This window comes from Rhinolophus sinicus, chromosome 3 (genome assembly GCF_057876585.1).
Source record: "Rhinolophus sinicus isolate RSI-liver-muscle chromosome 3, RSI-T2T, whole genome shotgun sequence".
Taxonomy (NCBI): domain Eukaryota; kingdom Metazoa; phylum Chordata; class Mammalia; order Chiroptera; family Rhinolophidae; genus Rhinolophus; species Rhinolophus sinicus.
Genome location: NC_142503.1, coordinates 116048529 through 116120617, shown reverse-complemented (window position 1 = coordinate 116120617; position 72089 = coordinate 116048529). Strand labels below are relative to the sequence as shown.

At 35.1% G+C, this 72089-nt stretch overlaps 1 protein-coding gene across 1 annotated transcript; it reads left to right on the top strand.

The window, feature by feature from the left end:
- Positions 1-29922: 29922 nt before the first annotated feature.
- On the top strand, positions 29923-62519 carry LOC109438469 (tetratricopeptide repeat protein 6-like). The gene is made up of 13 exons (XM_019718379.3): positions 29923-30090; positions 30506-30666; positions 33427-33561; positions 34770-34919; positions 35751-35891; positions 37251-37364; positions 39778-39897; positions 45248-45321; positions 48784-48994; positions 51828-51980; positions 52859-53029; positions 61154-61379; positions 61824-62519. Exons 1-13 carry the CDS (start codon positions 30030-30032, stop codon positions 61952-61954), a joined length of 1848 nt encoding a protein of 615 aa, XP_019573938.3. The 5' UTR covers positions 29923-30029; the 3' UTR covers positions 61955-62519.
- The last annotated feature ends 9570 nt before the right edge of the window (positions 62520-72089 follow it).

The window sequence follows — 72089 nt, the reverse complement described above, 5'->3', positions numbered from 1 at the left end:
TATAGAGGAATGTTAGTCATAAAACAGAAGGAAATCCAGCCCTTTGTAAGAGCATAGATAGACCTTGGGGCATTATGATAAATGACAGAGAAAGGAAAATACTGTCTTGTCACTTATACATGGAATCTAAAAACGCTGAACTTATAGAGACACAGAGTACAATGGTGGTTGCCGGGGCAGGACTGGGGAGGAAGGAATGGGGAGATATTTGTCAAAAGATTCTGGAGATCTAATGTACAGCATGGTGACTATAATTAACAATATTATATTATATACTTGAAGGTTTTTAAGAGAGTAGATCTTAAGTGTTATCAACACACAAAAACAACAGTAATTTTGTGAGGGGATGGAGGTGTTAACCAACCTAATTGTGGTAATCATTTCACTATAATACATGTTATTACATTGTATACATTAAACTTATATATGTTATATATTGATAATACTTCAATAAAATCTGGAAAGAAAATAAACAGAACAAAAACCCAAACCCATTCTGGTAGTTCTGCTTTATGGTTATAGATTCTGCCAGTCATTCCTTGAAGTATTCTACAGATCTGTATGTGACCTCTGTGTAGTTCATATCTAGACAGAAGTAGGAAATATGAGTGTCTTAAATTCTACTTTTCTTCAAGTACATGTTTTCTTAATATATACATGTGTTCATATTTCTTGATATTTACATATATACATATGCATATATTCTATTATCTATGTACTTTTCTATTTTCTATTCTAATTACATATTGAGTTAACATAGTTTCTTTTTTTATTAAATTTATTGGGGGTGACATTATATAGGTTTCAAGTGTACATTTCTATAATACATCATCTATATTTGCACTGTTTACCACCCACAGTAAGTTCTCCTACCATCATCATATATTTGATCCCCTTTTCCCTCTTCTACTACCCCTCATCGCCTCTTACCCTCTGGTAACCACTAAACTGTTGTCTGTGTCTATGAGTTTTGGTTTATTTCTTTGTCTATTCCTTTGTTGCTTTCAGTTTTATGTATATGCTACATATAAGTGAAGTCATATTGTTTTTAACTTTTTCTGCCTGACTTATTTCACTTAGCATAATAATCTCAAGATCCATCCATATTGTCACAAATGGCAGTATTTCATCTTTTTTATGGTCAAGTAATATTCCATCGTGTTTATGTACCACATCTCCTTTACCCAATCATCTATCGAAGGACACATTGGTTGTTTCCATGTCTTAACCACCATGAATAATGCTGCCACGAACATAGGGGTAAATGTATCTTTATAGATAAGTGTTTTCAGAATTTTTGGGGTAGATACCCAGAAGAGGCATTGCTGGGTCATATGGTAATTCTATTCTTAATTTTTTGAGGAACTTCCATACTGTTTTCCACAGCGGCTGTGCCAATTACATTCCCACCAGCAGTGTATGAGGGTTCCTTTTTCTCCACAGCCTCTCCAACACTTGTTATTACTTGTCTTGTTGATAATAGCCATTCTAATAGGTGTGAGGTGATATCTCATTGTGGTTTTGATTTGCATTTCCCTAATAGTTAGTGATGTTGAGCATTTTTTCATATATCTGTTGGCTGTTTGTCTTCTTTGTTGAAGTGTCTGTTCAGGTCCTCTGCCCAATTTTTAAATGGATGGTTTGTCTTTTTGTTGTTGAGTTGTACGAGTTCTTTATATATTTTGGATATTAGCCCCTTATCAGAGGTGTTATTTGCAAATATCTTCTCCCATTTGGTTGTTGCCTCTTTGTTTTGTTGATGGTGTTTTGTTTTGTTTTCCTGTGCAGAAGCATTTCAGTTTGATAGAGTTCCATTCATTTATTTTTGCTTTTACTTCCCTTGCCTTTGAGGTCAAATTTATAGAATCCTTTCTGAACCCAAGGTCCATAAATTTAGTACCTATGTTTTCTTCTATGCAGTTTATTGTTTCAGGTCTTATGTTTAGGTCTTTAATCCATTTTGAGTTAATTTTGGTATATGTTGACAGATAGCAGTCTAGTTTCATTCTTTTGCATGTGGCTTTCCAACTTTCCCAGCACCGTTTGTTGAAGAGGCTTCCTTTTCTTCATTGTGTTTTTGACTCCTTTGTCGAAAATTACGTGCCCATATATATCTGGGTTTATTTCTGGGTTCTCAATTCTATTCCATTGGTCTGTGTGTCTGTTTTTCTGCCAATACCATCCTGTTTTGATTACTGTCACTGTGTAGTACAAATAGAAGTCAGGAAGTGTGATACCTCCACCAGTGTTCTTTTTTCTTAGGATTGCTTTGGCTGTTTGGTGTCTTTTGTGATTCCATACTAACCTGATGATCTTTTGTTCTGTTTCTTTAAAAAATGGCAGTGGGATTTTGATAGGGATTGCATTAAATCTGTATATTGCTTTGGATAATATGGCAATTTTAACTATGTTGATTCTTCCAATCCATGATCACAGAATATCTTTCCATTTCTTTGTGATTCTTCAATTTTTTAAAAGAATGTCTTATAGTTTTCAGTGTATATATAGGTCCTTCACATTTTTTGTTAAGTTTATTCCTTAGGTATTTTATTCTTTTTGTTGCAATTGCAAAAGGAATTTAGTTTTCATTTTGTTCTGAAATTTCATTGTTAGTATATAGGAACACAATGGATTTTTGTGCATTGATTTTGTACCCAGTAAGTTTACTGTGTTCACTTATTGTTTCTAATAGTTTTTTTTGGTGGCGTCTTTAGGGTTTTCTATATAAAGAATCATGTTATCTGCAAAAAGTGACAATTTAACTTCTTCATTCCCAATTTGGATGTTTTTAATAATATTTCTTTCTCTTGCCTGATTGCTCTGGCTAGGACTTCCAATACTATGTTGAATAACAGTGGTGATGGGGGAAACCCTGTCTTGTTCCTAATTTTGGAGGAAAAGCTTTCAATATTTCACCATTTAGTATGGTATTAGCTGAGGGTTTGTCATATATGCCCTTTATTATGTTGAGGTACTTTCTTTCTATACCCATTTTATTAAGTGTTTTAATCATAAATGGATATTGTATCTTGTCAAATGCTTTATCTGCATCTATTGATGTAATCATATTATTTTTATGTTTTATTTTGTTTATATGTTGTATCACATTGATCAATTTGCATATGTTGGACCATCCTTGTGCCCCTGGAATAAACCCCACTTGGTCATGATGTATAATCTTTTTAATGCATCGTTGTATTCGATTTCCTAGAAATTTGTTTAGGATTTCTGTCTCTATATTTATCACAGACATTGGTCTATAGTTTTCTTTTTTTGTGTTATCCTTTCCGGGTTTTGGTATCAGGGTAATGTGGGCCTCATAAAATTAGTTAAGAAGTATGGCCTCTTCAATTTTTTGGAAGAGTTTGAGGAGGACAGCTATTAAATCCTCTTTGACTATTTGGTAGAATTCGGTAGAACTAGTGAAGCCACCTGGTCCTGGACTTTTGTTTTGGGGAAGGTTTTGGATGTTCGTTTCAATTTCCTTACTGTTGATCAGTCTATTTAGATTTTTCAAGTTCTTTGTGATTCAATCTAGGAAGGCTATATATTTCTAAGAACTTGTCCATTTCTTCTAGGTTATTGAATTTGGTGGCATATAGTCCTTCATAACTTTCTTGTACGATCCTTTGTATTTCTGTGATATTTGTGGTAACTTCTCTTTCATTTTTGATTTTATTTGTGTTTTTTCTCTTTTTTCCTTAGTGAGTCTAGCCAGGGGTTTCTCAATTTCATTAGTCTTTTCAGAGAACCATCTCTTTGTTGTATTAGTTTTTTCTATTGTTTTTTCTCTGTTTCATTTAGTTCTGCTCTAAGTTTTATTGTTTTCCTCTTTCTTCTGACTTTTGGTTTCATTTGTTCTTCTTTTTCTAGTTCTTTAAGATGTAATGTTAGGTTGTTTATTTAGGATTTTTCTTGTTTCTTGAGATTGGCCTGTAATGATATAAATTACCCTCTTTATACCGCTTTTGCTGCATCCCAATAATTTTATAGGATGTATTTTTATTCTCATTCGTTTCTTTTGATCTCTCCTTTTATTTTTCTTTGACCCAGTCTTTTATTGATAGCATGTTGTTTAATCTCCACATATTTGTGATTTTTCCCACTTTAGTTTTGCAGTTGATCTGTTTCAAAGCCTTGTTGTCAAGAAAATGCTTGGTATGATTTCAATCTTCTTAAATTTGTTGAGGCTAGTTTGATGTCCCAACATATGGTCTAACCTTTAGAATGTTCCATGTACACTAGAAAAGACTGTGTAGTCTGGTGTTTTAGGATGAAGTGCTCTGTAAATGTCAATTATGTCCATTTGGTTTAATGTGTCATTTAAGGCTGATATTTCCTAACTGATTTTTTGTTTGGATGATCTATCCATAGCTGTCAATGACGTATTTAAGTACTCTCCTATATTTGTGTTTTGGTCAATTTCTCCCTTCAGTTCTGTTAGTAGTTGCTTTGTATATTTTGGTGCTCCCTGATTGGGGGCATATATATTGATAAGTGTTGAGTCTTCTTGTTGATATTGTCCCATTATCATTATGAAATGTACATCTTTGTCTCTTATTACCTTTTTTATCCTGAAGTCTGTTTCATCAGTTGTAAGTATGAATACATCTGTTTTTCTCTGGATTGTATTTGCTTGGAGTATCATTTTCCACCCTTTCACTTTGATTCTATATTTGTCCTTGTAGCTGAAATGTGTCTCTTGGAGGCAGCGTATTGTTGGGTTTTGTTTTTTGATCCAATCTGCTACTCTGTGCCTTTTTATTGGTGAGTTCAGTCTATTTATATTTAGGGTGATTATTGATATGTGAAGATTTTCTATAGCTATTCTATCTTTTGTTTTGTCGTAATTCGGTGTCTCCGTTGTTTCTTTGCCTTTTTGTTCTTGTGTGTTGTTTTAGTATGGTGGCATTCAATGATTTTTTCCCTCTGCTTCTTTTTTTATGTTATATGTCTCAGTTCTGGTTTTTCTTTTTCTTTCTTTTTTTTTTTTTTGAGTGGTTGCTGTTAAGTTTATGTAAAAGAAAGTTTCATATATACAGTAGTCTTTTCTCTTTAGCATGCTTCTTATCTTCATTCCCCTTTGCCGATTCAGACTTTACGCTCTCCTCTTTTATGTTTTTGTTTTCACAAGTTATCCCTATTCATGCTGTGAGTTCATTTCTGAGTTGCAGTAGCAAGTTGTCTTTTTTTTTAAATAATGTTTTTATCTTCTTTACCCTTTCTGTTATGTTTAAATGTATAGTGCCTATTCTGTATAGGAGGTGCCTTTTCCTGCTTCTGTCTGTCTGTTAATAATCTTGCTCATGGTTTTGTATTCTTTTGAATTTTTGTTTCAGGTCAAATAGCCTTCTTCAATATTTCCTGTAATGTAGGCTGTGTGGTGGAAAATTCCCTCTACTTCTGTAAATTTGGAAAGGTCTTTATTCCTTCTTCATATCTAAAGGATAACTTTGCTGGATATATTATTCTTGGCTGGTAATTTCTCTGTTTCAATAGTCTGAATATTTGTTTCTATTCCCTCCTGGCTTGTAAAGTTTCTGCTAAAAAATCTGATGAAAATCTAATGGGCTTTCCTTTATGTGTTACTGTCTTCTTTTTTCTGGCTGCCTTGAGAATTCCTTTTCTTTTGTTTGTTTTCATTAATTTTTGACACCTTCAGTATAATGTGCCTTGGAGAAGACCTGTTGGGATTGAGGTAATTAGGTGTTCTGTTTGCTTCTTGGATTCAAGGATCCGATTCTTTCCATAGGTTTTGGAAGTTCTTGTCGACTGTTTGAATAGATTCCCTGTTCCCTTCTCCCTCTCTTCTCCTTCTGGTATACCCATTATTCTTTAGTTGCTCTTTCTGATGGAGTCAGAAAGTTCTTGTGGAGTTCTTTCATTTAACTCTCAAGTCATTCTGTTCTTCCATCGGTGTCATTTCCAGATTTTTATCTTTGCTATCACTAATTCTTTCCTCCATCCGGTCAGCTCTATTTCCTAAGCTGGCTATTTTCATTCTTCATCTCTTTTATTGAGTTCTTCATCTCCAGAATTTCTATTTGGTTCTTTTAAAAAATATCAATCTCTTTGGTAAACTATTCATTTTGTTCATTGATTTTATTTCTGAGTTCATTGTACTGCCTTGTCTGGGTTTTCTTGAATCTCTGTGAGTTATTTTCAGAAGTGCAATCCTGAATTCTCTGTCATTTCAGTCACATATTTCCATGTCTTTAAGTTCAATTTCTGGAGATTTTTCATTTTCTTTCTGAGCTGTCTTGTTACCTTGGTTATTTGTAGCAATTATTATTTCTTTTCCTGGGCTTTGATAGGAGTGGATTCTGCAGCAGGTTGATATAAAGAGGTCTTTCTTTTGCTTTCCAATAGGTGTCGCTGGAGTGTTTATTTTCTCTCATGCTGCAGTGTTTTATTTTCTCTTGCGCTGTTCCTGCTTCTTGAGTGGTGGGAGGTTTCCTGGGAGATGGGCTTCTCCTTTGTGATCAGGTCTCCTGCATCTCAGGGCACAGCCTCAGTGGGAGGATGTGGTGGGCAATGGTGTTCTGAGCGTCTGAAACCCCAGTGCTGCCCCATTAGCTCAGTGCATAGCCTGCGTGCTTCAGCAGTCTTGGTTGACCCTGCACAGATATCTCTGGAAAGGTGGGGGCGGGGTGGGCTGGGACAGGTGGCAGGCGTGTTTGTGGCTCAGATCAACGGCAACTTCCAACCCACAGCTCTCTTGCCCCTACAGCTCCTTCTCTGTCACCAGAATTAACTGCTGTGCATCTGGTGTTCCGGGATTGTCTCTCCAGTTCTCAGGGTCATAGATGTTCTGTTTTTTAATCCCACATTGCTATAGTTTCTTCTGAAGCCTGCTTCTAACACTGGGAGGGTGGGGGAAGGTGACCTGATTCCATGTCTCTGTTTTCTGCCTGGCAGTGAGGATTTAATCTGCTGTTGTCACCCTTCTGTATTCAGTCTTTGCTCCGAGGTCTCTGCCCCATCACAGGGTTCAGCCACATTACATGCTCAGGCAGGATTGTGGGCCACAGAAAGTGCACCTGCAGCCTGAATCCTTCCCTCTCCTGGGAATGCAGTGAGTTCTGGGCTGCATCTCAGCACTTCAGCCATCCCTCCTCTCTTGTTTGCCCCAATTCGTCCATCTTCAGATGTTTCGATGCACAGATCTCTCAGATATGCTTGTGTCTTGTATAAGGTATCTTATGTTGAATTATAGCTGTTCAATTTGTTTTAAATTCCACGGGAGATTTCAAGGAGCACCCCTCATGCTGCCATGTTTGTGAAGTTACTCCAAGTTAACATAGTTCTTGAGATAAGGAAAGTATAGTAAGTCATGGAGGGTCAATATGTCTCATGTACTTTAGTACATCTTAGAGTATATAACTAGCTTGTATGAAATTGTTATGTTTGGCATTTGAGCCTAAATTCACTGTAAAGAAAAATATCTGAAACAAATTATTAGCAAAATTAAATACAGTTAATTTATTGACAGTGGTTCAATAGGCAGAAAATGCTATATCAAAGGACTGAAACTAATCTCTTTTACTAGTAATGAGTATTGTTAGGGTTTCAAGTACTAATGTATAATGACTGCAAATTATTTACACTTATTAATGTATTATAATATTGATTTTATTAAGTTGAATCTATTATATTGAATTAAGTTGATTCTATTAAATTAAGCTGATTCTATTATAGTAGAGAAAATAAATATTAGGCTGGAATTCTATTACTTAAGCTTGTAAATATTGAATTGAAAACTTGTAAAGAATATTTGAATAATGTACAGAAATTCAATATTTTTAAAGTGCTTTTGAAAACAGACTCACAAAGTTATTTTATAGGTTAAAGCATTTTAATTATTTTTGCCCATTCTACCCAGTTATTGCATTAAAAGTAAAAGTAAAGCATGTGCTTTCTTTGGATATGTAAAGAGCATTTTCTTTTAATTAAGAATATATAAAATCACAATTAATGTATTTCCACTTTATAGTGTTACTTTTATGTAGCTAATAGAATATTGTATGATCAAATTATTGTACTTTGCTTTAACTCCATTATTAACTTTATAAGCTGACTTTTGAAAAGCATCAAGAATGCATGATTTTAAATTTTTTGATAATGTCCAAACTCCATTAATAATAATTGTAATTGAATTAGTTTTAAATGTATAGCAACTAAATTGATTTTATATTTTTTCTGCGTTTTTGTTTCCTTATTAATAAGAAAGTAAAATCTGCAGAAGAGTTGAGGAAGGAGAGGACCATAGCTCCATTAGAGATTAAGGATGACATGCAAAACCATATAAAAGAGGTGAAGTTTCAGAAAGCAAAGGAATTAGAGCGTCGTCAGATGACTGAACTAAATGAAACTGAGGAATCCCACTCTGTGAAAAGAAGTATAGATACCATCTTAGATACCATGCAGCACAAACGCAGTATGAGAAATCTGTCTCTTTCTCTCATTGAAGCATCTAGAAAAGCTGGCATTAGTTATATTGTTTATCCCAAGAAAAAGAAGATGAAATGGAAGAAAGGATTGAAATTCAGTCAACTTTCAAGTATATTGAACGATTTATCCAAGCCTCCAAAGATTCTTAAAAGGTCTTGTTTAATCAATAATTGTTATAGTTTAAGAATTGTGTTATGGTTTTGGACTTAATATTATAATTGCATCCATTGATATTGTTATTATTTTACTCAGCACTGAAAATATTCTGAACTCTTAGTTAAAGGACAATCCTTTATTTTTTTAATATACAGCTATTCAGTAGTATAAATATGTGAATGGTTCAAACTATAAAGGTGGGGCTGATTTAAGGACATGAAGTAAGACTAAGTGTATCTGCTGGCTAAATGAAATCTTTTAGTGGAAAGAAATAAAATCTACTAAGTTATATTTCTGAAGCGATTTAGGAACAAAACCAATGTCTGCTTTGAACAAATACCACCCATTCAAAAGTTGAAGTAGATTGTTGGAATTTCACTGTTTTTAAATTTTAAAGTATTAAATTAAGTATGAAATCTAGAGAGACAGCTGTTTTTTTATGTGTTATGAGCCCTAATTCAGAGATCAACACAAAGAAATATTTTTTCTCCTTGCTTGGAGGTAATAGTATCTGGCATGTTTTAAAAAATGGAGGGACCTAAGATAACAACTCAAAGTCCAGGTATGTTCATATTTAAGTTCAGGACATAATTTTCTTATAACCCAAGTGTTGTGCAAAATAGTTTCCAAAACGCTCTGGGCTTTTTTTCTCTTTAGATATCTCCAGATGACAAAGAAGTCATTAAACTTATGCCATTTTGAAAAGTAAAGACTTTCCTAGTGATAAGAGAGTAATAAATGTTTTGTTCACTTTATTGTTATAAAGACTTGCTGGTTCTGAAAAAGGGTCAATTATGTTTTGGTGTGGTAACTTATTGTCCCTTAGCAGATGGGGAATAACCTTTTATAAATGTGAGTGACAGAATGGAAAATAGACCAACCCTAGTGGAGAATGCCATTCAAGTTCTGAGTTCTTTGCACACTACTTCTGCTTAAATTTCCCCTGAAACAAATATAATATCTAGAAGCTTTTTTGTTAGCTCATATTTAGAAGAATTTAGGTAGGTATTTCTAACTTGACAAATGTTTTAGATCAGACCCAGAAGATTGCTTATACATTTTTGATACATTTTCTCTTTTCCTTTTTTATAATTGTTTTCTTAGTGTTTTTATTTTATTTTAACATCATTATTATTTTTTTTACTTGTCTTTTTTTTATTATTAGTTTCAGGTGTACAAAACAACATGATTAGACATTTACACCCCTCACAAAGTGATAACCCCACCAAGTCTACTTCCCATCTGACACCGTACATAGCTAATACAATACCATTGACTATATTCCCTATGCTGTACTTTACATCCTGTGGATGAAATATATATTTATAGTTGACATTCAATATTATTTTATATTAGTTTCAGGTGTATAGCGCCGTGGTTAAGCATTTATATAATTTATGAGGTGATCCCCCGATAAGTCTAAATAGTCACTATTTTATTGATTATATTCCCCATACTGTATTTTACATTCCTGTGACTGTTTTGTGACTACAAATTTGTACTTCCTAATCCCTTCACCTTTCTCACCCATCACCCAACCCCCCTCCCATCTAGCAACCATGAGTTTGTTTTCTATATCTACAAGTCCATTCTTTTTTTGTTTATTTATTATAGTCTTTAGATTCCACACATAAGTGAGATCATATGGTATTTGTCTTAGTCTGACTTATTTCACTTAGCATAATATCCTCTAGGTCATCCATGTTGTTGCAAATGGTAAGATTTCATTCTTTTTTTATTTCAGAGTAATACTCCATTGTATATATGTACCACCATTTCTTTATCCAATCATCTATTCACGGGCATTTCGGTTGTTTCCATATCTTGGCTGTTGTGAATAGTGCTGCAGTTAACATAGAGGTGCATATATTTTTATGAATTAGTGTTTTGGATTTCTTTGGCTAGATACCCAGGAGTGGAATTGCTGAATCATAAGGTAGCTGTATTTTAATTTTTTGAGAAACCTCCATACTGTTTTCCACAGTTGTTGCACTAATTTGCAATTTCATCGGCAACACATGAGGGATCCCTTTTCTCCACATCTTTGCTAGCACTTGTTTGTTGATTTATTGATGACAGCCATGCTTACAGGAGTGAGGTGGTATTTCATTGTGGTTTTTATTTGCATTTCTCTGATAATTAATGACATTGACATCTTTTCATATGTCTATTGACCATCTGTATGTAATCGTTGGAGAAATGTCTATTCAGGCCCTCTGCCCATTTTTTAACTGGATTGGATTTTTTTGGTGTTGAGTTGTATGAGGTTTTTTTTTTAATACATTTTGGATATTAATCCTTTATCAGATATATCATTGGCAAATATCTTCCCGTTTGGTAAGATGTCTTTTTGTTTTGTTGATGGTTTCCTTTACTATGAAAACATTTTTAGTTTGATGTGGTCCCATTTGTGTATTTTTTCTTTTGTTTCCCTTGCCTGAGGAGATATATCAGTAAAAATATTACTAAGGATAATGTCTGAGAGTTTACTTCCTATATTTTCTTCTAGGATTTTTATGGTTTTGGGTTTTGCATTTAAATCTTTAATTTATCTTTAGTTTATTCTTGTATATGGCCTAAGAAGGTGGTCCAGTTTTATATTTTTTTCATGTATCTGTCCAGTTTTCCCAGCACCATTTATTACTCATAAATAAACTGTTTTACCCCAAAGTAAATTCTTGCTTTTTTGTCATAGATTAAATGACCATATAGGCACAGGTTTATTTCTGGGCTCTCTATTCTGTTTTATTCATCTATGTGTCTGTTTTTGTCCCAATAATGCTCTTTTGATTACTATGGCCTTGTAGTATAATCTGATATCAGGTAGTGTGATACCTCCTACTTTGTTCTTCTTTCTCATGATTGCCATGGCTATTTGGGGTCTTTTATGGTTTTATATAAATTTTAGGATTATTTGTTCTAGTTCTGTGAAAAATGCCATTAGTATTTTGATAGGGATTGTGTTGAATCTATATATTACTTTGTGTAGTATGGACATTTTAACTATATTAATTCTTACTATCCATGAGCGTGGCATATGTTTCCATTTATTTGTATCTTCTTTAATTTCTCTTTTCAGTGTTTTATAATTTTCTGAGTAAAGGTCTTTTACTTCCTTGGTTAAATATATTCCTAAGTATTTTTTTGATGCAATTATAAATGGGATTGTCTTCTTAATTTCTCTTTCTGATGGTTTGTTATTGGTGTATAAAATGCAACTGATTTCTGAATTACATTTTCTCGTCTCAAAGTATTACGAATCTTTACCATCATAGAAAGGATAATATACTGCATCATTTTGGCCATGACCAAGTGACTTCAATCTATATAAAGGATAAAAGCAGATTTAATACTGTTTCAGTGGGATGTTTTACTGCTTACTGACCTTTTATCATTTTGATTATAAAGTTTAATAATTTAAAGATATTTATTTGCTTTTTAATAACTGAATTTGAAATTTTAATAGATTGCTGACAGGTATAACAGGAGCCATAGGTTAAGCCTTTTGGTAGAGGCAGTAAAACAAACTGTGGGAGTGTTATCTAAGATAATACTTAGTACAGCTTTCCTAAGTTCTTTAAAAAAAAATCTTCTCTTAAAGTAATTTACTTATGGAGCAACTTTAAAAATAATTTTATTTCTATAGTTTGAGTTTTTTTTGTTTTCTTTTCCACTAATCTTAACTTGGTTAGCACAGAAATATCCTTCTTACCATTTTATATCAGACCTTTAAGCTTGTTTAATCACATTCCTTCTGGCTGCCTTCTTTAAATGGTTAGCCCTGATTTCCAATAGTAAAACTTCCATACTTAACCTGCTCCTGAAAGCAAATCTGTGGTCTCAGTCTTGGTTTACTTGGCCCATCTTGCTCCGCTATATCCCCAACAGAGGCAGAATTTATTATCTACAAGCAGGAGGTGACATATTTTCCTTAATGCCACTAATCTCTAATTTCCCTAAGTCAGGTATTGCTTTTAGTATACTGTCTTGGTGCATGGTAGTATGGGATGTAATGGGGCAGTTCCCGAAATTTCCACTTGACTTCTACTACCATTATATCCCGCAGTGTATAGCTTATGCAGTTATTAAGTTTGTTCATTCCCACTACAGATTCTGGGAGTATGGAAATTACCACAGATGGGTCCGTGTCTCACTAGATCCACTGTTACGTGGTTTCAGGCCAAGATTCTTTCTACCGCTTGATCTTCATAGTTCCCTAATTTGATTGATGTACTTCAGTAGCATCCACAGTGGGTTTCCATCTGTGGATCAGCATAAGTTTAAACCCAGTATCTAATAACCCCCAGAAGATTTGCCCATTTAATATTTCCCAGATATTTGGAAGCTTTAGGGTAAAATTCATTAAACATACCCAGTCCACATATCAAGATCCTTAATGGGACCTGGTCTGGCCTTCCTGTCACATGAGAGGTTTTGAATTGTGAGCTGGCTTAGGTCTGAGAGCTGGATAAGAGGTTGTGAACCCCGACTATAGCTGCTTAGGCTTTCATCCAGAAGACCTAAAAGTTTTCATCTATGTAAGTCAAAGAATAGGCTGCCCATCTATCTTATTTCTAGGGACCTTTAGTCATTTAGTTATTGCCACAGATCCTTGTGATTTAAAATTATGTGATTACCGTTGCATCCCTCCCTGTGGTTTTTTTGATAACTGGGTTCAGTTAATACACCAGAAACCTGTGTTTATTTAACAAGTCTCTGGGTAACTCTGATGCACAACAGAGATGCAGTAATTTTCTCTGTGGCTGAGTTAATTTATTGATTTGAAAAATAATTGTATACCTGTAATTTAAAAATTATTATTTTAAAAACTAGATCAATGTCTCACGGGATCCTTCCTGGACAGAAGAAATATATGCTCAAAGTTCCATTATATGAACGTCAATTACACTGTCCCAGCCTACCCTCGTGTTTAAATTTTGACAAATTTGCCCAAAGTAAGGGAGGAATTCCAGAAAATAGTGACCCTCGAACATGGGTTATTGATATGTTCTCTAAGTATAAACCTCAGAAGACAACCTCAAGAGAGAAAGTTATTAAAATACTTTTTCCTAAAGACTTGTCTAAAGAAGTAAAAGAACCATCAAAACTAGAATTGAGTGATTCCTTGGAGTCTGATCTTCCTCCAGAGGTCATTAAGCATTACGAATCCGAAGTGGAGATCTTGACTGAAGAAATAAATAATAAGAAAATGTATACTGCATTTTCATATTGTAGGCGTGGAGCTATTTATAGGAAACTGGGAAAGTTGCAGAGTGCCATGAATGATCTACAAGAAGTAAGTTTTATTTAATGAAAATAACAATTTTAATAATTTATACTTGCATACAATATATAGTAATTTTTACTAAAATTTTGAATAATGAATTTGTATTGTACATTTGTGATTATAAAATTATATTTATTAGCATTTTCAAATAATAAATATTAAAAGCACTAGATTTTATTTGTCAGATTGGGAGGTACTATTTTATACCATACATGTACAAAGCCTTTGGGATCCTTAATATTTGAAATTTGATAGGGTATATTCCTTTAATACATCAACCTCAATTGAATTTATACATATATTTTCTAGGCTATACTCTTGGAACCATTGTTTCTCAATGCCTATTGGCACCGACATCTCATTTATCTTTTCCAAGACAAAATTAACGAAGCTTTGGATGACTTGAATTATATAAATAAATATAATAAAAATAATGCAGGTGGGTTGTCTGTGCAGCCAGTTATATTAATTATCTCTTTATCTAAGCTTTGATCATTTAGTGGTATTATAAAGATATGTAAATCAGTATAGGTCTCCAAATGGGTTGTGACTTCCCGAAGTTAAATTTACTATTGATATTGTAAATTTAAGACTCCTAAGATCCTAAATTGTTTTCAAAATACTTATCATAGTTTGAAATGTTAATATCCTTGGTATACATTACAATAAATTGGTTGCTTACTATTCATTCCACAAAAACAATATGAACTTCAAATTTTCAGTTTTAGAAATGATTCACAAATCTTTTCTTGACCACAAATGTCTGAATTAGACTTGTAGTGCTCCTAAGACTTCTCAGTTGTATGAAATCTGCATGTTTGTTCTTATGTAACATACTCTAACCAACTTGAATGACTAGACATGGAACTTTTTGGGAATGAGAAAATGTCATAGTCATCTTTGTATTCCCAGCATCCATAAAATACTCCTAAAATATAGCATGAGCTTAATAAATGTTTTTCAATCTGTGCTAATCTCTGCTAAAAGTCCATACAATTTGTGCCATCAAAATCTAACTTTTTACTATAAACACTATAATATTATGAAACAGTCCAGACAAACAAAAAGGTAATAGTTAATTTTTGTTGCTTCAAATTGAAATTGAAAACGCTTTTAACCATAAATGAGTATTTATCCAGACTTTGAGAACAAAGTTTGCACTGTTGAAATTAAAAAAAAATAAAACTCTTACATTAAATGGTTAGGAAAGTATAATAGAGAAACATTATTCTACGACTATAGTAATAGAGACGGATTAATCTTTAAAATTTTTCATAGTTAATAAAAGAACTGTAACACTAAATTTTATCTTTGAATTTTCTTTAGAGGCATATTTGTCAAAGGCAGAAATTTACAGGGAAAAAAAAGACATTACTCTGGCAATTCTAAACTATTCCCAGGCAATTAAGTGCAAGCCCACGGATGCTGATATGTATTTCAGGAGGGGTGAGATGTATGAAATAACAAACAAAGTACTTGCCATTGATGACTTTTCTAAAGTAAGCTGTATCACATATAGTGCTACCATTTATATATTTTAGATAATGATATTCTTTCACATATGTTGTATAATCAAAATTTTATAGATTAGGACCTAGAACATTCATTACTGCAGTTGATGTTACCAATACTCATATGTCATTTTTTCTTAAATAGATTTTTATTTCTCAATTACTGTTGACATACAACATTATTTTAGTTTCAGGTGTACAACACAGTGATTAGACATTTGTGTAACTTGTGAAGTGATCACCCCGATAAGTCTAGTACCCATCTGACACCATATATAGTTATTACTATATTATTGTCTACATTCCATATGCTGTACTGACATCCCTGTGACTATTTTTATAACTGGCAACTTGTACATCTTAATTCCTTCCCCTTTCCCCCCACGCCCCCTCCCATCTTCCAACTATCAGTTTCTTATCTGTATCTATGAGTTTGTTTTTGTTTTTTAGATTCTACATATAAGTGAGATCATATGGTATTTGTCTTTCTTTGTCTGACTTTTTTTTTTTAATTTTATTAAATTTATTGGGGTGACAATTGTTAGTAAAATTACATAGATTTCAGGTGTACAATTCTGTATTACATCATCTATAAATCCCATTGTGTGTTCATCACCCAGAGTCAGTTCTCCTTCCATCACCATATATTCGATCCCCCTTACCCTCATCTCCCACCCCCCACCCCCCACCCCCCTTACCCTCTGGCAACCACCAAACCATTGTCTGTGTCTATGAGTTTCTGTTTCTCATTTGTTTGGCTTGTTCTTTTGTTGCTTTTGGTTTATATACCACATATCAGTGAAATCACATGGTTCTCTGCTTTTTCTGTCTGAGTTATTTCGCTCAGCATTACACTCTCAAGATCCATCCACGTTGTCACAAATGTTCCTATATCATCTTTTCTTACTGCCGAATAGTATTCCATTGTGTATATATACCACAACTTCTTCATCCATTCATCTATCGAAGGACATTTTGGTTGTTTCCATGTCTTGGCCACTGTAAACAAAGCTGCAATGAACATTGGAGCACACGTGTCTTTATCTCTAAATGTTTTCAGATTTTTTGGGTTGTCTGACTTATTTTACTTAACCTAATACCCTCTACATCCACCCATGTTGTCACAAATAGCAAGATTTCACTCTTTTTTATGGCTGAGTAAATTTTTATTATTATTATTATTAGTGAATGAATGGATTTATGTCGAAGAATTGGGTGTGGGAGCATTTGAGACAAATCTGAGGGAGGCTTGACTTTTCCAGCTGTCTCCTCTTGAACCGTAAAACAGTGGTTAAAGAAATCTTTGAAAATTGCTTCTTCCCTACAGAGAAAATCATTTTCCACATAACTCTTGAGATATAGTTGATTCTCTTCTGCAGCAAACCCATCTATTCTCAAAAAAGCTGTGCTCACTGGCTTGTTCATTCGTTAATTTACTCACAAATATTTATTGACTAAGGCACTCTACAATGTAGTGAATAAATCTTAGTGAATAAAACAGACATGTTTTTTGCTTATATGGAGCCTATAGATATTAGGCTCCATATAAATATAGATATTAAAGAAATAAATCTATACATAAATATGTAATTACAAATTATGTTAATTCCTATGAAGGAAATAATTATTTGGGGGGGGTGGTAATTTATATTTAGTTGGGGGATATCAAGGAGTTCCCTTGAGTAAGTGAACATGTAGCTGAATTGTACTTTGAGTCTAGAATCAGGCAAAATAGTCTCCTGATTGCAGCAGAATTGCAGTGGCGATCTCCTGACTTTTAACTCTAAATTCTTAGTTCTTAGTACAATTGAGAATTTAGAAGTTATTTAAATAATTTACCTTTCTATTTTTCCAGTTGCTCTTAACCCATGATGGTTAGCCACATACTTGATATTATTTTTGCTTCAAGATAATATTGTAAGTTTTGGTAACTTCTGATATAGAAAAAAATATTTTCAATATTTTCTTTTAAAGATACTGAAATTGTTATATTATCTGTTGTGTTCGTTTTCTCCATCTGGCACTAATAGTTTAAAATTTGGCTAATGAAGCAACTTGAGGTCAAATAAACTTCAAAATCTTCAGTTTTTTTTTCTTCCTGTTTTAAAAATACTTGGTAATGTTTGTGCTTCCATCCCTCCCCACCCCCAATAGCAAGGAGCTTTGTAATTGAGAATACAATGATTTAGTCTGTTCATTCTATTGCTTTGTATGTCAATGTGAAATGAGTGAACCATGTCAATACCAGTTCATGTGTCTTCATTTTAGGGACTAGATTAATCCATATTTGATTTGATTGAATCAGCCTTGATGTGGTCTAATGTGTATCATCTTTAATTGAGATAAAATGCTGGGGATATAATTGGGATAAAATTGATAGATCCAGTATAACCCTACTCTAATTGGACAAGTCTCTTAGGAAATTTTATTGATAACATTTACAGTGGGCAAAAGACTTAGCTGTTTATATATGCTGTTTCAGTCTCTCTCGCTTTCGCTCTCAAAACCTCTCCTTTCTAGAATTTGAGGATAAATGGATTTCCTAACATCATGGTCTTTAAATGCAAATCTCAAAGTTTTTGCATCTTAAAGAAATTTGCTTTTATATAATCTGAAGTTAAAAACATGGTTATAATCCTTTTAATTTGTTAAGAGTTTATATACCTTTCTTGGTTTGTTTGTTTTTCATTATGTGATAATATTTTTTTGTATCTCCTCTCCACCCTCACACCCCCATGTAGTGTATTTTTTATGATCCCAAAAGAATAGATGCCTTATTGAAACGTGGAAGGTTTTACTATGAAAATGAAAACTGGAATGCAGTCATACAGGATTTTACAGCCTTGTTAAATGTAGATCCCCAAAATTCTGAAGCAAGGTGAGAATTATTTTATGTGTGACTTTTGAAATTGTAATATTTTTTGAAATACATTCTCAGGAAAGAAAATTGCTTGAAATACATCAATAGCCCTTTAAAAATAGTGAATCAATTTTCAGTGCTACCAGTGAATGAAAATCTTAACTATACCATAACAGTAGTGGCTAATTTAATTTAATAGGGATAAAATGACAATTTAGAGTTATGTTAGCATTTCCTAAATACTACTTACATTATCAATTTTTAAAGTATTGGCCTATATTTTTATTCCTTTTTATGTCGTTTGTATTCATCAAGAACAGAGAACTATTCATATAGATTTCTGTAATATCTTATTGTCACTTGGATGTTAAACTTTGTTCTTCCAGCCGTATTGTGCATAATACAGTTCTCATTTTGTTGCTTTTAAGTTGTGTTTTGAAGAGATTTTAAAAATATGTATAACCTCAGACCTACTCATTTTTTCACTCACAATTTCTGTTTAATATTAAAATTTTTATAGTAAAATAAAGCATGCATCCAGAAAAGTGTACAGAATACAAATGCACAGCTTAATAACTTAAACAATGCAAATATACCTGTGTTACCATCACCAGGTCAAGAAACAACTTCCAGCCCCCTAGAAAACTCTGTGCCTTTGCCTCCCCAAGAAGGTTACCACTGCCTGGAATTTATTTTAATCACTTCCTTGTAGTTCTTTATAATGTCATCACATAAGTATGTGCCCCTATACATTCTTAGTTTAGTTTTGCCTTTTTTTTGAACTTTATATAAATAGAATCACATGGTAGTATTCTTTCACGTCTTGTTTCTTTTGCTGAATATTATGTACTATTGCCCGTGGCTCTAGTTTACTCATTTTAATTTTTTATAGTATTTAGTTGCATGAATATATTACAACTTACTTATCCATTCCACTGCTGATGAACATTTGAGTGTTTCTAGTTTTTGATGATTATGAATATTGTTTCCTTCAACATTCTTGTACATGACTCTTAGTACACACATACAGGAGCCCCCCCTGATCCGTGGTTTTGCTTTCCTCAGTTTCAGTTACCTGAGGTCAATTGCAGTCTGAAAATATTAAGTGGAAAATCCCAGAAGTAAACAATTCATAGCTTTTAAGTTGTGCACCATTCTGAGTAGTGTGATGACATCTTGTGTCATCCCCCTCCATCCTGCCCAGGACGGGAATCATCCCTTTGTCCAGGGTGTCCATGCTGCATATACTATACACCATTAGTTACTGTGGGGGCTAAAACAAAACAAAACAAAAGAAAAAACTCCTCCAGCTTCTAAATTCTTCTAGGTGGACAAATAATCAAATTAACAGAGATTAACAAGAGCAAATCAAAATTTTAATACATGCACATGGACAGTTCGCACAGGCATGAAAATTCCAAAAGACAGTGAGGCCACATTGGGTATATAAGACATTTTGAGCAAAGGAGAGGGGTATTAGATTCCAGAAGTGACAGTGGGCAATCTACAGGTACTTAAGGAAGAGCAGAACATACAGGGCAGGAAAATTCTTGCTAAGCAACTCACAAACACCAGGACACGGGGTATCTAGCTAACAGGCTTGGAGGATTCTTGAGTAATGGCTAGGGTGATTAAGCCCAGCCTCCCTTCCTAAAAAAAGCAGGTTTCTCTATTTGAATCTCTTGGACAGGAAGGAGGGAGGGAGAGGCTCAAAGGTTCTTTCTAAGTCTTATCCCAAGAGTAAGCTTCAGGGTGGCAAAATTTGGGGTTCCTTCATTACATAGCCATCCCAGTCAGCAGACCAACTGTTGTGGTGCTTGTGTTCAAATAACCCTCATTTTACTTAATAATGGCTCCAAAGTGCAAGAGTAGTGGTGCTGGCAATTCACATATGCCAAAGAGAAGCCATAGAGTGCTTCCTTTAAGTGACAATGTGAATACAGTACAGTAAGATATTTTGAGAAAGAAACACATATACATTCACATGAGTTTTATTACAGTGTATTGTTATAATAGCTCTGATTTATAATTATAGTTGTTAATTTCTTACTGTGACTAATTTATAAGTTAAACTTTATCATAGTTATGTTGTACAGTAAAAACGTAGTGTATATTGGGTTGGGTACTATCTGTGGTTTCAGGCATCCACTGGAGGTCTTGGAATGTGTCTCATGCAGATAGGGGGGGACTACTGTACACATTTCTGTTGGATGTACAAGTTGGAGTGGAATATCTGGGTCATAGGGTACTCAAGTGTCCAGCTGTAGCACCAAACTAATTTTCCAAAGTTGTTGTACTACCAGCAATGTATGTGAGTTCCACATTTACAATGGGTAGTATTATGACTTTCAAACTCTAGCCATTGTAGTGGGCATGTAGCATTTTTTGTCTTTAGCCTTTGATATTTTAATTATAATGTGTCTTGGTGTGGTCCTCTTTGCACTCATCTTGTTTGGAACTCTTTGCACTTCCTGGGCTTGTATGTCTGTTTCCTTCACCAGGTTAGGGAAGTTTTCAGTCATTATTTTTTCTAATAGGTTCTCAATCTCTTGCTCTCTCTCTACTCCTACTGGCACCCCTATAATGCAAATGTTAGTATGCTTGATGTTGTTCCAGAGGTCTCTTAAATGCCCCTCTTTTGTTTTGGATTATTTTTTTCTTTTTGCTGTTTAGATCAGGTGCTTTCTGCTACTTTGTCTTCCAAATCCCTGATTCAATCCTCTGCTTTACCTAATTTGTTGTTGATTCCTTCTAGTGTATTCTTCATTTCAATTATTGTATTCTTCAATTCTGATTGATTCTTTTTTATGGTTTCTATGCTTTTTTTAAAAAAAAAATACTTACTGCCTCTTTGTTGAAGTTCTCCCCAAGATCATTGAACATCCTTATAATCAATGTTTTGAGCTCTGTATCTGGTAGGTTGTTTGCCTCTATTTCCTTTAGTTCTTTTTTCGAGTTTTGTCCTATTCTTTCATATGGGACATGTTTCTTTGTTTCCTCATTTTGGCTGTCTCCTTATTAGATTATACATAGTAGGTAGATCTGCTATGTCTCTGAGTCTTGGCTTGGTGGCCTTATGTAGTAGGTGCCCTGTGTTGCCCAGTAGCATAGTCTTCCTGAACACTTGTGCAGATGTTCCAGGAGTGTCCTTTGTGTGGGTTCTGTGTGCTCTTCTTATGTAGTTGAGCCTTCATTGCTCTTGGCATGTCAGTGGGTGGGATTGACTCTCAGGCTGACTGGCTGTGAGGATTGGCCATGCCCACAGCATACAAACTAATGTGCGGGGGTTGACCCCAGAGAGTAGGATTCACCCTATGAGGCTCTGGTGCCTACCAAGACCACCCTTTGGATGTTCTGCTTACCCAGCTAATCTGTTGTGGTCTGAATCAGGGCCACTGAGTGTGCTGATTTTGGGGTCTCTTGGGAGGGGTTCTTGTGCAGGCCAAGGCCAGCCACTGCCTGTGACCTGTAGTGGGGGCTACCAGGTAGGAGGTACAAAATGATCTGTGGTTGGTCGTTGCCTGTGCTGGACTTGGGGGCACTTGTGGGAGGACACATGCTAACTGAAGCCAACTGCCACCAATGCAGGGCCCGGGGCAGCTCAGCAGAAGGCCTAGTCCACACTGAGGCCTGCTTCCACCTGCCTGCTGACTGTAAGGGTCAACTGCTAAAGAGTCTTGGGTGGTATGTGAAGCATGGCTGAGGCCTGGTCTTAGGGAGCCACCAGAGTGGGGCGAGTGGTTTGCACCAGGTTAATGCTAATTCAGGTTTAGTGCCAGTGCTGAGCCTGGGTGCACTCAGCAAAATTCTCAGAGCACACCGAGGCCAGCTGCCGCCCATCTGTGACCTATCGGCCCCAGAGACTTGCCCAAGAAAGACTGCAACATGCGCTGGGGTGACCGCCTACCTTGGAAAATGCCTCCTATAATATAACCTTCTAGAGTATATTTTATCTTCCCCCTGGATTTGTTTAACTTCTTCAGAGCAGGCAACCTACTAGCTTATTCCTCCTCTTTTTCCTTCATTGTCTTCTTTATTTCGTTTCTAAAACCTGATTTGCTTTACATTAAGTGATTGAATTTGAGATTTTCAGGAATTGATATAGTTGTGAAAGTTTTGAGTGATAATTCAATAATAATGATAATTTCAAGATCGGAGTCAGAAGTTAATGGAGATAGAATCATATCATACAACTGAGGTAATAGGTTTTATCCATGTAGAGCAGCCTCCTGTTTCTCTGGGCGTATCTTCAATGCCATAAAAAAATACCATAACAGCTCTACCCACTGAGGCCCATTTTGTTCAAATTGAATTATTTGGTTTTTCTATGGAACAATATTGTATGAATTAGAGCCTAACATTTTGGATATTCAATAAAAAATAATAATTTAAAAATCTCATATGTATTTTATTGACGCACCTCTCTGATAAATATAAGAAATATAATAAAATTAATAAGCACTTAATTAACATGGAGCATGCTATTAATAAGCATGTAGTTATATGTACAATAAAGCATAATTTATTTATTAAAAAGTTCCTATCCTTTTTGTTATTAACATTATGACCAAACTATCTTGGGAAGCAAGGAGAAATAATCACAAATTATTAAATATAAAATTAGTTGTATAGGTTTGCAAAAAAGAGAAACAAGTACATTTTGCAATACATATTAAAATGAATTTTTTTCTTTTTCTAGAACATACCGAGGGACAGCATACTTTAAACGGCGCTTTGATAAGCAAGCAACTGAAGATTTTTCTGTTGCAATTCACTTAGATCCTAATAACTGGCTAGCACTGTATTATAGAGCCTGCTTATTTAGAAAGAGTAACCCTCTTAGAGCGCTGCAGGATTATAGTGTTTCAGGTACTTTGCCTTCAACTGCACATAAATAGGAGTTTGATCTTAGGTTCAGCAGCTCACCTTCACAGAGTGGAATGTGAATGTGGGATGACAAATGTAATATGAATATTATTATATAGTTTTATATATACTTATATATTAATATACATTTATATAGTGTATATATTCATATATACCTAAAAGCTGCAATAGTTTAGCTCAGAATGTTTCTAATATGCCCTTTTAATGTATGTGAGTATATGTGTATTTACATGTGTGTGCAACTGTGATAAAGGAAGAATGTCATATCAAAGAAATCTCTTTCTACATACTAAGTTCTGAGGATATTTCTGCTAATTCAGGGCTATTTTTTTAGTCAGCTTGCTAAAACGGTAGTGACTTTTTTTGGTAGGCTGTGGCCTGCTCCATAGGCCCAGCCCATGGATTAGTCAAATTCAGAGTGTTTTAACCCTTAAACCAGATGGGCTTTGAGAATCGTCAATAAGACAATGCCAACAGCTAAAAGTGGCCATTTCTACTTTACCCTATTATCAGTGCATTCTTGGTATATGAATATGACCAGCACAATTCTAGGCATAGAGTAAGTGCTCAGTAAACAGTCAATTAGCCCATCAATTAGCCCATCCTGACTGGCAAATTCCAGCTAGAACTGAACTCCCCAAACATGGCTATGTTCACCCAGATATAAAGTGCTAGAATCCTGTCATCCTAGATGAGGCAGTAGCAAGAGGTTAAGAAACAACTAAACAATGAAGAGAATACAGAGCTCCCCCGGGCAGGCAATCTAAGATGATTGTTATTTGACGTCTCTAAGTCCATTTATATAATTAAGTTACCTGCCTTAACTCCAAGTCCTGCTTGCCTTCGAGTAGCCTCTTTGAGTTGCCCATGCTGGTTTATGTGTGTAAGCATGTGCCCCAGTCTGGACTTGTACTGAAGCCTGTTCTTTGGTCACCAGCAATGCCTCCCTGTCTTCCGTCAGGGCCATCAAGGGCAATGGCACCCTTCTGATGGCAATCCACTGAAATGAATCAGAAGTTACATTCTAGATTCTAGGCCCATCTTTGCCAATGGCTTCCACCACAACCATGGTCAACGTACTTGGTCCCCTTTGGACCTTAATCTCTTCATCTATAAAGCGAGTGGACTATCCTAGATTACCAGCAGGATTTCTTCCAGCTCTAATGAGTTTGTGAACCATGGTAGCCACCTTGTTACTTATCAACAAATACAGTTTATGTGAATACTATTTTTCACTTTTCAAATAAGTATACTCATTGTAGATATGTTTCATTTTATGTAATGTTTAAAAATGGTAAGTAGTAGGAAGGTTATAGACTAAAATATAACTCAGGTTTGTTCTGAAGCTGTTTAAGAGATACACTTTTATTTTTAAGCTCTCATAAATGATGGCTATGAGAATTTTAGCTGTTTTCTACATCGGGGCATACTCTATGCAGATCTAAAACTTTGGTTGTTGGCAATCTGTGACTTTGAAACTGTTATTTCTCTAGAAAGGTACGTTTTCCTTTTCATTCTTACTAATTTCGCTTTTGTATAAAATTAAGAAAAAAAATGAAATGAAAGAAAAAGCTTTCCTCCTCATCATTAATAACCTTGTAAAAATGAGACAATTTATAAAGTCATGCTAAAATTAGACTGTTACTTCTAAAAATAAGGTTACTTCTAAAATAAGACCTGTTGTCAGCATCTGTTTGCCTCAGATACTTTTGCAAATGTTAGAGATTGAATAGGTTTGAGAGGAATTAAATCCATGGAAAACAAAATCAACAAGTTCTTAAGAGGAGTTTGGGGATGCCCAGATTAGAGCTTTCAGAAGTTAACTTCGTGGAACACTGTCATCAAGTTTGAAAACACTGACAAAATATTCTGCTTGGTATATCATTGCTGTGCACAACACACAACTCAAAAGAAGTAAACCCATGTTTAGAACTTCTGACTTAATTTTGCTGAGTAAAACAAAAGAAAAAAAAGCCATTAACATTTAGAGCTTAAGTTCAGAAGGAAACACAGGCTTAAAGTTATACACCCTAGTCAGAAAGCTAAGCTGTAAAACATAGAATTTAATGAAATAATTCCTCTTTTTCCCCCCCAATGAAGCATTTATTAAAATGGAAGGTGTCAGAAAGAGTAACAAACCATGCCAACCAGCAGCCTGTTTAATTAGTTTATCAATAAGGTGAACTTTGAACTTGACTCAGGAAGGTCATGAGCATGGCTCCATAATGGCTGCAATGGTTCTCTTGGATATTTTTGAGGTAGGAAGGGAAAGAAAAGAGTTTCAGTTGCAAAGAAGTAAAACGTGGGCAGTAGGAACTTTGACATCTTTTAGGTAAAGGGTCAGGGCTGAAGTTGTCAGTTGCATCATTTTGAAATAGAAGCATCAAACAAGGTTATTTCTATATTGAAAATTGTTTGATTCTTAGAGAGAAAACAACATTTATTTGATATAGAAAAGAAGCTGTGTTAATACCTATGTGATGCTGAGAAGTTTTAACCACAAACCTTGAAACTATTACTGTTTTTCACTGTTACTCATGTTGAATATAATATAGCCTGAGGCAAAAACTTCTGAGTTGAGGGAAACTAACCTTGTAATTCAAGACAAATCAAGTTGAAGTCAAGGAAGAGTAAAGTATCAATCGCTAAGAGTCTAGACTTCAGAAATTCTGCTCCTTGCCTAGTCTCTACAATTGCTGAGTCCCTGCTAAGGATTTTATAACGATTTTTATAATTTCAATAGAAAGTAGTTAACTAATTTACTTTGCTTTAGTAAGACATTAAAAAACAAAACAACCTTGATATATATTGATGTTTATATTTCATTAGGTTCATTCATAATTGGAGAGCATTTGGAATAACTAAAATGTTTAACAAGATTTTGCTTTCTCATTTTTTTAGAACTGTTACTTTGGCTTATATAAATATTGGCCTCATATATCTGCTACACTTGGGCGACTACATTGAAGCCACATGGTATTTTTCTGAGGCTATTAGACTTGATCCTTCATATATTCAAAGTTATATTTGTCGAGCAGAAACTTATTATAAGGTATTTAAGGTTTGAGAACCTTGATTTTTTATAAAAAGTTTTAATTGTCTGGATATTTGTTCAATATAATTGAAAATATTTTAACGTATTTTTTCTCAGCTAGTTACAGAGCCTAATGCATTCATAAGCAATAAATATTAACTATAGTTAACTGTAATTGTCTACTTATAAAGCCTCTACTGGTGAGGTATGAATTTTTGTCTTTCATTTTCTTTTTGTTTAAAATTATACTTGTGTTCTCCTTACTCCTACAAAAGCAACATTTATTTATTGCATATAATATATGTATGCAAATGAAAATAAATTTAAAACTCTCCATAATTTCATTCTCTAGAGATAACTGCTATTAACATTTTAGTCTGTCAGTTGTGTGTTTATGTGTGTGTGCTTGTGTGCATGTGTGTATTAGTGAGTGGGTGGGTTTATAGAATGGAATTCATACATAGAATGGGGTCCTATTCATTCATACTTTCCTTTAAATTTTGTTTAAATTTCCAGTTATTTAAATTTAAAAATGTAATTAAAAATGTAAATTTAAAAATCCTTAGTGTAACAAATTTGAACTATACAATAAACTGTAAAAGTCTTCTTTGACTCCAACCAAATCTGACTTTGCAGAGATAAACACTGTTAACTGTGGTCTCTGCCTTTCAAAACAGAGACCCCTTTCCACTTCTCTGCCACTAACCTCCCTGCCCAAGACACTGTCATTTCTCATCAGGTTTATTGCAGTAGTCTCCTGGTCTTCTTGCTTCTGTTCTTTACCTCTTTTTGATGGATTTTCAACACAACAATCATACTGATCCTATTAAAACATTTCAGATTATTTCACTTCTTTGCCCAAATAATTTCAATAGCTTCGCTTTGCACTCAGAATAAAAGCCAAATCCTGTAAAAGCCAAAGGCCTACGAGAGCCCACGTGAACTAGCTCCTCGTTACCTTTCTGCCCTGATCTCCTAGAAGTCCTCTAGTCACACTGGTTTCAGTCAGGAAGGCTAGGTTATGGTGTGGAAACACACACACACACACACACACACACACACACACACAAATAAAACAACCTCCCCTGCAAAATGCAAATGAACAACAACAACAACAAAAAACCATAAAAAAAACCCCACTTCAAAAATCACAATATTAAAAGCAAGTTTTTTCTCTTGCTCACACTGTGTGTCCACTGAGAGGCTGTGTTCTTCACTGTCTACATCTCAGGACCCAATGTGACTGGAGTCTTGTTTAAAGCCCCTACCTTCCTGATGATGGAGGTAGAAGACCCAGGTCAGGTTTAGTATTGTCCTCAGGGAAGGTTTGCTCTTGACTCCTGTTGGGGAAGAAATGGGCATATTGTAGTGTGTGGTCTTTTTGCTTAACTCCATGCTGTTGGATCTGAGGGCTTCTGGGGGAAGTTGGAATTTCTTTTGGGTGCACCAGCATAATACCAGGGTGCAAACACATATATTCAAAACCTCATTTTCTGAGGAGGCAAAAATTTCTACACAGTAATAGTTGAATAAATTATGTTGTATTCACACCATAGAATGTTATATAGTCAGTAAAAACAATAATTAGAACTATATCAGCTGACTGGGAGCGTATTTCCTTGAGATACTGTTAAATAAGAAAAGCACGATTCAAAAAAGAGTGTAAAGTATACATTATGATCCCAAGTAAATAAAACAATTACAAATCATATCCTGTGTTATGTATATAGAATAATGCTTATGGCTACTGTGAGGGTTCCATCTCCAGGGTGAATGTAGTCTAAGGCTGCCTGGAGAAGTCCAACCCCAGAAGAGCTTACAAAGATAAGAGAGCAAGTCTCCATCTTCCCAGAGAGGGTTCCCTCAGTGCATAAACACAGTTGGGACAGGTGGACTCATGCAGACATGTGACTAGATGATTTAATAACTACACCAACCTAAGCAGGGTCAACTCGAGAAGCAGTTGGCCAGAAGTTCCACAGAAATTCTCAATATTTTAAAAATGCACCTCAAACTCTCTCCTTTTAGGTTCCCTCTTTTGACTCCACCCACTATCTCTTCCTAATAGTTTGTACCATTTCAACAAGTACTACCAGCTTCCATGCACAGATTAGTTTTGTGCATTCTCCTCTTTGCATCACCATGTCAGCACAGTGAGAGAAGTCATTGGCTGTCTCAGGTTCATTTTGCCAGGGTATATGTTGTCCTCCTTTTGTAATATTCCCAATGGCTTTTGTCCCCAAATTTGTACAAATCCAGGTTATGCTCCTATGACCAGTATTAAGGAAAGAATCAATGTTTACTTTTCATTATATATTGATTTTAAGCAGACATCTTTTTCATCATTCTTGTATTTTGTTTTATTCGATTATTTGGTGATTAAAGTGCCTGCTTTTTTCTCTCTTATTTTTAAGTGGAATTGACTTTTTAATTTTACTCTCCTTTGCATACTAATTTATTAATATGAGTAAAGTTTGGTGAAAAGGTGTTATGGTTGAAGGAAAAAAACCTGAAAAGCTAAACAAAAAACGAAAACAAAGTAGAATGTATGATATTTATGTAAATTGTGTGGTTATGTTAAAAATTCTTTGAAATTAAAGATAAATGGTTTTTAAAAACCATAATACTTTAAATACATCATAAACTTAAAAAAAAATTTGCATCCCATTTGCTATGTGATTCTTAAGAAAAATGTCTCTTAGGAGACGTTTTTGCAAAATTTCTGTATCAAAGGACAGGAAGGATACACATCAGATAGGAAGCAATCATTGTTGTTATGAGCTAAGTTTCTGTTTATCACTCAACAGTTGCATAATTTGAAAAGGGCAGTAAGAGAGTTATCTTGTGCTATCCACCTTCAGCCAGATGGAATCCAATTATATATAATAAGGTATGGACATAGAAATAAAATTCTCCTTGGGATAGCTGAGCAACTGCACTAGCTATTGGAATCTTTAGTTCTCTCTCTATCTTTCCAGACTCCTTCTTTTACATTTAAGCTTTCAACAATGGCCATCACCCAACTAGCAAGTTGGATACAGTTATTGTTTTTGTTAAGCTTCAAGATAATTTGTAATATAAGATAACCCGATCTTTCTCTTTGCTGTCTCCTTATATCAAAACACAACTGTTTAGTGTTTAAATTCTTTGAGGCCTCTGTAGATTACTGGTTATGTGGTTGTCACATAGCTCATGAAATTAAGGTAACATATTTTGAACAGTTTGATTGTGTCCACAGAGGTACCAAAAGTAAATCTCAGTTAATTCAGTGGAAAAAAAAAAGTGACACACTGAATTGTATTTCAAATGCAGTAGAGCTGGCTATAAAGAAACCCATTACAAGTTATGAGTTATCACCAAAAATGTGTTAGAGTCTCTAACATAGGAAATGGGCTTACAGATGGGAAAATGGACTAGAACAATGCTTTCTGATAAAGGCTTGCTTTGTTTTTAAACTTTTGAACCATGTTTTAGCAATTTATGTAAATACTTCCCCACTTTTTTGTCCCTTGATAAACTGTGTTAATCTTTTGTAATTTTTCAGCATCAGAGTATCACACTTTAAATACAGGTAACTGCAAAAAGCTTTGAGTATTTTTCTTTCAGCTTCACATTTCCTAAGTTGTTTTCTTATCACATCCCCAAGTTAATTGGTCCACTTAGACTGCATAAAATGTTTATAATTTTGACATTGTTTTCATCATAGATATGTAAGTATAAATAAATGTATTGTAATTGTAAAATTTTAACTAATTGTTTATAAGAAACTTTACTGTAGAAAAATTATTCATAACTGCTTAGAATTGAAAAGGTATTATTTCTTCCAGAGGACAGTATCTTCTTATGATGAAATGTTATGCTCTTGCAAAGTTCACTATTTATCAAGTAGCAGAAATGAACAAAGGTAAATCTAATTAGTGCAAAATTATAATCATCTTAATTTAAAAAGAAACTCCTCTTTAAAACTTTTAAACTGTTTGCAATAGCTACGTACAGAAAGCTTGGAGGGTTCACTTGAAAGTCAAAGTTAGATTCTGAAATCTTAAAACTTCAGTTTCACTTGTACATAATCAGTTAGTAAAATGGTTCATAACATTATAAATTTTGTGAGATTTTCATAGGAAATACCAGGCTTCCACTTTTATTTTTGTTTATAATCGAAATGTCTTTTGTTTGTTAATAGATTTTAACATCATATTGATTTGTTAATTTATATTAAAACAGATCATTGAATTGCCTGACTTCTTTAGAATGATTACATATAATTCTAAATCCTAGACAGTTGACAAAGATATTGATAAACTTTCCTTTCCTTTTAGGTGTCATTGAATTGAGTCCTATACAGCAAGCACTCATTTATTCATTTTGTGAAAACCATGACAAGGCCATTCAGGTCTTGAATCGAATCACCTTGAATAAGCCTGATATCACCATGTATACTCTATTAGCAAAAGCTCAGATGAAGGCCAAGAGATACAAGGTGCAAAGTCTTAAGTAATGTTTACTAAATCTATTAACGCAATTTTTATATTTTGCTTAGAATGCTTAGATTTTTTTTTTTTTACAAAATTAAATTATACCATTTTTAAATTGAATCTTCTGTTAATTAATAGTTGGGTTTTTTCCTTTTCATTTTTTTTCCCTCTTAAGAGTAGGGCTGCTATACATATTCTTTTTCCTGTCTTCTGTTAACACATGGAGTAGTTTTCCAGCATTTTCCAGAAGGTCCTAGGAGTGGAATTGTTGGTATGTAGAGAATGTGAATGTTTAACTTTCAAGAAAGTGACACATTGTTCCATTGGGTTGTACCAGTTTATTCTCCCACCTGCAGTGTATGAGTGTTCCTTTTCTGCATTCTGTATAATAATTGGTGTTGTCAGACTTTATTTTTGTCAATTTGGTGGATAAGCACTGCTGTTTCATTGTGGTCTTAACTCATATTTCTTAGTTTGAGCACAGGTCGAGCATCTTTTTATATGTTTATTAGCCACTCATATTTCCTGTTCTATCAATTTCCTATACACATATTTTTGTTTGTTTCTCTTTTTCTTATCAATTTTAGGCCTTTGCACACTAAATTCTGTATATTAATGGTTGGTTATATGCATCACACATATCTTCTTGCAATTTGTGGCTATCTTTTCCTTCTCTCTAATGGTGTCTTTTGGTGAACACAGGCTCTTAATTTTCATGTGGTCAAATATAATTACTTTTTGTTTTATTGGCATGGCTTAAAAAAAATTTTGTTTAAGAAGTTCTTCCCCACTCCAAGATCATAAAGATATTTTCCCATATTTTCTTCTAAAAATTTAAAAGTTTTACTTTTTTCCATTTAAGATCTTAAATTGGAAATTCTACCTTAAATTAATATTTTTTCAGTTTGAGATAGTGATAAAATTTCAATTTTTCCCATATGGATATTCAAATGTTCCAGTATCATTTATTGAAATGTTCTCCTTAACCTAAAGATCTGAAATGCTGTATCTATCAGATTACAAGTTTTCATGTATGTGTAGATGTGATTTGGGGCCTCTTCTGTGCCTTTGGTCAATTTTTCTATCCCTGGCCCAACAGTGCAATGTCTTAATTACTATAGCTTTGTTGAAATTCTTAATATCTAGTAGAACAAGTATTCACACCATATTCTTCAAGAAATTCCTGGTTATTCTTGGGCTTTACTCCTCTCTATGTATTTTTCAATTCAGCTTGTCAGGATCCATTAAAAACCCTATTGGAATTTTGATTGAATTTTATTGAATCTCTAGTTGATTTTAGGGAGAATCAATACCTTTATGATATTTCTTTCCTTTTAGTAATGGTCTTACATATTCTTTAATCTCCACCCCATGTCCTGTTTGCTCTACTAGAAAACTGGGGTCCCCCTTGGTTGTCCTTTTCTACCCAATCCATAGTGATGTTCCTTTGGTTCTATTTTCTAAGTATCTCTCGAATCCACTTTCTTTCTCTATTTCTGTGGTCATTATCCTAGTCCAGAACATATTTTTATTTTGCTTGAATTATAGCAACAGTGTTACACTTTTCCAAGCATTTTTCTACACAGCGCCCCCAGTACTGTTTTCCGAATGTAAGGGCACATACCTGCAAGTCCCCAGAGCTACCTGCATAGTGAAAGAGAGGTGGACATCAGCTAGAGGAGGAAGCAAGAGGAAGTGAAGATGTGTTCATTTAAATTTAAATGGGATGAAAGACTTGATGAACTCAGAGTCAGCTAAGGTGCAGAGAACTAGAAGAGGAAGGAAAGGTTGTGCTCAGGTGGGACAGGAGGAGCTGGGGTCAAGTACACAGCTTGAAGGGTTAGCTCTGAAAAGGAGCAGAAAGGAATGCATTCAAAAACAGGAGGGAAAAAAGGAAATGGAGGAAGATACAGATACACAAGAAGTTAAAAGGAGGGCAATTGAAGTGATGATATTTTCTATGGCAAGGTCTCGTGCTGAGAATGGGGATGGAAGGATGGATGTTGAGGCTGTAACATGGGGAGTAAATGCTAAGGCCACAGGACACAGCATATCCAAGTAATTATAAATCTCATTGTTTCTTTAGCAATTTAATGTAATTAAGAAAATGGGCTAAAGAGTCAAAAATATTTGTGTTTCTATATAGATATATTCATCAATTAGCTAATTACAAAAAGGCAGTTCTATCTGGAAAATTGAAGTTTTGTTTTCATTATTATTCAACTATTTGACTCAATAGTTTAAGAGGGTGATTTTTGATGTGAGTTTATTTTCTGGTGTCCATGGGACCTTGTTAAGAGCACAGCAGGAAAAAACACAGGTTGATTAAAACCCAATCAAATATTTTCACTGGAGATTTTTTACTACCTAATAGCTGTCCTGTATTCCCTTCAGGAAAATTACTAGGAAATTGGTGATAAACTAGTCTATAAACTTACGTCTGATTTAAGACTATAAGAAAAAAACCTTTAACATTTAGTTCCAGAAGTCCACGGGTGTAAGCCTACCTAAGTCCTTGCATTAAGATAGACATTTGGGTGGGACCTGCTGCCATCAGAAGCCCAGCCTAGGTCCTCTTCTCGCCGAGTGCCACAACATCTGTGCCTTTGCCAGGCCTGTGTGTCCCCATGGGAAATGAGAGTAGGGCTGGTGCTCAGGATTCCTTTTAATGTTTAAGGCTTTCATGCTCAGTAAATATTAGAAAGAAACATTCTCACCCCTCTCATGCTCTCTCTCTCTCTCTCTCTTTTTTTAAATCATTATAGGAAGCTGTGATAATGTTGAAAAAGGCTTTGGAAGTCTTTTCTCATTCCCATAAAGGACCAAATGCCATAGAGGCTTCAGTAGACTGTCTGTATAACTTGGGTCTTTGTTACATGGAAGAAGGCAACTTACAAATGGTATTTTCTGTTTTTAGGAACATAAGTTATTTGTGATTTTAGAAATTGCTTGCCCTCAGTTCTATTTTGGAAGGTTACCTATATAGTGAGTGACTAGCTCAAAGGTCCTTATAAAGGTTGGCTTACTACAGTGAGTATGTGCCCTGCAATATCTACTACTTTGTTTTAGTTTTCAACACATTTTATTTGAGACTTATTTGTCAACAATATTCTAAAGAGTAATGTGTGTTTCCCACCAAAACAATAAATCTAACTGCAAGAAATTATTTTAGCAAAATAATTTCATCACATTAATATGAATTTATTAAATTGTAATACTTTAAATTGAGTACTTCAATGTAATGGAGAATAAATGGAGAATGATTAGGGCACTGATTTCTCTTATTGACAGCTGAACAATTAAAATCAGATTGAAAATGGTTATTGAGGTGGCCAGATTCTTTGAAAACCAGTTGATTCAATTTTTTATATATTTATACAGTATTTGGCTATTTGACACACAAGGCCATTTCAAAATTGTCAATGATATGATAAATATGTAAAATAGTTGATATTTTCCAATGGCTATTGTTGGATATTCCACAGCTCTATCTGTCTCCACACGCACAACACACCATTCCAGTCCTTGTAGTCATAGCAATGGACAGTGTCTGAAACTTGCATCTCTGTAACCTTGAGAAAGAGTTGCACTTGATTAGTTGTTCCATTAACAGTCCAATAAATATAAGATTAAGTACAAATCTTTGCCATGTTTTTAGGCCTTTTGACAACCCGAGCAAACCGAGCTTTGCTTTACAAAGTTGGGAAAAATTTTGGAGTTCTGTTGTTCTGAAATTTCAGAGCAGATAATTATGTATCTGCTGTGGTTCTTGGGCCCTCATGGAAAACAAATGTACTGGTTATGATTTCTTTGGACTACACAATATGAAGAATAACCATTACAATTACACCGCAAAAATACTGTCATGTAACAAGAATTATGTAGACATTAATCTGGAAGTAAGAGGACTTGTAAATTATAATATTAAGCCTGACTTGTTCATAAATATTTTATTTGTTCTACAAGGTTCACTGGGAAAAATGTGTTTAAAATGACTACAAAAGAGTGAAAACTTTCAATAATAGTTATATATAGTAATTTATTAATATTTTAAATTAATATAGTATTCTCACGAAATGATTTGTTTTTTAACAATATACTCTTCTAGGCTTTTGATTCTTTTACAAAAGCTGTGAAAGCAAATCCTAATTTTGCAGGAGGCTTTTATCAACGTGGGCTTTGTAAAGTAAAACTCCAAAAGGAGAGCTCGATCCTGGATTTTAACCATGCAATAACCCTGGATCCAAAATATTATGAGGTATTTAAATGAACAATTTCAGTGAGTTAGAGAGTATGCTAGATTTGCTAAAACTGTTAAATCATTTATATGTCATTGTTATTAGTTAGCAATAATCGGTTATTTATATATCTACTTTTCAGCTAATTATGTTTTGATAATGCTTATATCTGTATTTCCCCTTGAACTAAAAATATTATTTCCAACAGAAATATTATATATGTAAAAACGTTTTGTGAATTGTGATGCATATTAATATTGTTACTATTTTGATGTACCTATTAATAATTATAATTTCATATACTTTTATTAATTTTATTTACTTCTTGTTTTGTTATCACATTTATTCATGCCTTTTAAAAGACTATAGAGACAATACAAAATTCAATAGGTAAAGTTTGATTAGATCCCGATTTTACAAGTCTATGAATTTTGAATATGGACTAAATATTAGATGATTTTAGGGAAATACTATTAATTTTCTTAGATATATTATGATAGTGTGATTACACAAGAGAATGTCTTCTTCACAGATGATGCATTCTGGAAGACTTGGGTGAATTGTTATGATGTCTACAACTTATTTTTAAATAGCTCTAGAAAAAGTAGATACAATAAGTATTACAAAATGTTAATAATTATTGAATCCAGGTATAGGCATATGGATGTTCATTGTACTATTCTTTCAATTATTCTGTACGAATTTTTTTCTAACAAAACAGTGGGAAAAAGGCTACATATTTTACCACCTTTTGGTGGCATAGATTTGTCCAAACTACCATATATTTTGGTAGAATTGAAGCTTTTATTAAAATATCCATTCCTACTTTCCTCCTCTCTTTCTCTGAAAAGGCATATTTAAGCCGAGTAAACTTCTATGCTATGAAAGGCAGATACTCCAAAGCAATCTTGAATTGTAATGAGGCCATCAAAATTTATCCTCAGAGTGTGCGAGCTTATCTCTACAGAGGCATTCTGAAATACTCCAACAAGGTAGGGTGACTTCCTGTCTTTACTGATATTTATTTTGAAATTTGCATTTTATTTATTTTAATTATTTTCTTTTTCTAATTTAAAATTGATTGGGGTGACAATGGTTAGTAAAATTACATAGGTTTCAAGTGTACAATTCTATAATACATCATCTATATATCACATTGAGTGTTCTCTTTCAGTCAGTTCGCCTTCCATCACCATATATTTGACCCCCTTTACCCTCATCTACTACCCCCTCCCCCCTTACCCTCTGGTAACCACTAAACTACTGTCTTGTGTCTATGAGTTTAAATAGTACTTATTTTTTATTTTTATTAAGAAAGTAGTATATATTCACTGTAAAGAATTTGGAAAATTCAGAATGGGAATAAAGAAGAAGACTAAATTCACCTATTATCCCATCATCAAATGAAAATTCTTGAGAGCATTTTGTTGTACTTGCCGTGTCTTTTTTTCCCCCTAATAATATATGATATTTATTTTCTAAAATTGGGATTACACTATTTACATAATTTGTGTTGTGCCCTGCTTCTCATACTTAACCTTTGAAGATACCATTTTTTTTCAATGACTGAATAATATTCCACCATAGTTAATTTTTTACCACTTGATTGTTGGAAGTTTGAGTTGTTTTAATTTTTTTTCACCATTATAAATAATACAGTTGTACACACTGAAAACAAAATCATTGCTTGAGCTTATGATTGATTCCTAAACGGAAATTAGAGTCAAAAGGGCGTGTATAGAACTGGTATCTGATACTTCATGGAATACTTTGTTGCTCTCTATTGTTCTTTTCTGACCTTTCTTTGTAGCTATTTCATATGAAATATTTTGCAAATAATACCTTAAAGCAAAGGTAAGACCTTGTATTATGTGTTAATTCCCTGAAAATTACTATCTATAGAAATGGGTGATCTAAGGTATCAGAGAAGCATCAAAGAGGAAGCAGAAGAGAACATGGGTAGAAAACATGACGATTATGACAGTATGAGTGAAAGAAGGAAGCAAGCTGTGACTATTTGCTGGAGGAATATGGTTTGCTTCTCTTTTATCAATAAGAAGTCTAATCTTCTCCTTGTTGTATAGCAACATTGGCAATAAGATAATCATCTAAATTAAAGTTCTTTATATATTTAATTTTATTTGCAAGTAGCAGAAACTATAATAATAATTCCTACCAAGATATCTTCTTAATTAACTCTATGAAAGATTAGCTTGATCGTCTTAATATCACAGATGCTATACAGCGTGTTCCAAAAACTCTGATAGAATCAAGAATTTATTTTACAATTAAATTGCAGTCCATTATGATTAACCCTTTTCACCTAATTATTATTATTGTTTTCCTTTTAGACTTACAAGCTAGCAATTGCAGATTTAACTAAAGCTATCAACATGTACAAAAACAATTATATAGCATTTTATAACAGAGCGTTATGTTACACCAAGATTAGTGAACTTCGAATGGTAAGATGACCATTTCAGTAAGCAAAATGTTAAAGCATTTGTAAATACATTTAAAGCATGTGTAAAGTGTTTTCTTATTATTTGTTGTAATTTTGAAAAGTAATTCCTGTGGAAATACACACACACACACACACACACACACACACACACACACCACATTCCCGCTGCTTTGTGTGGTCACGCCCCCCAATCTGCTTGAAATGTGGACAGTTAACAGTTAAATCTATTTAAAACATTTAGAGATTTAGAAATTTATTTGCTATGGAAAGGAAGAACTTGAGAAACATTGTTTCTGCCTAAAAGGATGTAGAATTCCTGGTAACCAGACAATCAGGTTTCCCCAGGAAATGTTGACAAATGAATAACTAATTTTTAACAAAGGAGTTGTTAAGATTCTAGGAGCTAATTAAAGGACCATTTATCAGAGTAACCTGCACAGCAGGTGTCTTTGATGACTCCCTCCAGACCTGCACTCCTGCCTTTCCTGGGTAACTATGAAGCCCCAAAGAATGGGCTGGGTGGAGGCAGGGAATGCCCATTTTGTTATCTCTGATAGGTAACAGCCCAGTGCTCTATAAATAAGGAAGATGTAAAACTACCTAAAGAGAGACCTAACTAGAATAAATCATATTGGCTATTTTAGAGCTGCCAGGTACCCAACCCATTTCATCCAATCACTCATTTTACGGATGAGGAAAGGGAAGTAGGGAGAGGTTAGAAATACATCCAAGTCACACAGGGAATAGAGACCCGCACTGGTGTTCACAGGTTTGTTTGCTTCTGGTTAACAGTCTTTAGGTGGCTTTGTAAAAACATCTGACCTCCAGCTTATGGACCGGATATCCTTTAACAGTGTCATCTCCTCCCTTTTTGTTTACCTCCACCTGTTTCTCAGCATTCCTGCCATCACTGCAGTGAGAAAACCCAAGTATCTTACTGCAGAAAATGTACTTAGACATTCTGCCAAGACATGGTTTTATAAAAACTAAGAAAAGGTGAATTCTGGTTTCCACCACCCTACATTAATAAAAATAGTAACAATTACCACTTACTTTAGGTAAATGCTTTACCAAGGTATCATCAAAATGATGACTTTTTACAGCAATATGATATATTATTAATATCCCCATTTTGCAGATGAGGAAACTGAGGCTTAGTGTTAACTCACTTTCCCAAGACTGAAACGCTCGTAATAATAGCAGAGGCATGATACAAATCCTGCTCATTAATCGTCATGAAATCTCATTTATCAGCCTTTGTTTCCTCTTGTATCACATATACTCAGCTGCTCAGTGGATCTCTAGGGCATGTTACAGGTTTTACATTCTGTGATTCTATGAAAGGAAAAGTGCTAACAGTTTAGTTTAGTTCTATTTTTATAAGTATTATGAATTATTTTTACAACCCTTGCAGTGTTTGTTTATAATTATGCCATAATGTGCATATAGGATCTTTAACTGTACAATTCTTTTAGACACTTGAGTGCCTAATCATGAAACACTAGAGGACAACTGAGCAAATAGTAAAATACTATTTATTTGCATTTTCAGTTAGCATGTGCTGTAGGCATATGATTTGGCCCTTTTCTGATGAAACCATATGGCTCTTTTGGACAAAATGTTCAGTAGAAAAATGAATTAAGAGATTCAGCTCTTACTCAGATTTGGGATGCTCCTAGTAACTGGTGTAGAATAGACGACCAATAGAATATTTGTTTATTCACTGAGTAAACAAAAAAGATGCAAGTAGCTGAGAAACGTCCTCTGGGTTGATTTATTCTCAACTGAGACTAATACCTTAAAAAGACACGAGTATACCTATCTAAATATTTTGAAGTAATTGTCCAACAGCTGATTATTAGTTTTGTTGAGATTCATTTTCATTGATTCATGATTTATTCTCTCAACAAAAATTGATTGAATGCCTAGTATGGTGCTAGGCATGGTGCTAGTTACTGGCATTATAAAGATGAACAAAATGGATAAGCTCTGCCTCCATAAAACGTAGGTTCCAGTGAGGAAAACAATAAAATACTAAAATGAAAGTAAATTTCAAAAGGCAGCAAGTGCTCTGCTTTAATGTCAACAGTCATTTGGTGAAATTGCTGAGTGGGGGAAGGGTGTCGTAGGCCCCCTTTCAACCCATAGACATGAAATATGCTTCAGATGAGTCACAAATAACATGTGAAGTGCAAGCACAGTGGGCACCACTTATTAAAAAGTAGCAGTATTGAGAATAATTAGTTAAGGGGACCTTTAAATCTTGCAAATGATTATTTTTGGCTATAAATTGTAAGTCAAATTAAATACTAATTGTGAGGTTCCAGTTTGTATTTAAACACATTTGTCTTTGGCCAATGTAGTAAGACTTCACAGAGTTGAATCTAGGTTGTAAGCAATTATCTTATTTTTAGGCATTAACAGATTATGGAATTGTGCTTCTTCTTGATGCTGGAGAAACTGCGACATTAAATACCTTAATTAATCGTGGACTCATTTATAAAGAACTAGAGCAGTACAGCTTTGCATTAGAGGTAATCCTTCCTGTTTACTTGTAAAAATGAACCCACTTGATTTTAAATGTTCACTTCTGAAAATAGTGAACAAGTTTTTCTTAATATCAAATGAAAATATTACTGAGCAACAATTCAACTTTAGCAAGAATTGTATTTAAATACTTTGAATGACTAATGGACTCTGCAAAAAAAAGTGTATTTTCACTTTGTTTTGATTGTAGGTACTGTGTTTCCCCGAAAATAAGACCAGATCTTATATTAATGTTTGCTCCAAAAGATGCACTAGGGCTTGTGTTCAGGGGATGTCATCCTGAAAAATCATGCTAGGGTTACTTTCCGGTTAGGTCTTATTTCGGGGAAACACAGTAAGTAGCCAATATGTAAAACTAATGTTTCTGATTTGACGAAATATCACCTCCTCTAAGGGAGTATCTTGAGTATACAGAAAATACAATTATTTGGCAAATAAAGTGATTTATGTATTGCTTACTTTGCTACTTGGTGCTCTCATTCACAGTTTTCCTCATTCCCCATTGAAAATATATAAAAATAAATCAGTTTGTTTTGCATAGGGCAGAAAATAGCAGTTCAAAATAGGCTTTTGAGAATAGTGGGCACAGGAACTCAGAATTGCAATAGAAGATAGCATCTGCAATATATCAAAAAGAAACAGGTGGTTAAAATGTATTTCCTTATAGAATAATTAAGCAAAATTCATCATTCTCATTTTTATCTTATTTGTATTATCAAATTTAAATTAACTTTGGAATTAAGATTAAGAGATACAAGGCAAAAAAATAAATAGCAATTTGAAATTTGCAGTTAAATAATGGCAGTTTTGCTTCTTTGTTTCTGAGGAACTACAAGGGAACATTATGTAGTGGAATATTTCCTATTTTTCTCACCTCCAAAGATGGCTTATATTATTTTTCTACTTCTGGAGTCATCTTTTGAGATTCTGCCCAACAGAATCACTTATTATTAAGGAAGTGTCTGAGAAACCTTATTCTAGGCGATTTACACCATCATGAAATGTAATTCCAAGAGTTGAACTTTAGGTTTTGGTTTTGAGATATGCCATTTGGAATTTCCTAAGGTAGGAGGAGCCAAAGAACTTCTTTGTTTGGAGTAGGCAAGTCTGGGCAACGGTATTGGGGTGGAGATGTGTGAAAAATAGGGGTTCAGAGCAAAAGACCTCAACTGTCGAAGAATTAAATGCAGGGCCTATATTATCTACTGGGTAAATATTTATTTAATATGTAATATCAACATGCCAGGTTCTCAACAATGCTTCAATTTATAATTCTAACTTATAGATGAGAAACTGATATTCAAAAGAAGTTAAATAAAGTCTTTCAACCAGGAAGTACTGGAGCAAGATTTGAACTCAGGTCTTACCTGATTCCAAATCCTATGTTCTTTCAGACAAGGCAAGGTATTGGCATTGGTATGGAAGATATGGAGAAAAATAAGCCAGATTTCCAGTCCTTGAGGAGCTCATGGCCTAGTGGAAATCATCCTCGACCCCTCTCTTTCCTTACACCCTCTATCTAACTCATGAGCAAGGTCAGTCAGCTCTACCGTCAAAACATATTTTGAATTCAGTCATTTCTCATTTTTGCCACCACCATTCTCCTCCTAACTCAAGCCTCAACCATCTTTTGCCCTGGACTACTGCAATAGCTTCCCAATCGGCCTGTTTCTGCTATTGTCCCTCTACATGCTGTTCTCCACATAGCAGCCAGAGAGACCTCTTAAAAACAGATCAAGTTATTCCTCTGCTCAAAACCATCCAATGGCTTCCTATCACACTTAGAATGAACTCTGAACTCTTGATTATGGCCAACCAAGATCCTTCATGATCTGACTGCTGCTCACTGAAATGACTTGTCACTCCACTCTGGTCTTTTGCTATTTCTTGGAAATGCGAGGCTCCCTTTCTACCTAAGGATCCTCATACAAGATATTCTGTACACGTAGAACGCTCTTCCTACTGATCTGTGTATGCTCATGCCCTCCTTTCACTTCAGATTTCTGCTCAAATGTGACCTCAGTCGTAAAAAGTAGATAAATTAAAATGGAATATTAAAAAAAATTGAAATAATCCAAAATAAGTCTGGAAAGGAAAAACAAAGAAACAGAAAACAGAGGAAAGAAGCAGAAAACAAATAATAAGATGGTAGACCTAAGTCCAATCATATTAGGAGTTACATTTAATAGAAATGGTAAAAATAAACCAATTAAAATAATGAGAATGTCAGATCCGAATTTTTTAAACATGCCCCATTATAGTCTGGCTATAAGAAACACAATTTAAATATATTGATAAAGATAGCTAAGAGTAAAAGGCTGGAAAAAATATTACCTGCAAACACTGCTTAAAAGCAAAAAAAAAAAAGAAAAAATGTTTTTTCTCTATGTAAAGTAAGAAGCTAATTTGAAAAATTAAATTAAAATATGATGCAGGCTGAGAAAGAACCAATGAAGAAATATACGAGTGAATTATAAAAGGGCTAGATGAAGAACCAGGAGACAGCAGTCTTAACACCTACCCAGGGAAAAATTTTTAGTAAGAATTATTGATTAACAGAGGTCAAGTAGGATGAATGCTAAAAACATATCAATTAATTGAGACTTGTATGATCTTCATAGGAAAGCCTGGATCAGGAAGTAGAGTGCAGCATGTCGAGCGGCACTGTTTAGGAAGTTAATGGTTAAACTTGTTGGATTGAGAACATCTGTTTATCTCTTCCTGTCCTCTTGAAAACCTACCAGGAAGACAATAAAGGAATAAAAAAGATATAATCCCACAAGGTTAAAGATAGTGGAGAAGAAATTTTCAGGCCCTTAAAACCACCATTCCGGATTATAATATCTCAAACTTAAATATGAATGGGTAGCCAAGGATCCTACAATCCAGGGAAGTAAAACAGAGACTAAAACAAGGAATTGTCAGAGGTATAGGGATGGGGGGAGAATAGGAAGTGTGTGTAAGAGCTAAATTCTATCCTAAGTGGGAAGTTAAACGTGACACAATACTCATGTTATTTTGAAATTTGAAGGTAAAGAGCAGAAGTCATAACACTAAGATGTCAAAACAATTGCTTTTGGGGAGTGGGACTCAGTGCTAAGGAGAGTTGGAGCAGGGGATCGCTGAAGTATTTCAAGCCTTCCTGATCCAGGCTTCCCTAAGTCTTCTAAGTCTAATAAAACGGGGTTTTTATTAGACCCCAGACACTATGTACATGGGTTACTTTGATAAGAAGTAAATAAGTAAAAAATGTCTTTAGATGCAATTTACAAAATAAAATTGGCCTTATTATATGACACGAAATAAGAGGAAGTTGATGGAATTTGGGGATATGGGGATAGTGAGTGTCAACTATGCTTTTGGGGAGATTGGTCGTGACAGGAACTAGGTAGACAGGGCCGTGTGTAGTTGTAGGCAGGGAGGGTTGAGCGAAGGCACTTTAGGTTAGGTTGGAGCAGTGAGACAAAAATTAAAAACACAGAAAACAGCAGGAATACAAGGGAGCATGTTTCCAAAGGAGATGGGAAGGAATGAGGTCAAGAGTCTTATCCTCTGACAAAGAGAGTGGAAGACAGTGTGGGTGAAGGTCCTCACAGATAAGCTCTTCAGGCAATTTGCTTTGTCCGTGTGGTTTGTTATTTATGATCCTCATATTCGAGGAGAAGTTAATGCAGAAGAGAAAAATCATAAAAAAACTGCTACTAGCTTTATTCTAAGTCATTCTAATAGTCATCATTAATGTCTATTGCTGGTAATAATGCCTAATGACCATGTAGCATAATAATGATTATGTATATAGAGTCAAGCTGACTTTTATAAGTTTTATCTGATTTCAAAACTAAACTTGGTATTCTCAGCCTTTAAGTTCTTGGTCACTCCTCATAACTCCCAAAATTAATAGGAATGTTTGTAATAAATCTCACTTACACTTGTAAGTTTGCCTCCATTTTAACAAAACAGTCCTTTTAGGGGATTTATCTGGTAGCATATTTGATTAGTTTATATTTGATTAGACATAGATTTTTAAATTTTCTTTTAAATAGTTCCATTTAGTATCAAAGTATGCTTCAGAAATCTACCTGTCCACATCCACAGATTATTCTGTGACTCCACCTTCCCCCCCCAATAGGATCCTGGTTGGGTGTGACCCTACTGCTCCCTTGCCAACCCCAATATTTGCAGAAAACTCATTCTACCCACACAAGACAGCCAGCTTCCTCCCTCTGGTACAGCCAGGGAAGGTTGTGGAAAGAGGAAGGGCAGAGGGAGATGGGGAGAAGGAGGGGGCGCTACGATTAGCTCCTCTCCAGTTGGGGGAAGGCAGATCTCTGACACTCGCTCCTTAAGGCTTCAGAGTGCAGGTGTCCCAGCCTCTGGGAAGGGAGTGTGGAGGGATTTCCTTTTGCCCCTCCCAAGGAGGAGGTTACAGTACTCTCTACTTTTTAGCTCGATCACAACCAAAACTGCCCATGGAAATTCCTGCTGAAGCAGTCCTTTGGGAAAAAACAAAATCATTGCAGTTTACATGATGTTTTGATATGTCAATGTTTATTTAAATATTTTATTAATTTCACTTTAGTGATGTTCTTATTTTGCTTCAGATCTCAAATATTGTTGTAGGGCTTTGAAAAGCTTATGATCTTCGGACCCTGTGTCTCTGGGACCTAATAGAGGAGAGTGTTCAAGGTCATGATCTCTTGCATAGGTACTTAGCACTTTTAATTCTCTTAAACAACCTCTTCCCCAGGGCCATTCAGGTCCATCCTAGCTGACTTTCTTAACTTAAAATCTTCGGATAAGAGTTTCCATTGCTCCATCTCAGGAGCTTCTAGAATTTCTGGGCAACATGATACACTTCTTCCTAGAAATGTGGATTCCAAAGGTAGGAGCAGCCTTAGCTAATCCACACAAAAGGCCCCATTAAGTCCTTTCCTGGGCCTGGGTGTCTGTCTGCCCTGTAGCCATATAATGCCAAAGGTTCTCTATCAGTGAATTTCCATTTCTATCTAGATGGGCAAGTCTCTGGTGGTGTGCACTGGGGAAAAACAATAAAGAGAAAGTAAATGAGACTCCTCATTGCACATAGTAGGGCAAAAACACAGGAAAAGTGGAGACCATTAGCACAGCATTCTGAGTGAGTTTTCAGTTTCAGGTTTGTTCCGCTTCATCCATTCTCACTAGATGTGATACTAAGATAGAAAAATAAAGCTTTAAGAAGATGTGTATTTTAATGCTGTGTTGAGTATATTCATGGTAGAACCAAAGTTAGAAGGAAGTTTTAAGAAAGCACAAAAGATAATGCTGTAAAATTAACAAAAATTTATAAAACTGTTTCAGGATTTTAAACAAGCTGCACTGATAAGCAAGACTAATGTGAGCCTTTGTCAAGCTACCGCCATGTGTTATCACAGGTATGGAGTGCGGTTTATGTTGAAGTGAAACCAGTGGGACTATCTGGTAATTATTAATAGAAGAACAGAAGAACGAGAGGAAACTGTGGAAGTGACTAAGAGCACAAAAATGTGGAGAGACACAGAGAATCCCTGTACAGAAGTGGAGAGCACAACTCAGTGTGTCATTAGCCCCCTTCTACCTTCTAATAGATTATTTTAGCCAAGTCTGCAATTAAATACCTGTATCATGGCATTGGGGTACCCATCTTATTCAAGCCCATTTACTGGGAGAAGACCTAGGTGGTATATAGAATAAAATCATGCATTGCTTTAAATATCTAAGAATAAAATCAAGTAATTAATTTTGTTCCTAAAATGAAACTAACCTTTAAAAAGCCCTTTTTCCTGAAAGAGAGGATGCTTTTGAAAAGTTATCTGTTTTTAAAAACATTTTGCATTTAAAAAACATAATTCTAAATCTAAAACTAAAGCAATACCAGTAAATATCTACCCAAAACCTCAACAGAATCCACAAAAGAGATTACTTAAAAAGTTATTACCTGTTTCTGGGATTATTGTAAAGGTAAGTTATAGAAGGGGAGAAAAAAACAGTTGTGTAAGGCTAAAATACAGAAGGTGATCAGTTTAAAATTTGCTCTGAGATAATATTAGATTTTGCTAACTATAATGTTTACATTTCTACATATATGTTTGACATCTAAAAATTAATTTCTGGTCAGTTTGTTTTTAAGAGCATAGAGATTCAGCATGCGAAGATTTTAATGTGGGGCACAATGTATTTGGTTAAGTAATATTTTACAGCATTATTTTTCAAGAGAAACAACAGCAATTAATGGGCGGGGGAAATTAGGATAGTTTATAAATCATATAGACTAGACTGTATAAATAACCCACTCAGAGGATAGACATAGTTTGAATTATTTAGGAGATCAACATTCTTTTTCTCCCTTCTAGTACATGGATAGTTCAGCTACATTTTCCTATGAGAGTTAGATTTTTTATTTCATGAACATAGTAATATAATAACTGGAACTTGTGAAGGTGTCTTTGAGTTTAAAAGCCCAGACTGGGACCTTTAATGTTATATAGACAGCAAAACACAGTCATAGCATTTTCTGTTTTAGTCCAGCAACCTTTGTATAATCCATTCCTTTAAGTAATTGTCATTCTTAAAAAGAGATGGAATAATGATGACTGATGTGTTTGTTTTGGTGGGTGAGTGCAGGCCAAAAATGTCTGAGGTCATTGCATTCCCTTAAAATTAAAAACAGGCTGCAAAATTTCTCTCACCCTCATTCCTATGTTTAGCAACTATTAGAATCAGTACATTTCTCTCTGTGTCAGTTCCCCGTCTCTTTCATGAAATGTAATCACTGGATATACTGTATGGCGGAGCCTTCTTAAGCTGATGCTGCTTTGCAATTCCAAATAACCAACTTTCATCAGCCGACTAGAATCTCTATTGTCCTTTAATAAAGTAGAATTTAAATCAACAGTAAAGTCCTGATTACTCAGTCCCATGTGTTTTGGGTTTTCAGTCTCACTAAATTTAATAGTAAAAAATGTTTAGTGATTGGTTTTATTTAGTTCTGGAAAAATATTTTTGCTTTCCAAGGTAGGCGATAACATACTTAAGTCACAGCAGCATGGTTTCTAAGTACTGAGATTCATTATTGGTGTCTTACAGTGGGGAAAGTAAAAATTTTCCCATTTGGAAATTTTTAAATAAAGGAATAGATCTTTAAATTTTAGGGCTTTGATCTTTGAACTCATGGGGTTGCAGACTTTTCAAGTATGCCTTTGTATATCTCTAGTTCTCACTCTCCTGGTTGCTAGGAGACAACATTCCTTAGGTTGAATATCCTACTTGTTGCCCAATTTGGTCACTAAGAGTGTTATGGTAGAGTTAATTTTTAGATCCCTTTGAAAAGGTCACCTTCAGATGAGGAAAAAAAAAATGTCACAGGGGGAGAGCCTGATTACTCAGTTACATATCCATCCTATCCACTTTTTATTTCAGCACATTTATTTTACTATCCTTATATTTGCATAAAATATTTTTGAATCTTTGACTCTGCAGGCCACACTCTTTAGTTTTTGGAGGTATTTATGATTTATTTGTACAACTCAGTAGGGCACATCTAGTCACGTATGTGATTAATTTAGAAAATGCAGTTGGCTTTTGTGTCTCCGGCCTAGCCTGCAAGCTCCTCACTTGATCCATAGTCAGTGGGCACGCTAATGAGAATCATTCACCTTTCGTCAGTGATCACATTATTTTATACAAGCACATTTTATTTTAGAAAAACTAATTTAATATACTCTTACATTTGTGGTAACTGATGCTTAGCACTTTGTGTGTTGATGAACATGTATCCTGATATAACATAGATATTCTGCCATATTTTCCCATTGTCTAATGGCCATGAGATTATTTATCAAGAACTTGAATCTATAGGACACTGTGTAATATACACATCTTCAGAAAAGTGAAATTGCTCTTTCTATGGCGGTATCTGCTTCATTTTTTCCCCCATTGATGCAGGGAGCTGGGGAGTCTCAGGTTTTGACATTGTCCCCTCCCCTCGACTTGATTTTTAGTCATCATCTGCTTTAAAGAGCTCGCTAGGTGGCTTTCAAGGTCCCTTTCCAGTGTTAAAGTGTAATGATTATTTACTTAGAATGGACTAGATGCTTGTTAAATGTTAGTGCTGATAGTTATAGAAAAATAGCTTTCTCCGTGTTAGTTTAGATTATATAGAATTGTTAGGTATGTGATGAGATGAAATAGTGACTCCTTTATGGACAAATACTTGATTCCTTCACCAGCCCTTACTCCACCACAAGAGAATAATTAGGGAAGACAGAGCTATCATTTAGTCACAGATTTTCACAAGTTAATAAACAAAATACATTTTTCTTCTTTTTCTCTTCTCTCCTGTTCAAAAAGGAAGGATCAGCCCTTATAGAAGATTCAAAGTAAGGACTTTCATGTGATAAAATATTGGTTCCTTTCCCTGTAATATATATATATATATATATATATATATATATATATATATATATATATAAATTTATTATAATCTGATTTAAATAGTGTATTCCATCAATAATAGCATATGTTTTTTTTCTTCCTATATTGGTCACTGATAGCTACTAAAAACAGGTTCAGAAGTGCTATATGGCCTTTTGTAATTCTGAAAACAGAACTCTAGCCTATCACCCCAGCATATTCTGCTATGAAAATGGCTCTTACCACCCCTCTTCTACCACAATCTTCAAAGAACCCTTCAGATTTCCTTAGGTCATATGGACTTCTGTACTTTCTTCTGATGATGGACAATAAAAATGAAAGATTTTTTTCTATAAGGGTCAATGCAAATCTTTATGAAAATGTTATAAACAAGAAAGCACTTAGATAATGCATCACAAAGTACCAATATTTTTACTTATTTTCAGAAATAAAGAGTTTGAAGAAGCTGTCCATTTCTTCACCTGGGCTCTTAATATTGATCCATGTTTTCTGGATGCTTACATTGGACGGGGCAATTCTTACATGGAATACGGTCATGATGAAGCCACCAAACAAGCACAGAAGGACTTTCTGAGAGCGCTGCATTTTAATCCAACATACACAAAAGCCAGAATTAGTTTAGGCTATAATTTGCAGGTAATATTATATAAAAACATCTTGGGCCATGAAAGCGCCTTTGGACAAGACAAAGAATATATTTGGCCCTTTACTGCCTATGGGGACACATGCTATTTCTTTGGTTAGGAACATTTTACGTTTCCTTGCGCCCTTACCCAAAATGACATTTGTTGAATTAACAAGTTTCAGGGAGCTTGACTGTGAAATGCACCCAGGGACTTGGTGTCCCTAGGGACATGAGGATCTTTTGAACTTGAGTGTCTTTAATGACTGCACCCCCTTTTACCTCACCCCCACATCTATAGACACCTTTCAAAATTTTCTTGATGAGTTTCACATATAAGAACCTGGCCTAACATGTTTTATCAGCTCATACCTGGGTTGCATATGTTTTGTCCTATTGAATTAGTGAAAGCTATAAGGGAATAGAAAATGTATGAAAGTTCTGAAATGGACTCCAGCCATACAGTGGGTCAGACAACCACTGGATGGGAACTTCTGAATTCAGGTCATCTTCCAAATGTCAGTGGATTAGAACATACAGGGAAGGTAAGACACCAGGCATTTGTCCTTCCAGTAAGATGGAAGTGTTCCACTCTGTGTTTTCCAAGCAGGTCTCTGAGAGCTTTCGGGGACACGTGGACCTGACCCATGCATTCACCAAGCTATTTGCACTAATAAAAGATGTAGTGACATTCTTGGAATAAAGTGCTAAAAGTGCTACTCCATGAAAAGGAACTGAGTCATCTTAAATCCTCTTTTTATCCCTTGTAGTATTAAAAAATGTGAATGATGGGCAAAAAGTATGTTCAAATGACTAAATTGCAGAAATTCCTGTTAATAATCTACATTAAAGTTTTTGTTTTTTTTGTTTTCATTGAAAAACAAGTGGATCTGGTTGATACAAGACGAATCATATTGGAGGTGATTGTTGGGATTGGTGGTTATAGGGAGTGAGGTGCTATGCCCAAGAACTTATTAATACGGGAAATGCGATTGCCTTCTGAGAGTTAAACATAAAATTAGCCATTGTTGGATCACAGTAGAAATTTGCAAAGTCAATTTAAGAGAGAGGATGACTCCCAAAGCAGCTAGAGCTGACTGCTCTCCAATGAAATGCGTTATCCTTTACTGTATTCAGCAGGCATGTACTAAGCACCTATAATATAGGACCGGGACTGATCTAAGCCTAGGGATACAGCAGTGAACAAATTATACTTGATTCTTGTAGAGTTTACTACCTAGTAGAGAGATGAGTATCAAGCAATCGTATGAATAATTATTTAATTATATGCATAAAAGCAACAAAGATCAAGGATAGGGTCTGGGACAGTTTATAACAAGGGGCCTAGCTTTGATGGGTAAGGGAGGGATTTTGAGAAATGAACACTTAAACTGAGGTGTGAAAGACTAGTGATTAGTCAGGGGTAGGAGCTCGGGGGTAGGATACAGTGTTCCAGACCGAGAAAGAGACAGAGAGCCCAGTGGACAGAATGTTATGGACCAAGGGAGATGAGACTGGATGCGAGATGAGACTGGAGAACTGAACAATGACTGGAGGTGAAGGCTTTGCGAGCCAGTTAAAAATGTGAACATCACTAACCAGAGCAGTGACATCAGATTTGTGTCTTATGAAGATCTCACTGGGTACATATCTACCTGAAACAGAAGTAGAAAACACATCAGTATAATGAGGAAGGATTGAATCAGGAAAGGAAGGACTGAAAAATGAGTTAAGAGAGGCCCATTCAAATCCTGTTCAGGGGAAAGAGTGACCCCTTGTTCAACAAATGCTTACAGATTGCCCTACTTGTATATGCCTAACATGAGAGATATAGACGCAAGCAAAGCAGACGACGTCAGGAACAGAGATAGCTATAATCCCACTGTCGGGTTGTTTGCAGTTTAACATTCTAATAACCTAATCTGAATTTGCCTGATTCCTTGTTTATCAAACAAACTTGTCATGATGATGTTGAATTCCACATAATTTGCCGAGAGGGAGAAGATTTGCTGGTTAAAGAACAGTGTCTAGTCGTCGCATTAGTTATATTGTTAGTTTTGTGCAAGTGTCCCTGGGCTCAGCTTGGTTTACGTGAGTCAGTGGCTGAGATGTTGGCAAGTTGGGTTTTCGAGCCCATGGAGAATAAAGGACAGGTCCTGGACTGTCCTGAATTTATCAACTCACTGCCTTTCTGTGATGAGGTATTTAGTTGCCAGTTGGTCTCTAGGAAATACTCTGACATTGTTCTATGAACAGTGCCCCTCTCCAGACCCTTTTTCTTGTTTTCCAGGTGGTGGTAAGGTTGGTACAGATAGATGTTTGGTAGATTTGCATGCATTTTCCACAGAATATATATAGCGATCCAAAAATTCCAGAGGCTGGTACAATTTATCAAAGCAAGTTTAACACCAGTAGTTTATGCATTTGTTTATTCAAAACATATTTATTTCATTATGTATATTATGTATAACTGGAGATTCAATGCCAAGCATCTAAATGCAGTCCCTGACTGTGTGTGCAGAGCTCAATGTAAATTTTGTGGTGATTGCCCAAAGCATTGGTGTTTCACATGGTGGCCGTGATTTCATGTTGTCCAAGATTGGTATAAAAGATGACTCTGACAATCAGATTTATTTTAATTAACTAAAATTTCAAAATAAATACTCAGAGGTAATTAGTTAATTGAATGCACTCACAGTACAGCCTACTTCCTTGTTTAAAATATCTTAGATTTAGCACAACATAAATATACCCTTACTAAAGGTTTTATTTGATTAAGTTAGAATCATAAACATTGGTCACATTATGGATAATTTCCTCCTTCATGTAAATGGAAAATTATTTCAGGCCCAAGGAAAATTCCAGAAAGCTTGGAACCACTTTACTATTGCCATAGAAGTTGATCCAAAGAGCTACCTAGCCTATGAAGGAAGAGCTATGGTCTGTCTTCAGATGGGTGATAATTTTGCTGCAATTCAGGATATTAACACTGCCATAAAGGTAAAAATCCACTTAAGTTATATTACCATTTACAGAAATTAACACCATCAATGAATAGGATGAAAGTAAAAAGTTCTCTGTTACCTTTTTAAAGATCAACTTTGAGAGAAAGTCTTGTAGAGAAAATAGTGTTTGTTTTTGTTGTTGTTGTTGTTCCAGGATATTCATAGAGCAAAAAGTTATTTTGACTTGCCAATTTTATAAATGCATTTAAAATTCAAAAAACAAGTTTCTTATAAATATTGATTCCTATCAGTAAATGCAAGTTATAGTTTCATGGGACATCAATATTATTTTGTAATAAAAAATGAGTACAAAAAAATAATGTTCTGGGTTTGAAGGAACTAAAGAAAGAACAGTGTAAATCCCCAGATTTTTCTGTAGTTAAATGGCAAATAAAAATCTCAGGTTTTGTATACAATGACAGAAAATTTTCCTTTTTTTTTCCTTCTAGATTTTAGATTCTGTTTCTGTAGGCTTGGGTAGATGTTGTAAGTTTTGAGATGAGGGGAAAAAAAGGAAAGACCTGAAAGATAATTGCTACTGCTTCCTACAAATAAACATATTAACTATTTAATTTCTTCTCCAGTTTTAACAGAGCTAAACAGAAAAGCCTTTCCCCTTTTCTGTTCTTTGGAAAGGAACTGAGTAAAGCACCAAGATTGTTAGTTTTATTACTACCAAATCAACAAAGTGTTCACATTGAGCCAACTTCATACTGAGTTCTTTCTCAAAATATTTTCTCTAATGGAGTTTCACCTGAACTATAAAATTACTAGTTTCCCACAAGCAGATTTCATAATGTTCATTTCTGCAGACATGAAATTGGAGTTAAATACTATTCCCAGATGCTAAATACTCTTACTACTACATTGCAGATCAATACTACAGCAGAATTCTTAACAAATCGTGGTGTGACTTATGAATTTATGGGTCAGCAACAGAATGCAATGAAAGACTATCAAGCAGCCATTTCCTTAAACCCCACATACTCACTGGCTTACTATAATGCAGGAAATGTGTACTTTCGCCACAGGCAGTATTCCCAGGTAAAGTGAGTTTTCCTTAACATTTTCTATTTGACACTAAGCATTTTCTTTGCTGTATATATATAGTTTCAAAATACAATCTTTATATTCCATTCATTATCTCTTCTTTAAAAAAATGTTCTCTTTCATAAGAATGCTTATAATTATTTATTGAATGTTTAACCTCTATAGATGTGTTTTTCTCATTACCAACTATTCAACACTTGTCCAGTAAACATTGTTTTGGACTTACCTAAGTAGCAGCAAATGCCTTGCCAGCTTTCAGCCTGGAATCCTCTGCTCCTTGTTCCCTCTTTGAGAAATCTTAGACTTCTTTAAGACTCTCTTTCAAGATGTTATTAGGTTAGTGCAAAAGTCATTGTGATTTTTGCAATGATTTTTAACCTTTTAAACTGCAATAACTTTTGCACCAACCTGATATTTAATTCAATTTTTACCTTTGCTAGATTTCAGTCTCTTACTTACTTGGAGTAAGGAGATCTGGATGTTTGTTGTGATTTTGTGATATCTTAATCTCTTTGGACCTCAATTCATTATGTATGAAATAAAAGTGTTTGGATTATTAGATGACACATATTTTAAATTTATTTTATTTGAACTGTAATGCATTTACATGATTCAAACTCTAATTTTTAAACATCTGTATTCACTTTCCCATTTTCCTTCAGTTTATCTTATTCTTTGTGTTTTGAGTTAAAAGCTTAATTTATTTATTGTCATCCTTTCATTTCTATTGTGATAAATCATTAAGGCTATGCCTTTTCCCCAAGTACTGCTTTTAGCAGTATCCCACATATTTTGGTTTCTGATGTTTTAATTTTTGTTTTCCCCAAATTTTGCACTTGTAATTTTATTTCCTCTTAGACTCAAGAATAAATTAGTAGGGCATTTAAACTGTCCAGGTGGAAGGGCTTCTATATTTTCTAATGTTGGTATTTATTAAGTTTTAATATGGTCTAATATGTGGCACCTTTTAAAAATATACCAGGGGCCTTTTCTTTTCTTTTTTCTTTCTTTCTTTTTTTTTTTTTAATTAAAGTTTATTGGGGTTACAATTGTTAGTAAGGTTACATAGATTTCAGGTGAATAATTCTGTATTACATCATCTATAAATCCCATTGTGTGTTCCCCACCCAGAGTCAGTTCTCCTTCCATTACCATGTATTTGATCCCCTTTACCCTATCTACTACCGTCCCACTCCCCTTACCTTCTGGTAACCACTAAACTATTGTCTGTGTCTATGAGTTTTTGTTTCTCATTTGTTTGTCTTGTACTTTTTTTGTTTTTGGTTTATATACCACATATCAGTGAAATCACATCGTTCTCTGCTTTTTCTGTCTGACTTATTTCGGTTAGCATTATAATCTCAAGATCCATCCATGTTATCACAAATGGTCCTATTTCATCTTTTCTTACAACCGAATAGTATTCCGTTATGTATATATACCACAACTTCTTTATTCATTCATCTATCGAAGGACATTTTGGTTGTTTCTATATCTTGGCCTTTCAAAGAAGAGTTTCTACTATCAGAATGTAGAGTTAAAGTATATGTATAAGATCTACCTTATTAATTATATTTTTAATTAGTCAGTATCCATTTCTTTTTTCGTTTGGTTTATCTGGGACTGAGAAAGGTCCATTTAAGTATCCTGTCATTGGTGTGGTCCTGTATAGTTTTTTTTTATATTTCTTATAATATCTGCTCTTTGAAAATTGCTATTGTATTAGTTCATGTATAGATATTTGTATATATTACATATACATTATAAATTGTAACCTTCAACATTGCAAATGTTTAAAGCTCTTTGGAATAAATTCTATTTTATCTGATATGAAGATTGTGACTGCTGATTTCATGTGATTTGCTTTTACCTGGTATTCTCTTGCTCTTCCTTTGATTTTCAACATTAGAATCCTTTGTTTTAGATGTGTCTCTTTTTATATGGTATAGAGTTGAATTTTGCTTTAGAAACAAATTTGAAAATTTTCATTGTTTAATAAGTGGGTTAAGCTCATTTACATTTTGGCATGATCAATACAGTTGGTCTTAGTTCTGTTGTTCTATGTCATGTTTTTTCTTTTCATATATTTTAAAAGTATTTTGTTCTGTGGTCTGTTTAATTTTTTTCAGTTTTTATGATATTTAGGAAGGTTTATAGTTTTGCTCTAATGATTACCTTTATAAGAATACCTTTATACCCTTAGTTCCTTATTTCTTTAGTTTCTCTACTATGAACAATAATAAAATTACCCTTTAATCTCCTCTTGTCTTACTCTTCCTTCTCATCTGTTGTTTGATTTTAGTTAACATTCTCTTTTTAAAAGTGTTTATAATTGTATTCTTAAATATGCTTGAGCTTATTGTGTTGGTTTACTTTCCAAGGCTTGTCTCTGTTCTTCCATTTTGTTGTGAGTTTCATGGTTCCCACACTGCCGGAAGATTTAATATTTGTGTACTATTTTGTCACTCTTATTTCAAATTTTAGTCTTAGTTCTCCAGTTAAATATATTCAATTCTCATCACCAGGCTTTTTGCCATGCTTTCCCTCCCAACCAATCATTTCTTGGTTGTCTGAAATTAGTCCTTTATTAGAGTCCTGAGAAAGAGATCCTGAGAACAATATTCCTTGAAAGTTTTCATGTTCATAGCTGCTTGCCTATTGCCTTTATATCTTAAGGAGGCATGTTTGGGTTTAAAATCCTTGACTCACTTTTTCTTTCCTTGTGTGTTTTGTATTATTACACTGTTTTCTGGTGTTGTACATATGTTGATGTCAAGAAGCCTTATGTGAACCTGATTTTCAGCCTTTTATTTGTGACTTCTTTTTGTTAGGATAACCAAAGAATTTTCTTTAAGTAAAACATTTTACTAAGGTATGTCTTAGAGTTGACCATTAGAGTCAAAGTTATCAAGTACATAGTATGTATTTTCAATATGAAGTTTTCATAAAAGTTTTGTTGAATTCAGTGAGAATTTTTTCTATTTCATTGTTTTGATTCTTTTCATTGGGAATACCCATTTATATATTTGATGTCCTTTGACTTCTATATATCAATTATTTTTTCTAATTTCTTTACCTCTTAATTTCTTTTTCATTTTCATTGCCTTCTTCACACCTCTCTTTTAAATCTTTACTGTGTTCTGAAATGTATGTTACCCTCTCCTGGACCTTATAATTCAGATTTTTAAAAAAATTTTATTCTAGTTCCATCCCATTTCCATGTCTTATCTTCCTGGCTATCTCTTTTCTGAGATTCTTTATTTCTGATTTATTTTTTTTCTTAAATGAAGTTGCTTCTTTAACAATATTTTCTAGTTCATTTGAAATGTTATATTATAATTTTTATCTAGATTGTACCAATACTTTTTTTTAATGAGTTTTCATCTTTCCAAAAATTAAGTTGTTATTTTCATCCTTATTTTTACAATGAAGTCAGGCAAATTGCATTTCTCATTACTCGTATTTGAATGTGATGAATTATTTTCCTGGTCGAATAGCAGAGATTCTTGTGGGAAACAAGGGGATGGGCCATGATAAATTTCCTAGTTGGGATTCCCTCGTGCTGTAGCAAACGACTTTACAATATGTCCTCTCTAGCCTAACCTACTTTGGGAGGGTTTCTACCACAAGTTCTGTGTTTCTCTTTCATGGGACGTTTTCTGTCATTATTTCTTCAAATAGGTTTTCAATTCCTTGCTCTGTCTCTTCTTCTGGTACTCCTATAATGCAAATGTTGGTACACTTGATGTTGTCCCAGAGGCCCCTTAAACTGTCCTCATTTTTTTGGATTCTTTTCCTTTTTAAAGTTCTGATTGGGTGTTTTCTGATACCTTATCTTCTAAATCGCTGATTTGATCCTCTGTTTTGTCTAATCTACTATTGATTTCCTCTAATGTATTCTTCATTTCAGTTATTGTATTTTTATTTTGACTGATTCTTTTTTATACTTTCTATCTTCATTTTTATGTTTCCTATATTTTTGTCGAAGTTCTCCCTGAGATCACTGAGCATCTTTGTAACCAGTGTGTGGAACACTGCATCTGTTAAATTGCTTGTATCCATATTGTTTAGTTCTTTTTCTGGAGCTTTGGTCTGTTCTTTTATTTGGGACATGTTTTTCTGTCTCCCCATTTTGGCTGCCTCTCTGTGTTTGTTTCTATGTATTAGGTAGAGCTGTATATCTTCAGGTCTTAGTAGAGTGGCCTTATGTAGTAGGTGTGCTGTGGAGTACAGTGGCACAGTCTTCCTAGTCACCTGAGCTGGGTGCTCCAGGTGTGTCCCTTGTGTGGGTTGTGTGTGCCAACCTATTGTAGTTGAGCCTCGGTTGCTGTTTGCATGTCAACGGGAGAGATTGACCCTCAAGGTCATTGGTTGCGAGGACTGGCTGTGAATACAGTGGAGGAGTTGTGGTACAGAGGCTGACCCTATAGAGCAGAATCTGCCTCAGCAGGGCTCTGGTGCCTGCCCAATTTGCCCCTTGGGTGTCATCCTTGGAAGCAGCCGAGTGATGTTGCAGCTTGTTTTGAAGTTGACCACTAGGCACAATAGCCCAAGGGCCACCTGGGAGGGGATCCAGTGCAGGTCAAGTTCAGCCACAGCCCATGCTCCACCCGGGGCCACCCAGCAAGAGCCAAAAAGAAATCTGCAGATGGCCACCGCCTGTACCATGCTTGGAAGTTCCTTGAGAGGCCAAGCCGCAACCAAGGCTGGCTGTCGCCAGGCTTAGGGTTGCTAAACCAGAGGTACAGGACATGCTGAAGCCAAATGCTGCTTGTCTGGGTTCTGTGAACCTTTGAGAGACCCTAGGAAAATCTGCAGCGTGAGTCAAGGCTGGCAGTTTGTATGAAAAAGCCACTGGAGTTGGCTTGGGTTGCCCAAAAGTTGGGTGGGGCAGAGTCTCAGAATCACGAGGGCATGGTTAATGAATGGTGTCATCCAGGTTGATGGAGATTCAGGTATGGTGGCCACCTGTGTCTGCACGCTGGGAGGGAGGAGGGCTCAACAAAGAAACAATGGCTTCTGCCAGCTCCTCCATTCATCTGGGAGAAAGGAGCCCCTCCAGCTCTCGTCCTGAAGCCAGACAACTCAGTCCCTCCCAGCTCCACACCCATACATCCCTATTGCTTCTCCAGCTGCTGCTCCAGTGCTGGAGCTCAGAGCCAGTGATTTCATAGGTGAGTAGGTCTGTTTGTGGTCCGTTTTAAGGAGTGCCTGGGACTCCAGCCGCCCTCCATCTCAGCCACAATCTTCACTGGTTTTCACAACCAGAAATTATAGAGACTTCTCTCCCTGGCACTGGAACCCTGGGGAGTCTCGTGTGGCACTGCCACCCCTTGCCCCTTTGGGGTGGACCTCTACAGCTAAGATATCCCTCCTAATTTTAATGGTCACATGTGGGTGTGGGACCAACCTTTTCTTCATCTCTGCCCCTCCTTCCAGACTCAAGGTGGCTTCTTCTGTATATCCTTAGTTGTAGGGCTTTGGTTCAGCAAGATTTCAGGCAATTTTCATTAATGGTTATTTTATAGTTTAGTTGTAATTTTGATGTGGTCATGGGAGAAAGTAAGCTCAGCATTTACCTACTCCACCATCTTGACTGGAACTGATTCATGAAACTGTTTGGTTAGATCTAAAATGTAGTTTGATCTCTCTCTCTCTCTCTCTTTAATTTTTTTAGTGTGACTCTATTTCTTTAAAATTGGGAACACATTAGTTGGGCAAATATTTCATCTAAAATGTATTCCATCCTCTTTCTTGGTATAGTGGATGCTTGGGCTTCACAGTGTACACTCCCTCCAGATACAAGCAGGCACTGAGATTAGTTATTCATCTATTTTAGTATGCTATAGGCTTCTTTGTGGAGAAAATTCTTGTATTTACTGCTCTCCCTCACCTTTGTTTCTGACTATACTGGAAAGAAGATTTAGTGTCAGGAAAAAGGGTCCCTCAACAGATCAAACAATCTCTAGAAGGTTAAAATGTGTATGTATTCTAGCTTCTTTTATTGTTAGTGATGTAATAATTTTAAACCAAATTTGGATGAGCTGTCGTGTATGCATCATGACTACAGGTGACTTTAAAAAAGTAATTGAATGTGCTTTTTGATATATTAGAGATATGAGAGCATAGGCCAATTGCTTAAACATCAAGGACATCCATTGGCCTTTATGCTTCATGTTAATACTCCTATACTTCAAGTAACCTCATTAAATTACAGGCTTTCCTTTTCTAAGTAATATATTTTGGAAGCTATAATAGAAAGTTACATTGTTCAAAGTTAGGCACACTATTGTGTTTTACTAAGTTTTATTATTTTAGGTGAGGTAGGCATTTGCTCCTACCTGACTGAAGTCGTGCTATTGTGATGCATACTTATGTTGCCTTTATTGATCATTTATTGGTGAATTAAATGAATCCTAAATTATGTTTTGAAGGAAGTCTTGGCCCTGCTTGGACTCATTCCCTTGCCTCATTTCTGATGATTGTGAGTCTAGTCTTCTATTCAGGAATAAATTCTCTTTACGCTATTCACAGAAGGATGTCAGTTCTGCTGCCATCTTAACAGAGCCTTCAACTACACTTAACTGCAGCCTCTTAGGACGAGATGGGTTACAAAATTTTTATCTAACTGCCTTTCAAAAATCATAGACAGCCACGTTCATGGAATATTGGCTGAAGGCTATGATGTATCTTCATTTGTAGACAATGGAAAAAATGTCAATAATAATTGAGTACTTACTAGATTTTTGCATATCATACTCAGTACTTTACTATTAGTTCACTTAATCCTCATAATGATACTGGAAGCAGAGTTCTATTTGTTACCTCCATTTTATAGGTGAGAAAAGTTGAGGCAAAGAGAGCTTTAGTTGCTCACCCAAAGACATAGAGATAGTAAGTGGTAGAGCTAGGGTTTGAACCTGGAAATCTGGCTCCATGGTCTGGGCTCATGGCCATCATGCTATCAGTGTTTCGTTTTACCCATGATGGAAGTGAACTGAGGACAAATCCCTGGGAAACAGAGACAAATAGTTCAATGAAGGATAATGATAGAAAATGATCAGAGAGGTAGGAGAAAAACCAGAGAGATACCCTATCTCAAAGGCAAAGAGAGTTTTAAAAAGGAAGGAGAGGTCAAGAGTATTTATGCCACAGAAATGTCATCAATGAAAAGTACTAGAAAATGTCCACTGGGCTTGAGGACATCTTCAACCTTAACAAGAGCAGAACTCATGGAATAGGGTGAGGTAGGTAGAAGCCAGATTGTAGTGTATTGGGGAAAAAATAGAGCGGTAAGGAATTGGAGAGGGCAAGCTCTATTGTGAAAAATGACCTTTCCTTTAGGGTAAGTTTTAAAGTAGGAGCCAAATTTTTATCTATCATGGAGTTAGAGAAGAGATTCCTTGAGTGGTAGAGTGTCTAATCAGCATCTCAAGCTATTTATGGTGAAGGACCAGTTTTTTAAAAATTTCCAATTTGTTGTTGATCAAGACCCTAACACTTTGAAGGGTCCCTCCCAGCTTGATGAAGCATTGTGAATAATCAGGAGTCTTTGATCTTTTGACAAGGCAATTTTGGTCTTCTCTCTTCCTTCCTTTTAACTTTTTATAATATAACTGAGTTTTTATCTTTTTTTTGGTATGGTTTAGAACCTTATTTTCAAAATTCATTAATCTTCTTAGCTCTGAGGTGCTCTGCTTTTATATGAAAAGTGTTACTTATCTAACTTGTATTTTATCTTCTTTTTAAATTTATATTTTACCTTTTTCTAGTGATGTATAGGGACATGGGATTTGTGGGGTGGGAGTTAGGTCATGGAGCATTTCACTTCAGTAGAGAGGAATATTTTTTCACTGGCATTGTCTAGAATTGCCTATATATGATGATAACAAAAAGCAGACCAGCTGTTGGTCGGTTTTATTATTATTATTATTATTATTATTATTATTATTTTTACATTATCTATGGACAACGCACCTCCTTATCATCTGTATCGGATGAAATGCTTCCACTACCTCCACTGGCCTTAATTCTATATTAAGAGTAAAAGTGCTTCCAATTGCTGTATAGCTGCCAATTAAAATATATTCAAATGATCATTATCGTCATGTTTTATAGGCCAGTGACTACTTCTCAAAGGCTTTAAAATTTAATCCAGAAAACGAATGTGCTACCATGAATCGGGCTATTGCAAATACAATATTAAAGAAGTATGAAGAAGCAAGAGAAGACTTTGCAAATGTAGTTGAAAGCTGTCCCTTTTGGGCTGCAGTGTATTTTAACAGAGCACAGTTCTACTGTTCGTTAAAGCAATATGAACTAGCTGAGGAAGACCTAAGTAAAGGTATATTTTTTTGTAATGTTTTGGGTAGGATTACAGTGGTTGATGTATTTGTTTGTAAGTAGCAAAAGAGCCCATCAGTTCTATTTGTCTAGATAAACTTACATTAGAATTAGTGTTTTCATATAGCATATATTAAATGTAATCAATATGGGTTCATTTATGTAATTAACTTGCAGCATTGGTAAGCTAAGATATAGAAAATTATTAGGGAAACTACATACAGACTTTGCTAGCTTTTCAAAGAAGACATTGTACTGTGTTTCCCCAAGTTAATTTTCTTAGGAAGATTTACTACTCTAAATTTAACTAAATAATTAGGTACATATGAAGAAAAATGTTTTCAAATAAGTAATATTATAGTTGTTATACAATTTTTATTTTTAAATAATGAGACTATTTTGGGGTATTAGCATAAAGCATATCTTGAATTTTTTTCCTTTACAGCTCTGTCTTTGAAGCCTAATGATGCTCTAATATATAATCTTAGAGCAGAAGTTCGTGGTAAAATAGGTGTGATTGAGGAAGCCATAGCTGATTATAACCAAGCACTTGATCTTCAAGAATATGCCCAGTGATGTGATTACGTAGACTGTAGCTTTTGTAGCAGTTTGCACAGCTGTTTTACCAGAAATTAAAATATATTAATTGTTTAAAACAAAGGTTGTATTGTTATATTCATTATGTTTAGTTTTCTATATACTCCTCTTATGCAATTAAACAACACATTTATGTTACATATTAATTTTAAAACTTTTAGATAATTTTCTGAATGTTTGGGATAGCCCAATAATTGTATTTCTTCATGGGGTGCAGAATTTAAATAGGAATTTCTTAAAGAATATTAGCACTTCAAATATTTTCTTTAAGGTAAAATAATTCCTTTTGAAATAATACTGGATGATTGTAGAAAAAGTGTCATCAACCTTTTCATCAATACCTATTCATAATGTATTCAACAGTATCCAGATTTTAAAAAATAAATATTGAGCTGATAACTATAAATAAGTTGAAGTCATGCACATTTCCTCTCTCCTCCTTTAAACAATGTCTAGACAGGCCTATATTCTTCCCGTTACTGATATTCTTCCAACAAATAAACATGTTTCTTTATTTCATGTTGCCTCCCTTCCAAGACAGCACTTAAAAAGGTTTTGAGCATCCCATTTACTTGAGATAGTTCCTCTGCCTCTTTCATGCAAATTCATAAAAATATATTTAAAAATCTTTACAAACTTATATTTAGTGCACCATAGAAGCTGACAAATAAAAATAAAACAGCTAAAAATTCTTTATAGAATGTCTCTTGAGTGAACCCCTTTCCTTTATTTCACTGATAATAACAAGGTTTCCTGACTTTGAACTCATTCAGATTCACTTCACTCAGTTTATCTTCCTTCTTCATTTCATTCTTCCAGTACCTCTCCAGCTCCTCAGAGACCTGTTTTCACCAAGATCAAGCATTATGGAAAAAGTACCTTCATCCAGTCAGCTTCCTTTGATTTTAGTTTGATGTACTAGATTTTCACAGTGGAAAGTTAATTTTAATTTGTCAGCCCCTGTGGGAATGCTTCATACTCTTTAGGAAAATTTTCTTGGCATGATATGTGGGTCCACATGAGAATAATGTCCTCATCAGTGACTTATTTCAGTTGGTGAATCAGGCACATTAAATAAATCTCTCAGATCCTCTTGCCCTCACTCCTCTCCAGGCCCTTTAGTCCCAGCCCTGGCCTCTGATGAGATTCAGACCAACCTCATGCACCCACAACCACACATCTCTCCCCTACTGCCCTGAGGCGACTCAATGCTGAGGTGTTAGGTGCCGTGCGATTCTCCCAGTGCCTGCCCATGTGCACAGTGGATGTGCGCAGACCGGAGTCCCTGTCAAATGAATCTTTGATGATGGGAGAGAAGAACTAGTATTATAGATAGCTGCTTCTCCCTTCCATCTCTTGGTGGAGTGTCCTGACACACTCAGATTATAGAGCCTCCTGGGGCACAGTCCTGGGAGATGACGCAATCAGGACCTACTGGTGGCCAGCTTCCCAATGTACCTCATATTGGTGCTTCTGTCCTCCCTGCCTTGCTTTCTTCTGTCACTGTTCCTGCTTTCCCAGGTTTGTATTTCTTGATGAAGTTGTAGCACAGAAGCATTTGCCTCTGGCTCTGCTCTCTGGAGTAACCCAGACTAAGACAAGGAGCAATTTAACATTTTTTTCTGATCACACACAAATGCTTATAACATGAGGCAAGGATGATGCAGACCAAGGGCCAGGATAGCATAAGGCCCAAATGCTGCGTGTGCATAGGTCCATATCCCCTGTGTACCCACAGTTCCTGTATGCCCTGAGAATGTCCTACTACTGACTCACCTATGACTTTCCACGAGGCATTTCTCTCAGTCCACACTTCGGCCAGGCCAGACTGGAACGAAGTTCATGTCAGTAGGAGCAGCCTTCAGCAAATGATAGGGAGAGGTGGAGGATAAACGCGTCCGCTTTCTTGCCTTGTGGGGAGTACCTCTCCCTGACTTCCCCACTCAGCTTGAAGTGTGCAGTTGCCCACCCTGCAATCTCTTCGATACACACCATTTGTTAGCTTCTCCCTTCTCTGCCTCACTCCCTGCTCCCTCACACCAGCTTGCTAGGACCTCCTCCCAAATAAATTATTTGCACTCAAATCCTTGTCTCAGGTTGGCTTCTGGAGCAACGGAATTAACACAGCATCACCAAGGAAGAGGCACTGAAACTGGATCCTGAGCAGGGATGAAAGCCCACAGAGGTGGTGAACAGTAAGGCTCTCTCCATTCATGCTGATGTCAGGACAGAGATGTAGAAGTGGGGGGAAGGCATGTTTGGAGAGTGACTGGAGCAGAGTTTTTGTGAGGAAATGTTGGGTGGAAAACATGGTCATGTAGACATGGAGGATCCTTAATGCTGGATCAAGGAGTTACAACTGAAGGAGCTAATATTTACCTGCATGTGTGAGAGAAAGTGACTGTGAGGGCAGGGAGAGCGACACAGAAAGGTTTCTATCCCTTTTATTCCCTTTATCTTCTTCCACCTTCACATTAATCGACTGAGGACATTTTAGCATCACCAAATAAAAATTGCACATATAAAAATTGTACTCTCCAAAAAGAGGTTTGCTCTGTCCTGTATGTGCTTTATTCTGATTCTGGTTGAGTCAAAGAGTCTTCTCTGACTGGGACGACCCAAGGTAGGTAAATGGAGAGAGAGCAGGAAGAAGGCAGGATGGAATGAGGATTGAAATCAAGGAATCAGTGACTCCCAGACAGACATAGGAGTTGAATCGAACATCGAGGAGTTCAAGGGAAGAAGAAAAAGATGCCTGGATTCTATCTTTTTCTGATTAGCTTTGTGAACTGAGCCTATATACAGCCTACCATTGTAGGAGTTAGTGACCAGGTCTAATTTATTTGCAAGATTGTGCAAGCGCGTGGGCACACGCGCACACACACACACACACACACTCACACTCACACACAAACACACACACACAACTTTTACTGATGATTACCTCTGGAAGGTAAAATTGGAGGGAGAAAAGGATAAAATTTTTACCTTTTTTCTACATCAAGATGGAGGAAGAGTGGTAGGATTATAGATGGCTTTTACTTTCAATTTTATGTATTCGTATAATTTAAAGGTGTTTTTTTTTTTTATTATTGTTAATTGCATTTTTTTCTCCATTAGAACATAAACTGTGTGAAGACAGGGATTTTGTGTTTTTTTATTTAGTACTGTATTCCGAATACCTATAGTGCTTCGCAAATAACAGATGCTCAAGATATACATGTTTGTTAATATAAAACAAATTACAAATGCAATAAATCAATATTATTGTGTAGCTATTGTGGTGAATTGTTTGCTTTTCATATGTCCCTTCATACTTCTTGCGTGTCTTCCATAATACAGAGAATGAAAAGCTAAGAGTGTGTCTCCCAAATGTCTTTGCAGCCAGAGTTCCTGATGTGATTTAATTTCTGCCAATTTGATACAATCCACTGAGACTGAATTGAGGCAGCATCATGCAAGCCACCCTTCTGCTGATATTAAAGCAGCAGGCGCTGTGTGGCTCTAGGGTAGAGCTGTCAGATTTAGCAAATAAAAATATAGGACACCTGATTAAATTTGAATTTCAGCTAAAGGGGGGGGGGGTAAGTGAGGATGCCCAGGTAAACATGTGACACTAAGTTAAATCTGAATTTCAGAACAACAATAATTTTTTTTTAGTGTAAGTATTTCCTATTGTATGAGACACACTTATACTAAAAAATATTTGTTGTTGATCTAAAATTCAAACTGAAATGAGCATCCTGTGTTTTAACTAGCAAGCAACCCTACTCTGGAGGCCAACCATCATGGCCCCAGCTTCTTGACCCTAGATGGAGTGTACATTTTCCAGGACCCAATAGCTACTGGGCCCATTTCTTGATTTCCCAGCTTCTTCTTGATGGCAGAACAGCCTCTCCCCAAGTTTGGCCAGTTTTGTGTTGCTATTCCGAGGGTCCAGCCTAGAACCCGCTTGCTTTTCTAGATCTTCTGATGGTGACATGAGCACTCATTTATTTGTGTAAAATCTCTTTCTTCTTAAAATAATAAGAATGGCTTCTATTATCTACAGTTGAACTCTGACTGATATTGTTTTCCAAGATAAAAAAACACACACTAATTTAGGGCTTTTCTTTTCTCATGAATGGAGTAAGAATAATAACATCTTTTCTACAATGAGGTTTTTATATAGTTTGGTCATGGGCAATAGATAAACTTGAAAATAATAACTATAATAATGGTTTTTAGCACTTACTATAAGCGAAGTATAGTGTCCCATGCCTCACATACATCGTCTCTACTTTGTCAACAGCCTTGTAAAGTAGTAGGTATCACTAGATGAAGAAACCGAGCCTCAGAGTTTATGATTAGGGTCACGCAGCTGGGAAGTGGTGGAGCTGAGAATCAATCCCTATTTTAAAAGCCTCTGCTTTTCCTCCTTTTTCACCTAGAAATAAAACAAGATAAACTCACAGACTATCATAATGACATTAAATTTTTGGCCTAATGGTCATTAGTGTGGAAAAAGTATTTCCAGTCTTTAAACACTTCTTTTTTGTACTGACATATATATGTGTATATTTATGTCTATGTCTACATATCTATGTATCTGTATATTTAAGCTAACGGTAGATAAATGCATAGTGATATGATTATCTCAAGCTTTTATTTTAAAGTACAGTCAATGTGCAATATCTTACGTTTTGTTTTTAAAAGTAAAGGCCAGTTAGGAATTGACAGCAGAAAGGTCAGCATGTGGGCAGTTAGAAAGGGAAGGAAAATAATTGTCATTTGTTAAAAATTTACTATATATCACAAACTCAGCTATGAATTAGGGACATATTCTTTTCACCATTATCAATGAGACAGGTCTTATTATTCCCGTTTTACAGGAGAAATACATGAGGTACAGAAAGGTTAAATCACGAGTTTGAGCACCCCTACTATAATGATGCTACCCAAACGTTGCCTCAATTTTATTTGCTCAATATATTTCTTCAAATGGACTTGCTAGTAATAACTGAGTTTCTTTAAAAAGAAGGAATTTGTACAAATAAATGCATAACTTAAAAAGTTTGTCCTTGTTCTATCTAAAACAATCTCTCTTTATACCAGTTACTCATGTTACATTTTGGGAAACATTGTACTGGGTCGTATTATTGCTTGTTGGGTGCAACTGGAATAGTAATTAGGGAGAGGGAGGGAAAAACATATAATGAATGCCTCATGAGATGGGTGACGAGAAGAGAATGAGCAAGAGGCAGAAGTTGATTGATGCCTGGACAGTAGAGCAGAGCCAGAAGCAGTAATCTTGTGTCTTGAGAGTCTTAGTCTACATTTTTAGCGCGCTGCAAGATCTTACTTCCAGAGGTAGTAAGATCTACTATTGGAAGTATGCTACTTCCAATAGCATAAAAAATGCTTTGTTAGTCAATATCTTATAATCATTGATTTCCAAAAATAACAGGCACTTAATGACCATTTACTAAAAGATCCAATATTCAACATCTCTTCCTCTCCTCACCCTTCTTTGCCTGACTGATTTATTCTCAGGAAGAGATTCCTTCCGCCCATCTAGAAGGGCGGCTTAGATCTTTCTGCTGTACACTTCCAAAGCACTGCTATCCATCTTTTGGAATACACTTCATATCTGTATATCCTTGTGTAATGGCTGTCTTCCCCACTAGACTAGGAACTCTACGGGGACAAGGATTAGGTCTGTGTTGTTCACCACTGTACCACCAGTGCTTGTAGTTCCCAGTACATAGCTGGTACTTCATGAATATTTGCTGAACTTATTTAAATAAAATTTAGGTCTGAACACTCCTAGTATGCAGGACAATATGACCCAACACACCATAGCTATATGTTTCACTATTCATTTCTACAATAAGGTGAGTATCCTGTGAGATCTTAGGCAAGCCCAGAAACTTCAAAGGTTAGAGCAACAACAGCATGCATCATCCTCACTGATGTGCTTACTTAACATTTCCTGAGTAGAGAGTTCCTTAGCATCATCAACACAACTTTCACAATGCCTAACTCCCCCCGCCCCTCTCTCTCTTTCTCTCTCTCATACACACAGCCCCCTTAGGATCACAAGATAAGATGAATAAGCTTAGAAAATGAAATTAGGAAAAATTAAGACGTAATGAACAAAACCAGCCTACTGTAAAAACAAGTAGGTAGCTGAAAAACAACTGTCAAGGTGATGAGGGCAGGGAAAAAAAAGGTGATGAGGGTGAAATGTCTGAAATAATGATGTATCAGCATCTCAAACTAATCACTGTAATTTTTATAATTGGACTAATCAAGCGGTAACCCAATCAAGTATAATGAATAACAGACTGTAACAAAATTTTAATTTACTGCCCTTTCTTAAGGAAGATTGCATTAATCAAGGGGGCATTGACTCTACAATGGGGGGAAGGAATGGTCAGAGTGCAGACATTTCTATGCACGTTCCTGGCTCTGTCTGCTGAGCTGGCGCTCTAAAGAATAGACAGGAACATTCTGATCCTTTGACCTCTTATTAGTTGGTAAATTCCCACAAAGTAAATGGAGAATACCGGTGTCATAGCTTTAATCCACTGAACCATTAGGCAATTCAACTACTTCTTCTGTTTCTGATTCTATTCTAGCCAAAAAGCGAATGAAAATTTGGTTTCGTATATTTATAGTATAATTCTACTTTATTGTAAAATCATACATATACCGAATATATCCATTATATTTTCATAAAAAGTCTTAAATATTTTTAATACACCAGCCTTTAACAGTGAGTACCTGTGGAGAATATATTTCTGATGTAGGATTCGTTGATAGAGGTATGTGGGAGGTTTAAGGAACCTCAGTTTGATTTTTTTACTTTTGATACTTCTGCATTCTCTGATTTATTTATTTTTATTTTTTATTTTTTTTGCATACTCTGATTTATTAATTTTTTTAAATCATGGAGCATGTCTTGGGTTTATAATAAGAAAAATATAAAAATTTTTCCCTTGGCTCCTATGTTAAATTGTTTATTTGACGCAACATTTAAGATTGTAAAAGATGCACATTGCCTTTTTCTCTGGGTGCTACTGTGGATGCTGAGTTTGAGCTGGTGGGCAGTGTCCCTTGGGCAGGCCAGCTTATTCAGGCAGGTCTTGCCCATAAAGCACCTCAAGTCCAAGCACCCAGACCATCTCTTTGGAAAAACTTAGCCTTAAAAAAATATTTTTGTAAAACACATAGGGTAGTAATCATAGTCAGTTAAATTTCCAATGAAAACATGAAATTTGCTGTTTAAACCTGTGAATCAGTTGAAGTCTTTTATCTTCCCAGCACTACAATTTTAATTTACTTGCAAAAGGAGAAGATATTAATTTGCGTGTACTCATGTGGTGATTTTGCTTTACTTTAGAGCTCTGCTCCAAAAGTACAAAGATTTCCAAAACCTCTGATGAAAAGAAAAAAAACAAAATCACTGAAAACCTTGTCTTGACATACCTATCAACTTCATGACACAAATTATCAGAGAAAGAAATCTTAAAAGACCAGTGGTTTATGCTGATGATATGTATAACTTTATAACCATCACTTATAAGAAATAAATCATTAAGTAGAAAAAGCATCATTTGCATTCCTAATATAAAAATGCTCCTTAATTTTAATTTCAATTGGTTAGTAAGCTAGACAATTCCATTTATTGTTACAATATATATATTTTAATATCTGACACTTTAAAAGATGATTTTTAATGTGGTTCTAGAGATCCTAGTGACATTGCAGGAAGCATTTCTTTTTATTCTATAAACTTTCCATAGGAGGTCTTTGTAAGTCTACAAATCAATTTAGCTTGACTTACATTTAGAGAAAGAAGATGTAATTGAGAATTTATCTCAATACTTTATGACTTCATGACTGCACAGTAGTACGTTTGTGTGTGTGTGTGTGTGTGTGTGTGTGTGTGTGTGTGTGTGTGTGTTTAAGCTTGCTATAAATCACAATATTCTGATATTTTTTATCCTGGGAGAACACCATTTATTATAAGCTAAGAATAAATCTCTTTTTTAAATTTAAAGACCCAGATAAGAATTTTAGTGTCCAAATTAAGATGTTTTATTACACAAAAAATAGAGATAAGCTCTTTTTTCCTTAAAAGTGATAGGACAATGGTTTTATTAAAGTCTTGGGGCCCTATTTAGAAAATCTACAAATTTTATTGTACAACTCTGTGCCTTTGAAATGGGGGACACATCTCAACAAAATTTTTCTGGGTGTTATTTATGCTGACTAATGTATGAGTAATGTAACAGCTCCACAGAACATTCTCATCTCCGTGGAATGCTGGCTCCTCTAGTATTGCATCTCCTACTTTCGATTCCCGTGCTGTGCGTTCACACAAATATCCTATATTAAATCTTTGGTGGTGAATAGAAAGGTGGGAGAAGAATATCTGGGAAGTGAAAATCCTTGGCAATCTGGGAACCAGTTTACTACACTAAACTCATTGTAGCTTGGTTGTAAAAATGTGGTTTTTGCATAGAATTTACCTCTAGGGTTTCTGAAAGGGATATCCTTATCTCTAGGGGAAGAAGTGGGTAGCCAAGGAGTATCACTTTTATTTGTGGAGTATTAGAGGGAGAGAAGAGAGAGAAATTTAAGTAATTTAATGGGAAAGCAATTTAAAACATTTTCACATAAAAATATATAGCTAAACCCAAGGTCCTCTAGTTTACTGCTTATGCTTTCTTCTATGCAACATATTGTTTCACGTCTTATATTTAGGTCTTGCTTTGATCCATTTTGAGTTAACTTTGGTATATGGTGACAGACAGCAGTCTTGTCTCATTCTTTTGCACGTAGCTTTCCAATTTTCCCAGCACCATTTATTGAAGAGGCTTTCTTTTCTCCATTGTATGTTTTTGGCTCCTTTGTGGAAATTATCTTCCCATATATACGTGGGTTTATTTCTGGGTTCTCAGTTCTACTCCATTGGTCTGTATGTCTGTTTTTCTGCCAATACCATGCTGTTTTGATTACTGTCACTGCATAGTACAAATTGAAGTCCGAGAGTGTGATACCTCCAGCCTTGTTCTTTTTTTCTCAGGATTGCTTTGGCTTTGGGGTCTTTTGTGATTCCATACAAATCTGATGATTTTTTGTTCTATTTCTTGAAAAAATGCCATTGGTATTTTACTGCGGATTGCATGAAATATGCGGATTGCTTTGGATAATATGGCCATTTTACTTATGTTGATTCTTCCAATCCATGGACATGCTGTCTTCTTCAATTTCTTTTAGTAATGCTTTGTAGTTTTCAGTGTATAGATCCTTACTATCCTTTGTTAAGTTTATTCCTAGCATGTTTCTCCCAAAATAAGACCTAGCTAGATCATCAGCTCTAATGAATCTTTTAGAGCAAAAATTAATATAAGACCCAGTATTATATTATATTTATTATATTATACTAACCTGGTCTTACATTATAGTAAAATAAGACTGGGTCTTATATTCAGTTTTGCTCCAAAAGACACATTAGAGCTGATGGTCTTGCTAGGTCTTATTTTTGGGGAAACACGGTAGGTATTTTAGTCTTTTTGTTGCAATTGCAAAAGGAATTGTTTTTTCCATTTCTTTTTCTGAAATTTCATTGTTAGTATATAGGGATGCAATGGATTTTTGTATGTTGATTTTGTATCCTGCAACTTTACTGTACGTATTCATTTTTTTCTAATAGTTTTTTTGTGGAGACTAAGGTTTTCTATATAAAGAATCATGTCATCTGTAAAAAGTGACAGTTTGACTTCTTCATTCCAAATTTTGATGCCTTTTATTTTTTTCTCTTGCCTGATTGCTCTGGCTAGGACTTCCAATACTGTGTTGAATTACACTGGCGACAGAGGGCAACCCTGTCTTGTTCCTGACCATAAAGGGAAAATATGATATTAGCTGAAAGTTTGTCATATATGGCCTTTATTATGTTGAGGTACTTTCTTTTTATACCCATTTTATTAAGTGTTTTAATCATAAATGGGTGTTGTATTTTGTCAAATGCTTTTTCTGTATCTATGGATATGATCAAATGATTTTTATCCTTTATTTTGTTTATGTGGTGTATCACATTGATTGATTTGTGTTTGTTGAACCA

Excerpts from the sequence above, each read along its gene's own strand:
- LOC109438469 (XM_019718379.3), top strand. The coding sequence starts at position 30,030 with ATGATGAAATGTTATGCTCTTGCAAAGTTCACTATTTATCAAGTAGCA. Across the intron at positions 37,365-39,777 it reads AGATTAGTGAACTTCGAATG|GCATTAACAGATTATGGAAT; the intron begins GTAAGATGACCA and ends TCTTATTTTTAG. Across the intron at positions 51,981-52,858 it reads ATATTAACACTGCCATAAAG|ATCAATACTACAGCAGAATT; the intron begins GTAAAAATCCAC and ends ACTACATTGCAG.